Source organism: Moschus berezovskii, chromosome 14 (genome assembly GCF_049115385.1).
Source record: "Moschus berezovskii isolate FMDL1 chromosome 14, NW_MosBer_1.0, whole genome shotgun sequence".
Lineage (NCBI taxonomy): Eukaryota > Metazoa > Chordata > Mammalia > Artiodactyla > Moschidae > Moschus > Moschus berezovskii.
In genome coordinates, this window is record NC_142473.1 from 79611732 (window position 1) to 79683338 (window position 71607).

General features: G+C 48.5%; 1 protein-coding gene across 2 annotated transcripts; it reads right to left on the reverse strand.

The window, feature by feature from the left end:
- Positions 1–653: 653 nt before the first annotated feature.
- Positions 654–41149, reverse strand: SYT13 (synaptotagmin 13). 2 transcript variants are annotated; one of them, XM_088843511.1, is made up of 7 exons: positions 40936–41149; positions 20651–20664; positions 12247–12472; positions 9464–9598; positions 7705–8006; positions 2804–2933; positions 654–958 (listed from the first exon to the last, which is right to left on the reverse strand). In XM_088843511.1, the coding sequence occupies exons 1-7, from the start codon at positions 41147–41149 to the stop codon at positions 654–656; spliced, it is 1326 nt and encodes a 441-aa protein (XP_088699637.1). The 2 variants fall into 2 exon arrangements, with proteins under 2 accessions (XP_088699637.1, XP_055279883.2); XM_055423908.2 differs by lacking the exon at positions 20651–20664 and having other exon boundaries at positions 40967–41149.
- Between the last annotated feature and the right edge of the window lie 30458 nt (positions 41150–71607).

Below are 71607 nucleotides of genomic sequence, written 5' to 3' on the forward strand. Positions count from 1 at the left end.
GGACTGTGAAACCGAGTTGCGGATTTTGTGAAAGGGATTTCTCCAAATGCAGCGCCCTGGCCTCTTCATCCAAACCACTCTGCGTTTGTTAAAAACGCAGGCTCCTGGGGTCCCGCCAGGATGACGGATTTGGAATGTCTAAAGCAGGGTCCGGGAATCTGCTGGTGATTCTTCACACACTGTTTGGGACTGCTGGGTTAGTGCCTCGGGTCAGTAGCACGATTTCATGCTGGCTGATTTTCCATCCCGCCCTGGCCATCTTTAATTCTTTTGAGATGATCCAGGATACAGCATTTCCGTCACCCTTTTTGACATGCTTATTTTTAAAAAACCACATTCTTTGCATCCGTGATTTCCCTAGTTCAGCTTTCTCTGCATCCAGCCTGAAACCCACTGCAAAACCTGCACACGGATCGTATGTGATAAGCGTCTCTTTCAATAACACAGATCAGCAAAACGCGTTCCTTCTGACCCACGTCCCGTCTCCATCCTTGCTCATTCCTAGGAAACAGGAGTGTGATGGGAGAGGAAGAGGGTCCTGGTCTCTGCACACGCGTCTGTCTTCTGGTGTCAGAATGCGGACAGGGCACAAGAGGAGGAGCAGGGGGTAGTGGGGGGCAGACTGTGCCCCTGGGGGCGGCTCAGGGGGCTGCCTAGACGTGCAGCTGATGCCACATGGCGATCTGCCGGCGCGGGTTCTTGAGCATCTCCTCCCAGTGGCTGCGCTCGGAGCCCGAGGCGTGCAGGCCCAGGCTGCAGTGGCCGAGCACGCAGCTCTGCCCCTCGGCGCCCAGGCCCAGCACGTCCAGCTCCACGCTGCAGGCCCGCAGCAGGTCATCCGGCAGCTCGAACATGATCATCTCGTTCCACACGGGGTTGATCCTGTGCTTGGCTCGTTTTGTCTGCTTCTTCTTCAGCTTCCGAGCTTGGTGCTTTAAGGTCACCTTCACAGAGACATCTGGGGAGGGATGGAGGAGAGAGACAGAAAGTGGGGCCAGGAGTGAGCTTCTGGGTCTGGGGCGGGGGGAGCTGGGGTGATGCTGCCTCTTGGGGATGGAGAGACAGGGTCTCTGGCTCTAGACCCTCACTGAGGCTTCTGCTCCACCATCCCTTCCCCCCCATCTCACGGGCCATGTATCTATTCAACAGTGATTCAATGTCCACCTTATGGCAGGAGCCGGTCTGAACATGGGGATACAGCAAAAGCTCCTGCCTGGAGTATGGAAAGCAGATCAGAACACAGTACATATGGCTGGTCATTGGGTGGCCCATGACAGGGTCACACTGAAGCACCGCTAGGAAACCTTTCTCAAGAGCCCCTCTGAATGCCTCCATGTCCCATATCAAACCAGGCCCAGGATGACGGTTCAGACGTCCTGCAGCTTGATTTTAAACTCAGACCAGGAACACTACGCCATCCCTATGTCTTCAAACCCTTAGTTCTCCATCCAAGCATTTTCGTCTCTTCCTAAGATAGCAGGTCTCCTGCTGGTTGACTGGGTTTTTCTCTTCTGTTCTTTAGCAAGTTTTACTGGAGGATCCCACCCCACGTGGAGGGTGAGGGCAGCCTGCCTTGACCCCAGTGGAGCTGACCGGCTCCCAACCCCCACCCTGGAAATCAGGCAGCAGGCTACTAGACAAGCTTTCACATAGCATCTCGAGGCTCTGGACTGGGATCGTGTTTCCATCAGTCAAGGTTTCCAAAGCTAATGTGAGAATAATTGTTACTCTATATTTATTGCTATAATTATCACCCCCAGGTGGTTAGTTTGTTATTTCAACAGAGATATTTGAGAGATAAAGTGTTGAGCTGTAATTGTCCTGACAGGAGCTATAAAAATTAAAAAAAAAAAAAAAAGAGCAGGAGGCAAAGAATGGTCTAGAGCAGACAAGGCAAAAGCAGTCAGTTCTGACCTCCGGCTCAGGGGTCTGTCAGCCAGACCAACTTGGGTGATTTTTCATTCGTCAAAAATCTCTCCCAAAGGTCCTGACTGCAGAAGCAATTCTTTATTTGTTTCCTGCTATAAATATCGATGTATTTATATCCTGCTCTGAGCACTTGGCTCCCAGTCCAGGTGTAAGACGGCTGACCAATGCTGCTTTCTTTCCTACTCTGATCAGAGAGGCTGTGTGGTCCTTAAGCCTTGGGGCCTGTGCTGGGGTATCCAGAGGGAAAAGCCAAGGCTTCTGGGGCATTGAAGAGATGTTTATTTGGGTATATGGGGCAGAGACACCTCCTCAGCCTGTGTGCCCACACGCCTTCTGCCGTCACCCACACCCAGCTGGCGTGGGGATGGCCGATCGACAAAGGCAGGGAAGAGAGAGGAGTCTAGGGTGGGTGTGGGGAGCAGAGTGGTGGCTAGCTGAGACCGGAGAAGGGAAATCCCACCACCTGCCCGGAAGATGCGTCCAGCCAGGTCTGGGTGACAAAGTGGGGCCAAGCTTCCCCTGCAGGCCAGATTCTCCACTCCCTGGCTACAGTCTGATCCTAGGCTTCCTGTGACCCACGGATCAGGCTGTTCTTCTCACGGTGGATCTACAATGTGGGAGCCCTAGGAAGCTGACACTTGGGTGCTAACGGGTAGGACTGGCCCGGGAGTTAATGGACATGACTTAGGGAAGTGAGTGTGTCCTTCAGAACTGGTTTGAGAGCTTGGGGGCGGAGGACACAGCTGAGGCTGACTCTACAAATGTACTCACATTCCAGGTCCCTTGCTCACCCATCTCCACTGCCTCCCAGGTGCCACCTCTATCTGGGCACATACCTAGAGGGGCCCTGGCTCCCCTCTCACACCTCACTCACCCTTCCCCAGGAGCTCCTTGGACTGGTTAGAGTGGAGGTTCTTGGCCTTAATCAGCACGACTAGAAGCCGGTTGGCAGCCGGGAGGTAGCTGATGGAGAGAAGGACCTCTCCCGTCCCCGCAGACGGCTCCTGAAACAGAAGAAGGGAGGCAGGAGGGGAGCTTCATTTAGGGATGCCCTCTGGCCCCGTCACCATCGCTGAGGCTGGGGTCGCCCTGGAGTTGTATCCAAGAGGCATCCTAGAAATCACTTACCCATCAGGGCTGCTTTCTCCAGGCTTGCAGGAGGGCACAGAAGGATCCTATGCCAGCATGTGTTTCAATATGAGGTTGTTTCATTCGCCACAAACGTGATTTTCCAAACAGCTCATATTCAAACCCAACATACCAAACAGATCAAAGAGATGCCATTCAGGATGTGGGCAGGACAGAGGACCAGGACTTCCTCTCACTTTATCACCCGTGACCCCCTCAGGCATCTTTGCACAGAACCCTAGGGTTCTAGTTTGAAAACCACAGCATTGACTGATCAGGTTCCTGGAGCAGCAGGATGTTGCAAGGCATTACACTGGGAAAGAATCCCTTCCAGCCCCTGCAGGGCTGAGAGAGTCAATAATGTGGATGTGAGAGTTGGACTGTGAAGAAAGCTGATCGCCGAAGAATTGATGCTTTTGAATTGTGGTGTTGGAGAAGACTCTTGAGAGTCCCTTGGACTGCAAGGAGATCCAACCAGTCCATTCTAAAGGAGATCAGTCCTGGGTGTTCATTGGAAGGACTGATGCTAAAGCTGAAACTCCAATACTTTGGCCACCTCACGGGAAGAGTTGACTCACTGGAAAAGACTCTGATGCTGGGAGGGATTGGGGGCGGGAGGAGAAAGGAACGACAGAGAATGAGATGGCTGGATGGCATCACCGCCTCCATGGACATGAGTTTGAGTGAACTCTGGGAGTTGGTGATGGACAAGGAGGCCTGGCGTGCTGTGATTCATGGGGTCGCAAAGAGTCGGACACGACTGACTGAACTGAACTGAACTGAATGCTGAGCAGGGCTTGGCTTGGTCTCCAGAATGACCAACCATGTCAACAAAGGCCAGGCATACAATGGGAGCTAACATACCACAGACCCTCCCAGGAACTGCACTTTGCTGATGCCTCCAAGAAGCATCCAGCCTGTCTATCCACCGCCCCCCCAACCCCCGCCCACCCCGTCTGCAGCTTTACAGAGTCTCTCCATTGAGATTCCTCCGAGAGTTTGTTTGGAATTTCAACAAATCCATTGAGGGACAAAAATGAGCGAGAGTCTCCACAGGAGGCAGGTCATACTCTAAGGGGAGAGAGAAGCGTATGGACTCTAGAATCTGACCATCTGGGTCTCAAGTCCGAGCTCACCATTTACTAGCCATGTGACCTTGGGCAAGTTATTTCACTTTCCCAAACCTTCATTTCCTCATCTGTAAGATGGGAACCGTAATATCTCCATGCAATAGGGTTGTAAAAATTACACGAGGAATTATTTATCGGCTTAGAACAGAGCCTGGTGCACACAGCAGCATCTTTACCCTTGCTCGGATGATTATCATTAGTTACCAAGAAAGGATAGTCACTACTTCTTGAGAATACTAATTGGGAGCATTGTTTCTGGGTGAAGGGGAGACAGGGTTTGGGGAGTAAAGCTGGATGAAGGAGCTGGCCAGCCCTCTGCTTGGGTCACATCTTTCATTCAGGAAATGTCTTCAATATGACCGCCACAATTCAACTAGCCCTAAGTGGTGCCTTAGGTGCCTTAGTTGTGAGACGGAATGTTTCTGGGAGTTGCCAGGAACTTTGGCAATGGCATTAAGGGTAGCAGCTAACACAACACACTCTGTGCTAGGTGCAGTTATGATATCTGTCCATGGAGGCTGTCATCCTCACAAAGCTATCCCCAGCACCTAGTACACAGCTGACACATAATACATACTGTGAGAAGGAAGGGCGAGACATCCTATTTAATCTTGTCGACAAGAGTAAGAGGGATACTGACCTGGTTCCCGTTTTAAGTCTGAGTCCCTGATGCTCAGAGAGCGAACTTCACCGCCTGAGCTCCTGTAACCAGTGTGTGTGTGTGTATGTGTTAGTCACTCAGTAGTATCTGACTCTCTGTGACCCCATGGACTGTAGCCCACCAGGGTCCTCTGTCCATGGAATTCTCCAGGCAAAAATACTGGAGTGGGTAGCCATTCCTTTCTCCAGGGGATCTTCCGGACCCACAGAATGAACCCAGATCTCCTGCACTGCAGGCAGACTTAATGGTCTAAGCCACCAGGGAAGCCCCATGAAGCCAGTTAAGTAGTGAAACTGAGCCTCGAATGGGGGATCTTGTCTGCTAGCAAAGCCCAAGTCCTAAACCTGTGGTCCTCCAGCATCCTCGATGGACAGACCTCTCCTTTCACGGTGAAGGAACTGAGCTCAGGCATCTGTCCAGGCACCCAGCGGGGTGTTGGCTGAGCTGGGATGAGCACCAGTCTTCTGCTTCAACAGCACTTCTTGGAGGTCCATCCACAGGTGTTGGCCTGGGCTTTGGCCACATGGTGCCCAAGTGAGAGGAGCCTGGACTTTGCAGCCCGTGAAGGGCTCTGCAGCTCTGTGCAGGGTGCCCGAAGCCCCAGACGAGCCCAGTTGGTGACATCACAGCCGTCCGCCCTCTCGGCTCTGCTGTTGAAAGTGCCTGCTGACAAACAATAACCCTCTTCCTTTCGCCATCCTCCCCCACCTCTTCCTGCTCCCCGTCTTTCTCTCGAGCTCTCAGGGAATCTCTCCAGCTGTCCTTGGAGTGGGTCACTCTGTGATCCCTGGTCACGCACGTGCCACTTTTGGCTGGCCATCTTCCAGTGAGAACTGGGGCAAGGCAGGCACTTCGTTTAACCCATTCTGACCAAGAGAAGAAAACCACGTGGGCTGTAGCAGCTGATGGCTCCACCCACTTTGTTCACATCAGCCTGTAGGATCCATCCGCTCTCGATGGTCAGGCAGAGGGGCTCCCTAGCTGGGCATTGGGGCTCTCCCTTACCACTTACACGGAGAGCACCGCCTCTGACTTCTGACTCCATGCTGGCCTGACATGGTTCTTATCAGTGGCAAACAGGCCAGGGGTCCCAGTGGATGCAGGAGTGCATTTGTGGGACATTGACGGCTACAATGAGTGCGATGATTAGGATGAGTGAGTCATGAGGGCGGGTCTTTGTTCTCATCTCCTGAGCTCTCAGTTTCAGGCACACTGCCTGGCACTTGGTGGAAACTGGACAAGACCTTTGTGGAATGAATAAGTTTTCTTCCAGGAGAAAGGGTAGAAGCAGGTTAGGTGCTGAGACTTCTACCTGTTGGACTGCCACCCTTTGCGGGCAGCACCAAACGCTCCAAAGGCCTGGAGGGGGAGGCCCTCCATCTCCCGAGGAAGCTGGATTACCAGCTGAATAAACCCACATGTTGGGCGCCTCTTCCCAGGGGCCCCGGCTGTGATTCCACACAAGTCCCAAACCGCACACTAATTAGAGAGCGTGCTGTGGAGCAGCCTGGTTCCAGCTGAGAGCGGTTGTCAATGTTTATCAATTTTCTGGGCCTGGGAAAGAGAGGTGACTGGGACGAAGAAGAGATTATAGCAGATGGGGAGAGAAAGAGTGCTCTCCCCTCCCGCGGTGTCCGTCAGGAAAGGCGACTGCTGACCACGGCTCCTGTGCTACCGGGCACTTATGTCCCACGGCGGCGCAGGACAACGTGGGCTTTACCAGCAGACTGACCTAGCCTCAAGGCCGAGCGAGCCAGGTCCCAGCTGGGCAACCCCACGCTGGTCACTGAGCTTCTCTAAGCCACACTGCTCTTGCCTATCAACGCACACTCCTGTCATCAGTTCTGCTTTGTTCATTAGGGGCAGAACTTAGGTAAAGTTCTAAGCATAGCAACTGATAGATGGCAAGTGCTCAAAAATTACTACCCTTCTTCCTATTTTTATTATTTATGGGAGTAGGCGAACTTTTTCTATAAAGGGCCAGATAGTAACTACTTTAGGCTTGGCAGGCTATATAGCCTCCAGAGAAGGCACTGACCAGCTGGTTGAGAGACTGGCCATCCAGAAGGGTCCCTCTAGGCACCATCATGGCAGGCCCTTGGATGAGGGCCTAAATAACCACACCCTGTCTTGCAGTCCTGACCCTCCTTGACCCGCTTGCTGCCCTGGCCTGTGGGGGTTGGTGGTTGGCTCTCCAAGGAACCTCTCTGGACAGCGTGACATCTCAGCAGATGCTTGCTTTCCACTCACAGCTTCGGCAGCTGGGGAGGGGTGGGGAGACCCAACCTGGGCCCCCAGCCGTGGTCACTCCTTCAAAGTCCAGCACAAACACCACTGCACACCAGGCCTTCTAGAACGCTCTGTCCCAGAGCACTTCAGCCCGGCCCCTCTTAGATGTCTTCTGTCAGATCTCGTCAGTATCACAGCCACCACCATCATCGTCACCATTTGCTCCCGCTTCTCCCTCTGGCCTGTACTGAGTAGAGGCACCCCTCTCCCCTGCAGTGCCTGGCACGCAGCGGATGCAACAGGGAGTGTGAATGGTTCTGGATGGGGATAAACATCGTCAGCACCAGGGTCAGGGTGCTCACAGTGCGATGTTTTCCATCATGGTGAGGCCAGGGGTAGGGGTGTCTGTGCCTGGAAACTAGAAGCAAGGCTAGACCCCAGGAACCCCCAGATCCTGGGCTATCGGTCTCCTCTAACCAACCCCCCCATCCTATTCAAGACTCCACCTTACTTTTATACCCCGCCTCCCTGCCCAGACCCCCATCCCCAGGGTGGGAAGGTCTCCAAGCTCGTTTCATGAGCACTGGCCCAGTCCTGCCCTGCCACCCCAGGGACAGGCGACCCTACCTTCACTGAAGTCTTCAGCTCGCCCCACTGGGCGGCCCCCAGGGGCACGGACACCCCATCCAGGCCGAGACGCAGCTCCCCGACCACGCTGTGGCGGGAGAAGCGGTCGCAGGTCCTCAGGGTGAGCGTCAGGGTCGCTGCAGGGAGCTCCTCCTCGGCCAGGGGGAGCACCAGGCCTTCCTCCCACGAGGTGCGCAGCTCCCGCTTCTTGAGGGCCGTCTGGGCCTCCACGGAGCCCATGCTGTTGGCCACACTGCCCTGGACGTAGCAGTCACAGCCTCCATCATGGTCGCTGGTCACAGCTGCAGCCAGGGAGAAATGGGCACAGATGCGGGGGGCTTGTCAGAGACAAGGGGAGGCGAGAAGCACGGCCCTGCTGTGCGCTGCAGGATCTGCCTTAGCAGCCATGACCTTGGGGGTCTGAAAGAGACCCCACTAGGGCTGGTTGACCATGCTGGCTTTGTGAGATCGCCTTTCGGGAAGCCGTTCGAAAATAGGAGATTCTTCTCATTATTCCGAGACTTCCCCAAGGCGCCTGGGCCCACAAACTGCTGATGATTTTTATTAGGGTTGCCGTGGATACTGTAACTCATTTGTTCTCTATTTTAGATATTTATCACATAACCACTTGTGATGTGAATCGCTGGGCCACAACCTCATGAGTGTTGATTTATGTTCTGAACCTTGGTGTTTTTAATGCTTTCCCAGTGAGGCTTTCCAGTTTGCACCTGGAGAGCTTTCATAACTGGTTCCTCAGTGACAATGTGTGAAGTGGTATCTAGGGTTACCCAGAATGAGACGATAAAGAACAGAGGCCATGTGTCCTAATAGAAAGAAACCTGAACTGAGCTTCAGGGGAACTGGCCTCATCCTGACTCTGGCACCAAATAGCCAGAGTGATCTTAGACAAGTCACTTGATGTTGTTAGACTTTAGTTTTCAAACCTGTCAAATGGGACTACTGTTAAGACCAAATGTAAGAAAGTCTATGAAACACTAAAAATAATAATAATAAAATAAAGCTAAAAGGAAAAATACTCTGTCAAAAAAGCAAAATTAAATACAAAACTCCAGTTTTTGTTGTTCCCAGCTTCTAGTTTCCAGGCAACACAGAGTACCCATTTTTAACCCTATGTCCTTTGCAACGTCTTAGCTTTGTTTGCCGATGGTAAAATGAATTATCAGGGTAGGGAGACCAGGCACAATGTAATCCCGTAGGAAAGACTGCCTGGTTCTAGGACTACGGAAGCTTTGCTGACCATTCAGAACACCCTCTGTGTCCAGCGCAAAGCCCTGTTTGATGTCAAACGCATCTATAGCAGAGATGACTAGCTGTTCACCAAAACCCATTCTTCTAACTGGGGACGCGGTAAGCCACATTTCCCAGCCTTCTTTACAGTCAGCCGTCCTGTGACTTAGTTTCAGCCAATGGGAAGTAAGCATATGTAGGTTACAGTTTCTAAGGAATTGTTGTGGCCTCTCCCTGTTCTCCCCATCTTTCCACCTGCTAAGCACAGGCCACAAGGAGGCCGCAGAGAGAAGGAGTCTGGTCCCTGAATCACTATTTGGAGGAAGGATGGCCGCCAACCAGGAATCCCCAGTTTGGACTGGTATGTGAGAGAGAGGAGACACCCCTGTGTATCTGAGGGTCACAGGCCTCAGGGTCTTGTTTGTTGCAGCTGCTCATCTAGCCCCCAGGGCTCCCTCCAGCCACAGGCGCTCAGGCAGACAGGCACACAGTGGGCCGCGAAAGAGCATACCTTCCAGACGAGTCACAAAGAGTTCAGCCTTCTGCCTATCATAGTCCAGGCAGTAGTGAAGTTTGGGGGCTTGGTTCCAACTGGCGGCCTTCTCTGGGTTCCAGGTCTCCATGACACAAACATCCTCCACCACACCTATCGAGAAGGCAAAGTCATTACGGCTACCCACACTGGGATCCTGTTTCCCAGCCCATGACTTTTCCATCTCTGCCAGCTAGGCCACGAACCTGAACCAAAAGCTTCCTAACTGGGTGCAAAAGCATGGTGGCACCACCTGTGGTCCCGGGCATCACCTTTCCAGGGGCCATCACAGCTCCGTGAGCAAGACCTGGGCTTTGGTGTCACACATGAGCTGCTTCACAACAGTTATGTGATCCTGGACAAGTTACTTGACTTTTTTGAACCTCAGTTTCCTCATCTTTAGAATGGGAGTGACAGCGGTTCCTTCTTCCTGGAATTACTATGAGCATTAAATGAAATAAAGTGAGAAAAGCACTTAGCTCAGGGCCTGGCCCCTGGTGAGTTTTCGGCAGGGGAAATTGTCACAGCGTACATGGCTCTAGTCAGCCAGTGTCAGGCAAATCCTTCCCCAGCCCATCTCCAGCTCCACATCTCTACAGAGTCCAGTCCATGCTCCCCAGGAGTTCATGGCTGGAAACAAATGTCAAACAATGACTCAAGGCTAGGGAGAGCAGAGTGGACCTTAGTGCATGGTCAGTGATTACTTGCTGAATAAATGAATGACCTTATCTTTAATTCACTTAGTAAAACTACAGCTATTGCTCACTCTTCCCCTAACTTGGACTGCAACCAAACATCTGGAAGATTCTCATTAGTCAAGCATAACTCAAGAAAAAAAGGATTCAGCAGCTGCAGCAGACTTCACTTGAAATAAATTGGAATTAATTTTTTTTTTTAATTTTCAGAATTAATTTAAACGGTAAAAACATAGAGGAGTATTTAATTTTCAAAATGCTTCATTATTGGGTTCTTGCAAGTAGTGAAGAATCTCCCTGGTGTGTCTAAGCAAGGAACGAATTGACAAGGATGTGAACAGCCATGTGGAAAGCCAGACATACAAGCACTCAGGACCCAGGTGGCTTGGACAACGGCAGCGGGGTCAGTGCCAGACGGGGCTTGCCTGGCACCCAGAGCTGTCAGCTCTCAGACTGCCTCAGCCTTCAAAATCTAAACCAAACCAAGACCAAACCAAAGCCGGCACCCTGGGAAATGCGGGAGTGGATGCAGCTTCAAGAATCAGGACCCTGAGCCCAACAAAGGGCCAGTGAGGATCTTTGCTTGTGGGAGTGGACTGAATTCGGCACATCAAGGGGACATGATCCAGTGAACGCTGGCCTGATCCAGCGTTCTCCTCCCTTGCACCCTCGAGCTTCTGGTCAGGACTTGCTGAGCCAATTGGCCCTTGCTCGATTGGAATCAGTGGAATCAGAACTTGGTGGTTGCCTCCTGCAGTGGGGAAGGGAAAGAGGAACCAGAAAGAAAGACAGGCGTGCTCTGGACCCTCCAGCTTCAGGCTCTGAGGTGCCCTGCTGCTGGCCTTGGTGCGCAGTGCCCACGCCTGGCTTCATCCAAGCTTTGAGGAACCTGGTGTGTGTGTGGTAGTCGCTCAGTCACGTCCGACTCTTTGCGAGCCCACGGACGGCAGCCCGCCAGGTCCTCTGTCGGTGGGATTCTGCAGGCAAGGACACTGGGGCTCCCAAGACAATGGAGCTGTCCTGTGAGTCTGATTCCGATAACCACTCCCAAGGGTCCTCCTGCAAATTGTTCCCCACCCACCTTGAGAGCGCGGGTCACGGGTCTATTCTAATTTAAAACGTGGGCTGGTAAACCTGGAGGCTAAAGGCCAACCAGGATTCCTTCCAGCCTCAGGTACTACTTGAATTTGTTCTTGAAGAAATGCCAAGGTAATCACTGTGGTCCTGGGCGGGGTTGGAGGAGGGGCCACCCGTCCACTGGCCGGCGCATGGGTGCTGGCCCCTGACCAAGAGATGCCTTAGGAGTCGGGTCAGTGTCAGAGCCGGTTATGCCGCTTCTGTGTCCACCATCTCCCTCTCTAACCCCGCAGAACAAAACCCCAAACCACATTAACAATCCATTCTCCTGGCTGGATTTTTTTTTTTAATCTCCTTATAAAAGTCTGTGTGCTTTGCTCCTTTGGGTTAGGGACTGTCTCTCTTTCCCTATCTGCCCCAGGGCCCAGCAAAGCGCCTTACACGAAAAGGTGTTCCATTCTTGATGTTGATGTTGATGAGAAGGAGAATAGAAATAATACTAATAATGATGTTTGTATCCTTGTGCCAGGCTCTGATCTAAACCCTTCATATGCATTGTTACATTTACATTTTACAACAACCTTACTGGGCAGGTGATGATGTCATCCTATTTTATACCCAGGGAAACTGAGGCCCAGAAAGATGATCGATATGACCAGGGCCACACAATGGGTACATAAAAGAGGAGAGAATTAGACCCATGACTCTGAATGAAGCCCATAGTTCAACCACAACTCTCTATCCCCTGTTTGAGGTTGCACACACAACTTGGAAGGGACTCTCCATTTCCCAGTGGAAAGCTGGAGGCCTTGGGAAGACACAATGAGGGAACACGTGGGGAATAATGGAGTGTAATTCCAAAGCCTGGTGCCCTCTGCTTGCCCAGTGTCCGACGCTGCGGACACGGGCTGGCCACACCCACCAGCTAGAGATGCTTTCACACCCTGCTGGGTATCGTCGACAGAAGTGTGAGGGGCAGGAGAGCCCTACCATTCTGAGGAAGGACGAACAGCTCCTCCGTGACCTGCCTCTTGAGGCGGCTGTCACTTGGGGCCTGCGGGCTGGCCGGTGCAGCGGGCTCTGCTGTGGTCTTCAGCGTGTAATCGGCATAGTTGATGACCTCCGGGGCTGTCACGGCTGGCCTGGGTCCATAGATGTCTGGGAACTTCAGGAGGGCTCGGGGCTGGACAGGCTCTGTGGACTTTTTGACGTTAAACTGCAAACACAAATCATTCCGATTAATCCACAAGAGGCCCTCCTGCCTGTTTCCACCCACAGAAGGGAGAAGAGATGACCTGAGCTTTCAGGGGTGACAGAGGAAGGGCTGGGGTTCCTTTGTGCTCCGAGGAACATGACCTGGGGAGGCAAAATATCATCGCAAAGTGCAGCAGAATCTCCCCCATCGTGAATCACGCTGGGGCCCGCCGAGATGCCAGCCCCGTCAGTCCAGCCCCTGGGCATCCGCGGCCCGGCGCCCTGCTGCTGTGTCCACAGGAGTCCCCAGGCCGCCGTGGTCACCCTCCCCCACCGCTCCATCTGCCTTGGTTTTCTCTCCCCATCCCCCTCGCCACTCAGTGACTCAGAAATGAATGTGGCCCCACCACACTTAGGACCAAGGCTAAACTCCCTGCAGTGACCCGTAAGTGCTTGCCCAGCCTGGCCGTGTTCACCTTTCTGACATCACCCCAAACCCCTCTCCAGCCACCGAGCAGCCTGCTTCTCAAACAGGCCCAACTCTTTCTGGGTCTGGCTTCTGGCCCCCAACTCCTCCCCCCAAACCACCCACCTCCGCCTCCACAGGCTCTAAATTAAATCCCTCCTCCAAGTCTGTCCCTTCCGACCACCGCATTCTGCACTTTGCTTTGGAGCATGGCTTTCACCCTGTACTGTTTCCATCATTGCCTGGCCTGTTGTGGTCAGTCTCTCCCACTAGAGTACAATCTCCACAAGCACAGGGATTATGTCTTGCCTTGCTCCTGCAGCGTCTGCTCATGGGGAGCACGCAATACATACTTACAGCTAGGGTTCCCGTGTTGCGTTGTGTGGTTTGTGTACTGTGCAAAGATGCCCAGATAAGGACCAAAATGCGATTTGTGCCCCACTTGCCTGGCTATGTGCCCTGGGGTAGGGCGGCCTTAGTTCCACCTGGAGGAAAGGGCATCTTTTCTTTACCCACCTGCTTGCCAAGCCTTAAGTAAGCAAAGCTCCCTCATACAGGAGTGGAATCTTCTATCTTTGCCTCCACTGGGCACTGAGATTTCTCTTATTTGACAGATTCAAAGTTACATAACAGTCAGCAATACTGGGGACCTGCCCAGTCCCCAGGAAATAGGAAATGATAACCAGACCTAGAGCTTGAAACTCTGGCACACTGGGTGGGCCGCCCACAGAACAGGCCTCAGACTAAGGCAGGCACCAACCCACAGCAGAGCCCCCAGGCAGCTGCCTGCCCTCCAGACTGTCCTCCTGCCCCTCTGCTCTCTGTGGCTGTGGGAAGGGCTGGCCAGGGATCAAGGTGGCTCTGCCCAGTGGCAGGAGTGACTCGGAGACTGGGAAGTCTGTGCAGTCCTGGAGCTGGGCAGAGGTCACACTGTTTCAAAGCTCATGTTTAGTGTTTGCCCTCTGTACATTTCATTACCCCAGGACAATTCCTAGGCACTCTGACCTGGTTGAAACTCTGTCCCCAGATATTCCTGGGGGAGGCTGGAACTTGATGATGGGAGGCATTCCGAACTATCCTCATTGATTGGACAATGGACAGAGTCCATGAGAAGGTGCTGAAGAGACAAGACGCAACAGCCACTTCCCGCGGATGCCTGAGGGCTGCTGTTCCCGCACAGCAGTATGCAGCCATCAGAGCTCCCTAAGGGGCTCAGAGGGGACGAAACACCTCATCCTCCCTTGGGAACACTGCCCAGAAGGCTGTAATACAGCCCAAACACATCTACCCTGACCTCTGGCGAGTGCATCTGGCACGCATGAGCTGGAAAAGCACTTCCTGACTTCCACGGACCAAGGTTTCCTGGGGCCGGACAGTGAGGGCAGTGACAGGATTGAACCTAGACCAGCCTGGACCCAGAGCCCACTGCCCCAGTGGCTCACAACGTTTTTTTCTGCCTTCAAGCCTTTACCAGGCAGCAGCCACCCATCAGAGACGCTTGTCATGATCACACATTTCAACGAATCACCCTGGGGGGAGTTGTATGCTTTGCAAAGTCAGGTCCCCTTTGCACCTTCACCCCGAGAGTGCCACTGGGCATCCAGGGGCCTGGCTTCCAGAGCTGACCTAACTGGGTTGAGCAACTTTGGGCAGGTCATTTCGCCCCTCAGTTATCATTCAAGGAAGAGGTGATTTCAAGGTTTGTTTCACTCCCACATGCTGAGCAACAAAGTGGTGGGAGACACGGTTGTTTATTTGCAGATGAGTTGGGGAGACCATCAGAAGCAGGAGGGAAGTAACAGTGTGTTTGCAAGCAGGACAGAGGCAGGCAGCAGACAGCCTGTGTGTGGAACAGATGGGGGACAGCAGAGGACACCCGCAGGGGGGCAAGCAGAGCCGTCCTGGGCGCCAGGGCGTGAGCTAGACCTGAAAGGAGAGGGTGTCTGGAAGGTGGAAGGAGGAGTGGGGAGGAAGGCCAGGCCCCGGGAGACACGCAGAGCAGTGACTGATGTCCCCGTGTCTTTCTGTCCTCCACAAAGTCGTGCCCCCCTCTAATACTGCATCCAAGCCTGAGTTATGCTAACTATTCTCTTTCACAATAAGGAAAGGGAGGATGGAGGAAATTCAAGGTCATATAACTGAAGAGAGGTATACCATCAAGCCTCCGGATATTTTCACTTCAAGTTTGCGTCATTTCCACTGCCTTGCAGCTGCTTCTCAAAAAAAAAAAAAAAAAAACCCGTTCGTTTTGGATGCTGGATTCTCAGTGGCAACTGCAGCACCCCAGGGGTTCAGGCTGTGGGTCTCCCTCCTGTGCAGCAGCCTCCCACAGCTTCCCACAGGGACTGGACCACATCCTCTTCTCAGAGTCGTCCTTTTCTGTCACTTATTGGGGCCAGAACTGAGGCTGTTGGGCTGGTCTGGGGAACACGTTTACATTTTATATTTTGTTTCACCTTAGTTCAATCATTTTAGAAAAGGGTTGTGTGTGTGCAAGCCAAGTCGCTTCGGTCACGTCTGACTCTTTGAGACCCCACGGAATGTAGCCCACCAGGCTCCTCTGTCCACAAGATTCTCCAGGCAAGAGTACTGGAGTGGGTTGCCATGCCCTCCTCAGAAAAGGGTTATGGTGATTAATTCCCACTTTGATCAAATCTGGCTGACTCTGCATTTTTAAAAGAAATAATCACTGGGCTCAGTTCTGAATGAGGGTCCGTCTGCCACTTCAAGTCTCTGCAGAGCCTGGGCTCGCATTCCTCCCTGCTGAGTGGGTCTCACTCTGTGTGGCCCCTGAGAACCTCGGGAGCCTGTGTCTGGCTGGGTTTTTCTTGGGTGCCTGTCAACACTGATCCCCTCTTTCCTCCCACTTCCCTCCAGGTCACCGGGCTCTTTTGGGTCCCACCCCAGTTCCAGGGCAAGGGTGGGGAGGGGGTACTGCTTGGTCTGGTTCTATTTGTTCTCAGCATCACCTTGGAGACTGTCCTGAGGAAGCCACCCAGACGGAATGAAAGGACTTGCTTTCCACGGCTCTCCCTTGCTGGGTAGGAAGCACGTGGCCCTGACTCAAGAGCACAAGGTGAGCCAGTCTTAGGACACAGCCGCCAAGGTGGACCACAGGGTGGACAGACAGAAGGAAGCTGTGTCCTTGATGACAGTGTCACTAAGCCACCAACTCAACCAACGTGGAAGCTGTCTTACCGCTGCACTTCCGGTTACATGAACAATAATGTTTGTATTGTTGAAGCCCCTTTGGATTGAGGTCTTTGTGAACTGTGGCCAAAAGCATCCTGAACAGATGCCATGCATTTTTATCAAGCAACACAGGAGCTCATGACCTTGATGTAGAGAAACTACCTAAACTCAAACCTCTCCCCAAGCCCCTGTGCATCCAGCCAAAGGCATCCTCACTGACTGCTGCTTCTTGCCCAACATTGGTAAGATCCTGCATAGCCATGACTGCCTTTAGTGAAGAATGATTATTGCCCTTGACCACACAGAGAGCAGAGCCTGCCGACCACTCCATCAGCCTCTCCAAGTGGTGAAAGCAGCCACCACAGTATCTCCTTCCCTTGGACAACCTTATTTGTCACATTTCAAAACCCTGGTTCCACTGCATCTTTCAAATGCATCTGTTTCCACTTAAATAGCTTAAATATCAATGCCCAGGAAGCAGCAAAGAGGTTTGGGAGCTGAGGGAGGGAGCCTGGGAAAGGATTAGAGGTGGAGGGCAAGAATGTCTGGGAGGAAGGAGGTGCTCCAGGAAGCAGACCCCAAGGAAGGACCTGAGCTCAAGCCTTATGCTGTGGATGCTGGCGGGGCAGTCTTTCAAAGTGGGGCCCTCTTTCTAAGCATCCCTTGAACCCAGAGAAGAGGGCTTGGAAATAAATAGGCAGGGTGAATCAGGAAGGTTTGTAGTGGAGGCAGGCATTCAACAACTAGGGAATGCCCAGTGGGCTCAGCGTTGCAGGTACGCAGATGGGAGAGACACCCTCATTGGAGCATCAGCCCCTTGGGATGTGTCTCCTCAGCTTCTCCCTCCTCACCTGTCTCTGGAGCTGTGGGCCACTTACCCCTCCCCACGTGGCCAGATCTGCATGGTCACTGACCAGCTCCATGTGGGCAGAGCCCCAAAGTGCCTCATGTCATATCCATGCCACACCCCTCTTGCCACTTGCCTTGGGGCTTCTCCGTGGCTTCTGAGCTCTGAGATACCCAGGGACACACTGGGTGCACCCAAAGGCACACCCGATGTGTCAGGATTAAAGCTCCATGAAGGACTCGACCACCTAGGGCTCCTCCCTTCCTCCTAGCTACTCCTTCAATGGTGTCCAGGGGCCTTTCTGAAGGTGACACCAGGAGATCCAGCAGTCGCCCTTGGGACTGTCTGGTGGCCGGCTGTAACACTCCCTGTGTGTGTGTCCCTCCCCACCTCCCTCCTACATCCCTGGACCGCACTTGCTAATTAACAGAGGCCTCCAGCAAGCTCAGCTTTCCCATCATCCAGGCTAAGACAGATGGCATGGCGAGGAGGGGCAAACCTTCATTTAATGAACAAATATTTATTGATCTCCTATGACAGGCCAGGTCCTCCACTAAGTGGTAGGAACACAGAAGCGAACAAGACAGATGCTGTCCTTTCCTACGGGGCTTATGTTGAAAAAAAAAGGAAATTAATTATGAAGTTAATGATCTGTAAACAAACATTTAACCTTACTAGAGATGTTAGGTGACCCGTTTTGTGACATGATTAATTTTTTCACCTAAAGACTGTTTTATTAATTCGAGTTTTTGCGCTGGGACATCCATCTTAAAGCATCACAGCGTTCAGGAAGTTACCGGTGGGGGAAACAGACCCAGATGGAAATGGAAGCAGATGGCTTCACCCTTTATATTTGAGCTTCTAAAAAAGAGCAGAGAGGAGAGAGTTGAACATAGAGTATTCAGATGAGGCCAAACACGGGCCACTGCAGCTGGGGTCTGCAGCTCAGCTCAGAGGGGAGCTGGGTCAGAGGCCAGGGACCTGACAATCTGTGTCATTCTGGGCTCTAAACTGGTAATTATGGCTACTAACATGTGTAAAAGAGTGTGAAATGTAGCCTGATCATCAGAGTTGATGATCTAAGACAGAATGGCGTGGCTGGGCTCCAGCCTCAGTCTCACTGTGTGATCGTGGATCTGTTTAACCCCTCTGTGCCCCTGGTTTCTTACCTGTAGCATGGGGGTGTTAGCAGTAGCATCTGTCCCCGAGGCTGTATTGAGGAGTAGAAAAGGCAACTGGGGGTAGAGTTCTTAGCAAGCCCTTGGAAACACTGGAGATACTAATTTGACTCTGTCATCTCTGCAGTGTGGATTCATGCATTGGAACCAGTCCATCAACATTTTTTAACTTCATCTGTGATGAGATATGTGTGTGTCAGTTGCTCAGTTGTATCCGACTCTTTGCAACCCCACGGACTGTAGCTCACCAGGCTCCTCTGTCCATGGAATTCTCCAGGCAAGGATACTGGAGTGGGTAGCTATTCCCTTTTCCAGGGATCTTCCTGACCCAAGGATCAAACCCAGATCTCTCGCATTACAGGCAGACTCTTTACCGTCTGAGCCATCAAGGAAGCCCTTGTGATGAGATGGTAACTGGTAAGTCACTTCAGTCGTGTCCAACTCTGTGTGACCCCATAGATGGAAGCCCACCAGGCTCCCCTGTCCCTGGGATTCTCCAGGCAAGAACACTGGAGTGGGTTGCCATTTCCTTCTCCAGTGTGTGAAAGTGAAAAGTGAAAGTGAAGTCGCTCAGTCATGTCTGACTCGTAGCGACCCCATGGACTGCAGCCTACCAGGCTCCTCTGTCCATGGGATTTTCTAGGCAAGAGTACTGGAGTGGCTTGCCATTGCCCATAAGCAGGTGTAAAAACAAAACAGGTCCCTCCCCCAGATGGCTTGAGACGCTCTGGTCTAGCTCTGGTCTACATGAAGCTTCTCACACAAGGGCTGCTGGAGCAAGTGCTACAGTGGCTCCCAGGGACCCTCACCTCCCAGGGGTCTCACCTTTGTGTCATTCATTACCCTTGATTAATGGCCGAACCTTGTGAATTGCTTCTGATGAATAAAATCTGCAAACAGGATGGAATATCTCTTCTGAGACTAGGTTACAAAAAATCCGATTTTACTAGTTGTTCAAAGTTGTTTTTTTTTAATTGAAGTATAGTTGATTTATAAGATTGTGTTAGTTTCCTATACTATGCAGTAGAACCTTGCTTATTTTTAACTAATTAATTTAATTGGAGGATAACTACTTTACAGTATTGTGATGGTTTTCGCCATACATCAACATGAATCAGGTATACATGTGTCCCCCCCATCCTGAAACTCCCTCCCACCTCCCTCCCCACCTTATTCCTCTGGGTTGTCCCAGAGCACTGGCTTTGGGTGCCCTGCTTCATGCTTCGGACTTGCACTGGTCATCTATTTCACATATGGTAATATGCATGTTTCAGTGCGATTCTTTCCAATCATCCCACCCTCACCTTCTTCCACAGAGTCCAAAAGTCTGCTTACACCTGTGTCTCTTCTGCTGCCCTGCATGTTTTATATACAGTAGCTTGTCTCTGCTAACCCCAAACTCTCAATTCACCCCTCCCCCAACCCCTTTCCCCTGTGATAACCATAAATTTGTTTTCTATGTCTGTGAGTCTGTTTCTGCTTTATAAAAACGTTTATTTCTATCATATTTTAGATTTTGCATATAAGTGATATCATATGGTATTCAGTTCAGTTCAGTTCAGTCGCTCAGTCGTGTCCGACTCTTCGTGACCCCATGAATCACAGGACGCCAGGCCTCCCTGTCCCATAACCAACTCCCGGAGTTCACCCAAACTTATGTCCATCGAGTCGGTGATGCCATCCACCCATCTCATTCTCTGTCATCCCCTTCTCCTCCCGCCCCCAATCCCTCACAGCATCAGAGTCTTTTCCAGTGAGTCAACTCGTTGTATGAGGTGGCCAAAGTATTGGAGTTTCAGTCTTAGCATCAGTCCTTCCAATGAACACCCAGGACTGATCTCCTTTAGGATGGACTGGTTGGATCTCCTTGCAGTCCAAGGGACTCTCAAGAGTCCTCTCCAGCACCATAGTTCAAAAGTATCAACTCTTTGGCGATCAGCCTTCTTCACAGTCCAACTCTCACATCCATACATGACCACGGGAAAAACCATAGCCTTGACTAGATGGACCTCTGTTGGCAAAGTAATGTCTCTGTTTTTTAATATGCTATCTAGGTTGGTCATAACTTTCCTTTCATATGGTATTAGTCTTTCTCTTTCTGACTGACTTCACTTAGTATGATCATCTCTAGGGCCATCCATGTTGCTGCAAATGGCAATATTTCACTCTTTTTATGGAGGAGTAATACCACATCTTCTTCATCCATCCATCTGTCGCTGGAAGTTTAGGTTGCTTCCATGTCTTGGCTATTACCAACAACAACTAGTTCTGTTCCGTTCCGTCGTTCAGTCGTGTCCGACTCTTTGCGACCCCGTGGACTGTAGCCCACCAGGCTTCTCCATCCATGGGATTTTCCAGGCAAGAATACTGGAGTGGGTTACCATTTCCTTCTCCAGGGGTTCTTCCCGACCCAGGGATCGAACACGGGTCTCCTGCATTGGAGGCAGATGCTTTAACCTCTGAGCCACCAGGGAAAGTTTCTTAAAACTTAAACATATATGTACCCTCTGACCCAACAGTTCCACTCCTAGCTATTATTCCAAGGAAGATAAAAATATTTGTTGAGAAAAAGACTTACACATGAATACTGATAGTAACTTGAATCATACTAGCCAAAAACAGAAATCAGGCAAGTGGCCATCAACAGGACAACAGCTAGATGCCTTATGGCATGTTCTTACAATGGAATATTCCTTAAATGCATGTTATAGGATGCTCGGGGATGGCATGCGGGGATGATCCAGAGGGAGGATAAAGGGAGGAGGGAGGTGGGAGGGGGGTTCAGGAGGGGGAACTTATTAAACCTGGGGCAAATTCATGTCAATGTATGGCAAAACCAACCAATATAATATTGTAAAATAATTTGCCTCCAATAAAAAATAAATTAATTACCAAAAAAAAAAAAAAGTAAAGAAATGAATTGTCAATACACTCAGCGACAGGGAAAAATCACAAAAACGTGATGAACAAAAGAAGTCATGACACATGCTCGTTTATACTATGTGACTTCATTTATATCAGTGGCTCGCAACCCAGGGGACATTTGCAATGTTTGGGGATATTTCTTGTTTGTCACAACTGGGGGTGGAGGCTGTTACCAGTTAAGAGCTGGTAGCTATGAAAGCTGCTAGCTATCATGCTACATTTCCCAGGACAGCTCCCCACAACAAAGAATTATCTCACCCCAATGTAAATAGTGCCAAGGTTGAGAAACATTGATGGGAATGAAGCTCTAGAACAGGTGAATCTAGTCAATGATGATAGGACTTAGAACAGTGGTTCTGATTGCTTCTAGGGAGAATTGAGTGGTAAGAGGCATGGCAGAAGTGTGGGTTACAGCCTGCTGCTGCTGCTGCTGCTAAGGCACTTCAGTCGTGTCCGACTCTGTGAAACCCCATAGACGGCAGCCCACCAGGCTCCCCTGTCCCTGGGATTCTCCAGGCAAGAACACTGGAGTGGGTTGCCATTTCCTTCTCCAATGCATAAAAGTGAAAGGTGAAAGTGAAGTCGCTCAGCCGTGTCCGACTCTTAGCGACCCCACAGACTGAAGCCTACCAGGCTCCTCCATCCATGGGATTTTCCAGGCAAGAGCACTGGAGTGGGGTGCCATTGCCTTCTCCTAGAGGATATATATTTGTCAAAACTGATCTTCATAAACTAGTGACTTCAGATGCTTGCATTTCACTGTATGACAACTGCATCTCAATACAATTTAGATAGAGATACACACACAGACACACAGACACACAGACACACATACACACACAGACACACATACACCTCTAGCCCACCTGCTGAATTAGGCTTTCTGGTATCTGGATCAGTATTCCTCAAACTTCACTTCCAAAGCAGCACCAAAGGCAGACAAAGGTGACACATGCTCCAGGGAATGGGAAGTCTTCTAGAACAACTGGATCTCTTCATTGAAATCTCTAGTTCTATCTTAAAGTTCGTGTGACTTTTTGTATGTGACTCCATATAAATGTCTCAGTATTAAAATATTTTGAATTACCACCAGAAAGGACAGAAAAATTTTCTTGTTTATTTTGTGATGTGGAATATTTCCCATAACACTGGCTAGTACCACATTCCCTCTGCTCCTCAAGACACACACACACACACACACACACACACACCCCACACAGGCCCTAGAGGAGAAGCAGGACTCTTTCTCAACCCAATCCAGTATTCTTGCCTGGAAAATCCCATGGATGGAGGAGCCTAGTGGGTTATAATCCAGGGGGTGGCAAAGAGTCGGATATGACTGAGTGACTTCACTTTCTTTTTTTATGTTGGACAACACGCAATAAATCAAGCTGAAAGTTAACTGAGACAGTCATTTTGTCTCCAGGGAATGAACAACTCCTAGAAGCTCAGCTCTATCCAAGTTTTCCTTCCAACCATATAGATAACTCCCTTAGAGAGAATTTGGGGTGCAGCTGTAGAAGCTCTTAACCAACCCAGAAGTTTGATCCCTTTTGCCCATTCCCTCTGTAAAGCATCCTTACACACACCTACAACTGATTGTACCTTCCTGGCCACTTGTTCATGACCTTGTATTAGTCAGGGAAGACCAACTGCTTTGTTACAAACAACACCCAACCTCACCTCAGTGGCTGAACACAATGAAACCTGGTTTCTCTAGTCTTCAAGAACCTGTTCGCTCTTCAAACTCAGAGTCCTCCAAGCCCTTTCCATCTTGTGGTTCTGCCCACCTGTGCCCTGTACCATTCAGATATGAACTCAACAAATCCTCATTATAACCCTATCAGGAAGTGCTGCTATGACCAATCGCATTTTACACAGGGGGACACACAGGCAGCTAGTGAGCAGTAAAGGTGAGATTCGACCCCAAGCTGGCTCCCCCTCCCCAGAGCCCTCTGTTTAGCTGCTCTGCTGTGCCTCCAGCCCTTTACCGCCTCGTCATATTTGGAATCATCCTTGGTTCACCCACGTTTTTGTGCCCCTTAGACTGATGCCTGGGCCACTGCCTGCCCCACCACCCTTTACTCCGTCCCTGCACGCCTTTAGTCAGAGGCAGAGGGTTGAAGCACTGTTCCACACTTCAACGTGTAGAAATGCCACCTGTGGGAATGCAAAATTCAGATGCCCAGGTTCCTTTCCCACTTTGTCTCGGGAGCCTAGGTGGATCCTAAAGAATCTGTATGTCTAAGAATCTCCCTAAGGTGCCTATGATGCAGGTGGTCCCTGAGCTCACATGGGAACCCTCCGGTTTGGGGGAGGCCGGAGAATTCCAGGCAAGGTGAGCTGCTCGCAGGCATGACCTCCATCTCAGTCAAGTCCTCTTGGCTTCCAAAAAACAGTTATTTGTCTGGTAGATCTCCAGCTCCTGGGGAGCTGCTTGTACCAGGATCTCCAGTTCTTGGCTAATTCTGGGTGAATCCACAGGGTCAGGTCCTGGCTGCTTTTGCTGCTGCTGCTAAGTCACTTCAGTCGTGTCCGACTCTGTGTGACCCCATAGACGGAAGCCCACCAGGCTCCCCGTCCCTGGGATTCTCCAGGCAAGAACACTGGAGTGGGTTGCCATTTCCTTCTCCAATGTGTGAAAGTGGAAAGTGAAAAGTGAAAGTGAAGTCGCTCAGTCGTGTCCGACCCTTAGCGACCCCACGGACTGCAGCCTACCAGGCTCCTCCATCCACGGGATTTTCTAGGCAATAGTACTGGAGTGGCTTGCCATTGCCTTCTCCGCAGGTCCTGGCAGAAGGGCTTATTTCAACCTGCAAATTTGAAATTCTCTTTGAAGAAGCAGCTTGTCTTCCAGTCCAGGCACCTTGCAGTGTTTCCATGGTAACCCAGCCACCACACATCTTTTGTTATTCCTTCCAACACCTCTTCTTCTGTTTATTATAGATCTGTGCCTTCTTAAATCCCCTTCCCTTGAGACTCACCCCCTGCTGGTCTCTTTCCCTTCCGTGATTATTGTAAATTCTAAAAAGGCCAGTCTGTGATTGACTTAGCACATTCCCTGCTCCATAGCTGGCATCTAAGGCACCACACTAGGGGGTTTATTGCTGGGGTAGACTTGCCTTATCAGCCAGGTAAATGCACCTCGCCCAAACCAGCAGGAATGAACCACAGCTGGGAATAACAGAAAACCCTTTCTCTGCTGCTAGTGATTCACCAGGGTCTCCTTGATAGCTCAGGTGGTAAAAAATCTGTCTGCAATGCAGGAGACCAGGGTTCAGTCCTTGGGTCAGGAAGATCCCCTGGAGAAGGGAATGGCTACTTACCCCAGTATTCTTGCCTGGAGAATTCCATGGACAGAGGAGCCTGATGGGCTAGTCTGTGAGGTAGCAAAAGAGTCAGACACGACTGAGTGACCAACACTTTCACTTTTTACTTTCAGTCATTCATTCAACATTTACTAAATCTCAAGATATTTATCAGCTTCAGGAATAACACTGTCCAATCATTCTCTCATGGCTTGGGCATTTCCAGTGGGGTGGGAACAAGAAACCAGTAGACTTCTAAAAGCAATCTCAGGTAAGAAGTCCTTTCAAGACAGGGACAGATGGTGATGAGGTTGTGTCCACTAGGAATCTGAAATCAAGAAAGGCTTCCTGAGCTAAAATTTGAGGAGAGGAGACCAGCTAAATATGAGATGGGGTACATAAGAGCCCATCAAACATTACCTGGGGGAAAAGTTACAGGGTGGGGTTGGGGGAATGAAAACAGAATTTCACGACGATTCAGAGACTCTGACTTTTGGTTGCTGCACCCTCCAGTCCCAAATCCAAGGCAGCATTCTGACAAGTGGAGAAACGGCAGAAGGGCTTTTTGGGTCAAAGCAGCAGCTTGAAAGTCTGCAGTGTGTTCAGAGAGCCACGGGTACTACCAAAGCTTAAAGCCCCGTGAGAAGAGGAGGGACAATGAGTGCTGCCATTATCCCCACACTTCTGGAGGACACAGAATTCAAACTGATTTTTAAAATAATAATTCCACCGGGTTGCCACACAGTGGCAAGATCCCGCCCAGAGAACCTTGTAGGTGGTGTCTGCATTGATTCCATCCATCACATTACAAAACTGGACAGGACAATATAGCTGCCACCTCCCCACCACTTCCTCTGCACCAGATGCTCTGTGAAACGCAACAGATTTTACTGTATTTGATCCTCACACAACCCTGGAGATGAGTGCCTACTGTTTTCTCTTTTTTTTTTTTATGGGCTTCCCTGGTGGCTCAGTGGTAAAGCATCATACTAGATGCTGGATCAAACCAGAAAATGAAAGTGGTTTCTAAACAATCAAGCCATGAGCAAACAGAGGGCTCAACATGTGGGCCCTGACCTTTGCCAATTTGTATACACTCTTCCTGACTCGCTGACTCCCCCTTTCTTATTATTTATTAAAGTTGGTAACAGTAGCTAACATTGATTGAGCACCTTATCCACAGGGTTGTGGCAGAGGCAGATGGCACATTCAAACTGGGTAATTGAGGGGAATTTCATAAAGCAGATGTTGACAAAGGTGTGGAAGGTTAAGGAAACTAACAAGTCATTGGAAATACCCTGGGGCCAGGAGCAACTGGGCAATGTTCACATGCCTAGAACTGGGCTCTTGGACGAGGGCACAGGGAATAGATAATGGGGTAGCTTTGGGTGGGACTGGGGGCGGGGGTGCAGGGAGAAGGATCCGGAAAGTGGTTCTGGATGCTTTCCAGCCCAGCACTGATGTTCTGGGCACTGTCCTATCCGAATAAGCTGACTGAATCCTCATGACAATCCAGTCAATGACACAGCTAACAGATGGTCACACTGAGGTACACACAGAAAGGTTAAGTCACTACCCCACCATCACACAGCAAGTGAGGGGCAGACTGGGACCGAAACCTAAAGCCTGAGTGCTTCATCCCCTACATACATCTTGTATGTGCAGTTCAGTCATTTAAAAGAATCAGTATAAGGACAACTTAATTATTCATACTGTTTATTAATGCATTAACCATTTCACATGCTGTTGCAATTAGTGCGTCCTCCCAAGGCCACCCGTGGGAGTCACAGGAACCCCATTTCTTTCTAGCAGTAGTGTCAGCCAAAGCCACCCCCTTCTCCTCTGCTCCTGAGGAGCCGAGGCCCTGGTGTGCCTCCTTGGGGCAGTCCGTGCAGTTGACATTGCCCAGATCTCAGGCCACAGCCCAGAGTAAGGAAGGCACACCGATAGTGTTGACTCTGCTTTCCAGACTTTAAGCCACTGGGACAGCCAGGATTACAACTCAGGGGAGCCAGGCCCCTGCCTGATCCTCCTGTGGGCTACAGAGGTTACAGGTTCAAGACACTCCTTCTTTTAGAGTCTCTTGTTTTCCTAAAATAAAGAATTCCAGAAACACCATATGACATGTGACTGCTAGAATGGACATGCAACAATGGACTGGTTCAAATTTGGGAAAGGAGTGTGTCAAGGCTGTATATTGTCACTCTGCTTATTCAACTTATATGCAAGTACATCATGTGAAATTCTGGGCTGGATGAAGCACAAGCTGGAATCAAGATTGCCAGGAGAAATATCAACAATCTCAGATACGCAGATGACACCATCCTTATGGCAAAAGCAAAGAAGAACTAAAGAAAAACTTTAATCTCTTGATGAAAATGAAAGAGGAGAGTGGAAAGGCTGGCTTAAAACTCAATATTCAAAAAACTAATATCATGGCATTCAGTCCCATCACTTCATGGCAAATAGATGGGAAAACAATGCAAACAGTGAGAGACTTTATTTTCCTGGGCTCTAAAATCACTGCAGATGGTGACTGCAACCATGAAATTAAAAGATGCTTGCTCCTTGGAAGAAAACCTATGGCCAATCTAGAGAGCATATTAAAAAAGCAGAGACATGACTTTGCCAACAAAGGTCTGCTCAGTCAAAGCTATGGTTTTTCCAGTAGTCATGTATGGATGTGAGAATTGGACTATAGAGAAAGCTGAGCACTGAAGAATTGATGCTTTTGAACTGTAGTGTTGGAGAAGACTCTTGAGAGTCTCTTGGACTGCAAGGAGATCTAACCAGTCCTGAATATTCATTGGAAGGACTGATGTTGAAGCTGAAACTCCAATACTTTGGCTACCTGATGCAAAGAACTGACTCCTTAGAAAAGACTGATGCTGGGAAAGATTGAAGGCAGGAGGAGAAGGGGACACCAGAGGATGAGATGGTTGGATGGCACCACTGACGTGATGGACATGGGTTTGAGTAGGCTCTGAGAGTTGGTGATGGACAGGGAAGCCTGACGTACTGCTGCCCATGGGGTCACAAAGAGTCGGACATGACTGAGTGACTGAATTGAACTGACCTGATGTGACTGCTGACTTATCCAGCTGCTGACCCATCTGGCCTTCTGAACATAGCCATCCCTTAGGATTTCTGGTAGACTGGTTCCAGGAACCCTTCAGACACCAAACCCACAGATAAACAAGTCCCTCATATAAAATGCCATAGAAGAGTCGGCCTTTCAGATCCATGGATGTGGAGAGTCAGCTGAAACAACTTTAAGCCCCTCAATTACTTACTCGAATTCTGTGCCCTGACCCTGCCCCCTGTAGGCTTTGTGAAGGAAGGAAGGGATGGTTCTGGCACCTTTGACCCTGGTGGGCATATTGCCTTCAGGGTGCCCATGCAGCTGCGGGACCAGCCCTTCTCAGCTGTTCTTCCAAACCCAAGGGGCCTTCAGACCTTGGAGGCCTCTCCTCTTTCTCCAGTTTGCAATGTTTCCGATTCAGTTACCCGGGCCATGATGTCAACAGCACCTTTTCAAAGTCTAAAGATCTCCCTCAGCTCCCCATTCTTTCCCTGATCCCAAGAGGTGAATCCCTGGATGATGCCTGCATCCAGTAGCTGGGCACCACAGAAGAGTCACTTGACAGGGTAGATGGTTCCATAATAAAGGCATGGTCACCAACCTTAAACTTAGTACTTCCCAGAAATCTTACTGTTTCCTTAACTACTCCTTCAAGCTCACATTTTGGAATTTCTCTATCTCCTCTGACTGCCTTCATAGAGGAAAAAGGAAACCAAGAGAATGAAAGACCCTTCAGTTCAGTTCAGTTCAGTTGCTCAGTCATGTCCGACTCTTTTCGACCCCATGGACTGCAACACACCAGGCCTCCCTGTCCATCACCAAGTCCTGGAGCTCCCTCAAACTTGTGTCTATCCAGTCGGTGATGCCATCCAGCCATCTCATCCTCTGTCGTCCCCTTCTCCTACTGCCTTCAATCTTTCCCAGCATCACAGTCTTTTCCAGTGAGTCAGCTCGTCGCATCAGGTGGCCAAAGTATTGGAGTTTCAGCTTCAGCATCAATCCTTCCAATGAATATTCAGGATTGATTTCCTTTAGGATAGACTGGTTGGACACTTAGTGTCCTGTTAACAGACACATGGAAATGCCCTTCTTCTCTGGACTGATGCTGTGGCGCGTCCAGTGTCTTGTGACACTGCGGGAGGTGTTCCCCTCTCTCCTTCCCTCCAGGATCAGTCCTTCCATCCCAGCCTTGCGCCCCCATCCCCACGCATGAGAGCCTTACACTAGCTATTTTTGGTCTGTTTTTCTCCCTCTCTCTTGAACATTCATCCTTCTCTTTCAACTGGCTCCTTCCCATCAGCTTTTAACGGTGTTCAATAATTTTTTGACCTCTGTCTTCCGCTCAGCCAGGCACTAGCCCTCTCCACCCCTCGGCAGCCACGCAACTCAGAAGAACTGCCTGTATTTGGTACTGTCCTCCTTCGTCACCTTCCGCACCCCTACACCCCTTTTCCAGAGGCCCCATCAGCCCACTGAAGGTCACTGCTGATCTCCAAGGTCACTGAGGATCTTCATCATTTCATTCTATGGGTTTTTTCCAGCCTTATCTTACTTGACTTTTCAGTGGCTCCCTTCTTCTTCAAAAGTTTTTCTCTTGTCATTATTAGCATTTTGACATCATATTCTCCAGGTTTTCTCCTTCCTCTCTGGCCACCCCTCCTTGTCTCATGAAACACTGGCGTCCCTCAGGACTTGTTCTCAGGGCCTTTTTCCCTCTCATTCTGCTTTCCAACCAGGTGGTCTCAGCCATGCTCATGGCTGGGCTTTCTACTCCCAAATATACATCCCAGCCAGATGGTGAGCTCCAGACCTCCGGAACCACTTCACAGAGACAGCACAAAGGTTCCTCACACACCCCCTACACAAAAGTGAACTCATGACTTAAAATCCACAGCCTCATCCTTGTTTCACCGGGTGGTACCACCACCCTAGGTGAAACCCTTAGCCCTCATCCCCAACTCCTCCCTCTTCCTGAAGCCTGCAGCCAACTCAGAGGCAAAGCCAGTCAATTTATCTCCTAAGCACCTCTCCAAACTATTGCCACAATGACTCAGGTGGTCCAAGCCACCATAGTCTCTCTCCAGAGCTTCCCTGATCTCCTTACTTCTAGTCTTCTCCCACTTCTAGTCTTCTCCCATCCAAGATGATGTTCTTGCGGCTTAAATCCAATCATGTCACATCTCAAGACCTTTCAGTAGCTTCCATTGCTCTTGGGAAAATATCCCAACACTCCTGTTGGCCCAGAGGCAGGACCACACAGGTGTGGTGCTCTCTGGTCGGACTTGCCTTGCTCACTTGCAATTATTTTCTCCTGTACCCTTGGAGCTCTACCCACTTCAGCCTTCTTTCAGTCCCTCCTTAGTGATATTTCTTCTTGCCACCGGGCCTCTGCACATACCCTATGCCGAGAATACTTCAAGTCCTCAACTCCAGCACCTTTACTGAGTAAATGACACTAACCTTATGCCACAGGGGTGTGCAAGACAGTTCATTTGGGGTATGGGAAGAAAATAACAGAATTTCATTTTATAATTTATTTTTACATTACTATTTTAAAAGGTCCATTTTGTGCATGTTTTATTATGTACCTGATATAGCAGTAGAGCAATATGTACATATAACATATAAACATATATATGCTTTGCAAAGAACTGAGTATATATATGTAAAGGGTATACACTCAAAATTCTTTACTAAGTCCCCAAATAGGTTAAGATCAGAGTACTAATGAGTCATCACTTCTTGAGAGAACTCTTACCTGCCTGACCACACCTAACACCATTAGATTTATACCCATTTGTGTGACCGTGTCATGAAGCTCTCTAGCCCGAGGACACAAGCTTCAGGAAGTCAAGGGTGTTGCCGGCCTGGTCACTTTGGCATCCCTAGTGTTAATTCAGTGTCTTGCATATAATAGGTGATCAAAAAATCTTTTGTTTTGATTTGTTGGGCTTGATTTTTATTGCCATATTGGTGTACAGTTGATTAGGGTTTCCCTGTTGGCTCTGTGGTAAAGAATCGACCTGCCAATGCAGGAGACACACATTTGATCTCTGGGTTGTGAAGCTTCCCTGGGGAAAGAAATGGCAACCCATTTCAGTATTCTTGCCTGAGAAATCCCATGGTCAGGGGAACCTGGCAGGCTACAGTCCATGGGGTCACAAAAGAGTCAGACATGACTTAGCGGCTAGACAACAACAGTTGACTAACAGTGCCGTGTTAGTTTCAGGTATTCAGCAAAGTCATTCAGCTACACATAGTCACGTATCTATTCTTTTCCAAATTCTCTTCCCATTTACACTGTTACACAATAAGGAAGTATTTTTTGAATGAATGAATATCCTAGGATTCAGTCATAGCTAAAGGATTCAGATATACCTAAACAAATATCCTGAAGGATTTAGAGACACCTAAAGCACACAGGGCTTCCCTGGTGGCTCAGAGGTTAAAGCGTCTGCCTCCAATGCAGGAGACCCGGGTTCGATCCCTGGGTCGGGAAGATCCCCTGGAGAAGGAAACGGTAACCCACTCCAGTATTCTTGCCTGGAGAATCCCATGGACGGAGAAGCCTGGTAGGCTACAGTCCACGGGGTCGCAAAGAGTCGGACACGACTGAGCGACGGAACGGAATGGAAAGCACACTGAATAGAGAGACCAGGCGCTGAGTGTGTTGGGTGTGTTCAAAAGTACTGTCTCATTTAGCCTTCAACATTACCGTGGAGAACCGTATTGCTATCACCTCTGTTTTGTTGGTGAAGAAAGCAGGATTCAAAATGGCCAAGGTCATTTAGCTGGAAAACACTGGCGACTGAATTCAGGTTTGGGGGGCTTTCCTGATGGTCCAGTGTTTAAGAGTCTGCCTTGCAATGCAGGAACACTGATTTGATCCGGGAAGATCCCATATGCCACAAAGCAGCAAAGCCTGTGTGCCACAGGTATTGAGCCTGTGTGCCTAGAGCCCATGCAATGTGCCCTGCAGTAGGAGAAGCCAACGCAAGGAGAAGCCCATGTACCTCAACTAGAGAGTAGCCCACACTCGCCGCAACTAGAGAAAGCCCATGTGCGGCAATGAAGACTCAGTGCAGCCGTACCATAAATAAAATTATAAAAAGAAAATAAATTCAGGTTTGGAGTCTAAGTCAAATTTGCTTCCTATTACATCTCAGCGATTTGATCATGAAGTGAATTTGATCATGAAGATCATTTTCGTTCTAAGAGGCAATTTCCTCTTTTACGTGGTCTCAGAGACTAGATTGTTCTTACTTAAACTCATTCTGGTGAATATCCAAATACACACAAGTCTACCAAGTAGCGGTTACCAACGAGATACCTAAGCTCTTATTCACTCCTTTCCATCCTCTGATCCTTTGTCTCTCTGAGTTTGGTAATGAGGCTGTTACAGGCATGTTGCTACTTAACAGATTCAGCCTACTCGCGAGGTAAGCAGCTTACTAGATGATGCATTTGCAGGGAATATGCCCCAAAGTCCTGAGGCCGTGTTGATGTTTTCCCAAGGAGTTTCGGCTCCTCGTGCCATTGCTGCCTTCACTATGCGTCTCTCTGGGAGCCTCGCCCTTTCTTTGTGAACTGACTGTGCCGGAAACAAAAACACAACCGAAGGTGCTTGGGGGTGCGCTGTGAGAAAGGGTGGGGGTCGGATGTGAAGCACAGGAGTTTAGAGCTCACTGAAGTTACTCCCAGCTTCATTCTGCAATGGTTTCCTAATAAGTCGTCCAGTCACGCAACCAAACCACTCTTCCCCAACCTTCACACCTTCAAATGCAGTTCTCTTGAAAACATCATTCTTTCTTTTTTTGGCCGCACCTCGTGGGAAGGATCTCAGTTCCCCCACCAGGGACTGAACTCAGACATAGCAGTAAAATCATCTAATCCTATCCACCAGACCACCAGGGAACTCATGAAAGCATCAATCTTAATTCTGTTTGAAAAGCAGTCTTCACTAGCCTGCCTCCCTAACTCACATCCCTTTCATCAGGCTACTTTTAGCAGCAAGTTCAAAACTGTGTGGTTGATAATGATTTTTCAAGTAAAACAGGCTCCCCCAGGGTATTATCTCATTGGTCTTTGCAACAGGAGATTTTTTAAACTGTTTCCAACGTCAGCTGTGTGAACAGATGCTTGAAGGGCAGGAAACCAAAAGAAAGTGAAGACTCCACGCCCTCCAGGCTTGTCTTGATTCCCTGCCTTGGCACTGGAGGTGAACAGAGATTCTTCCACAAGCTCAGCACCTTCTCCTGCATTTCTGTGCTTGCGATTTTTATGTTGGCTGCGAGCAGAGGCGGTGGCCCTGTGAGTCTCCTTGCCATTCATCTATCCATCCATCCAATGACTCACGCAGTCATTCAATGTTTCCCCTCACTTCTCTTGCTCTCTGCCATCCTGCTCAGTTTTTCTATGAAGGAAAAGTATGTCTTGAGTTAATGAGAGGCGGGTGGGTGGAGTCAATGAAATATATCAAAGTACCCTAGGGTCTCCGCCAGATGGGTTAGGACTGTTTCGCAGTTTCCATGGGATGCTCTTCCCCTTTCTCTCATTCGTATATCCATGTATGCATACTCACATCCACGGGTGCACATATTCATATATGCAACCAGCCCTCATTCTTGGACTCTAATCTGTTCATGGAAACAAGCCTGCCAGGCCAGTGAACTTCAGAGAGCCATCACTTGCATTCCACTGTTTTAAATGGGAAAAATTAAAATGCATTCCGAGTCCACCCCAAACAGCAGTCAGGTTCCCAAAATACCACTGTAAATCACTGCAACGCCCTTAAACACCATGTAAAACTCTCCTAGGAATGTTCTATAATATGAATCAATTAAAACACCCTTTTCTTAATTAGCACTTAGGGAACTCCTCGGTGGGAAGGTCTATTTTCGTGCGGTGAAAAGACGTGGTAAGCGATCAAGGCTCCTCCTCCTGGCATCACGTTGGCCCAGTGATGCCAATGTGAAGAAATGTCACTGAGAAATAGTAAATGCCACCTCAACTGGACCTGAGTCTCCAGAGCCCCCAGGAACCTAGGTGAAGCAGGTGGGGCCCCTTGAGGGACTAAAGCCTGGGGGGAAAGGATACGGAAGGTGACGATGGTAACACGCACGGGGACCATCCACAGACGGATTTCTCCCCCCAACTCTGGGGTGTCGGTCACTTTCCAGCTCGTCTCCTTTCTTTGTCTGCTGGGTCTGCTGCTTCCCCATCCTACCGGCCTATCCGCTTCCTTCTGCCTTCCCCTCAAGCCCCCTGCTGTCTAGTTCGGGTGCTCCTCCCATTGTGCTCTGACGGTCTCTCTCTTTCTCTCCCTGTACTCCAGGCACATGAGAGTGATCTGGGCCAGTATCTGAAAGTTTAAAAACGTCGAAAGATGTAGCAGCATGTTCTGCTGGACTGAACAAAAGGTGCTAGTGAGCTGTCAATCACATGAAAAGCGGCGCCGTGAACCTGAATTATCTACATGCTAAACCAGAGGAGAAGCTAGAGAGGGAATAAGATGGGACAGGTCTGGGACCTGTCACTGAGAAGGACTAATGGACACAGACCAAAGGTCCACAGTATGTTCAAAGAGCCTAGTGCTTCCAGTGGGCATATGCTCATCTCCCTGAAATAATCTATGCTGATTTCTTGATGCAAAATTCATACTGTCTTCCCTGTTACTAAGCAACCAGCCCAAACATGTTTACTGTGTAAATTTCTCTGGAGGGCCTGGGGCTGCACCCAATGCTCAAAGCATGAAGGATGCAAGAAGCACAGAAGCCAGCCAAAGATTTGGGAAAGGTTTCTGAAGCTGATCTGCAAAGATTCATGTATCGTAGACACTTTTAGGCCATACCCAGGGAAATGCAGTGGCTCAGGTAAAATTTTGACTTTTTTTTCCTGCTAATCTCCAGCCTAGTGGTCAAAGATATGGACTCTGGAGCCCGACTTCCTAAATTTGATTCCCAGTTCTGCTACAGAATAAGTTGCTACAGAAAAGTTCCATGTGTAAAATGGATGCAATAATTATCCATATTTCATAGGGCTATTGTGGGGATAAAATTAATATGATTAAAGAGCTTAGAACAGCGCCTGGCACACAAAAAGAACTCAATAAACGCTAGCTATGCTGTCACTATTCTTTATTACTCTGTGGAAACAGATATACTTTTTGTTCGTTTATATCAGTAGGAGAGTTTATCAGCTGGGAGGTCAGCTGAGAAATCAATTCTTTAAAAGGATTGAGAATCCAAGGAGGTCAGGCCTTCTGGCGGTCCAGGGTCAAATCAGTTCCAGGAGTGGGGTTAGCAATTCATGTTGGCCTCCTGTGATCACTGAAGTACCGAGAGACCTTGTCAGGGCAGCCAACAAGAACTGGAGACAAGCCCTTTTGGGGCAAAGCTGGAGGTGCCTATCCTAAGGGTTTCCCATGGCCCCCTGTACCTCGCCTGTAATATGGTTAATGACCACTGCTGGCTCCACTGTCTGCTTTCTCACTGACAAGGAAGAGCATACACCTGTCTTCTTACCGCTGTGTCCCAGCGCCTAGAGTATGCTCATTAACCTTTAATGAGTGAATTTATTAGCTGCTGAAAGGTAGCACCGGGGCTCTGATGCATCCTCTCTGCCAAGTCCACATTCAGACAAGTACTCTGAGAAGACGGTGCTCCAGTGGTCTAAGGAAAAGCAAAACAGGCAGGAGCATTAATCAGGCCACGTTGATGTTCCCCAGGCCCTAGTCTGAGGGAGGAGGCAGCCACAGGAGTAGCCCCAGAAAGCGGACAGGGCCAGGGAGGTGGTGAAGAACAGACCACAAAAAGGAGGGCCAAGTCTTGATGACAGCCCCCAAATCCTCCGATTAAAAAACACTGGCTTGATACTAAAACAATATTCATAAACATTACATCACAACTTGACAGATAAAAACTCTACTGAATTATAACCACATTCAGAAAAGTACACAAATCATAAATGTAGAGCTGTATATGCTTTCTTTCATAAAGTGGACACAGCTGTGTAACCAGTACCATGTCAAGAGGCAGAGCTTATAAACAAAAGCTCTGTAAACAGAAGCTTCCCCACTCTGCCCCAGGCATTACCTGTCCCCAGTGGAAAACTGAGACATAAATGGGCTTGATTTCAAATCTAGTGGAAATGGAATCTCAACCATGTGCATTCCTCTGTACCTTTTCTGTCTCCTTCAGTGTGATGTTCCGATATGATTTAATTCATACATCGACTATCATGTGCCCATTATCTACTGGATATTGTCAGAGGTACAAGGAAAATGAAATACACTTCTTAATCTCAGAGAGGGGGAAAGACTCTACTATACATATGTTGCTTGATAAAAATATAGCATATATTTAAATTATTTCTTAAAATCTCCTAATCTATTAGGTGCTTGCTCTGGTCAAAATGTTTATGACCCCCTAAAAATTCGTATGTTAAAACCTAACCTGTAAGGTGATGCTATTAAGAGGTGGGGCTTTAGGGTGAGCAGCTGTGAGGGTGAAGCCCTCATAAAAGGGATTAGTGACCCCATAAAAGTGATAGAAGAGAGCTTCCTGCCCCTTCTACGCCATGAAAAGTGAAAGTGAAAGTCGCTCAGTCGTGTCTGACTCATTGTGACCCCATGGACTACACGGTCCATGGAGTTCTCCAGGCCAGAATTCCGGAGTGGGTAGCAGTTCTCTTCTCCAGCGGATCTTTCCAACCCAAGGATCGAACCCATGTCTTATGCATTGCAGGTGGATTCTTTACCAGCTGAGCCACCAGAGAAGCTACAGAATACTGGAGTGTGTAGACTACCCCTTCTCCAGCAGATCCTCCCGACCCAGGAATCAAACCAACCAGGGTCTCCTGCCTTGCAGGTGGATTCTTTACCAGCGGAGCTACCGGGGAACCAGGTTAAGATTACAGCCAAAAGTCTAGGAAGCAGGTCCTCACCAGACACTGGGTTGGCCAGAGCTTTGATCTTGGACTTCCCAGCTTCTAGCTCCATGAGAAATAAATTTTTGTTTGTAAGCTACCCACTCTGTGGTATTTTGTTATAGTAACCTGAATGAACTAACACGGTGTTCCATCAGAAGTCACTTTGCTTCTCAACTCTGCTGGAAGGAAGGTAGGATTTTAGAGTTTGGTAGTAAGTAGCAGTGGGAGCTGGGCGATGTGGATAGAAGAGACCCGTGGACCACTGCTGGGGGGCCCTCGGAGGAAGCCTCTGCCCGCATGTTAGCTTTAAGGGGACAGCAGCAAGGTTGCTCTGGGAGCCTCTGAGACGCATCTGAGAAGATTCACACAAGGGGACAACAAAGCAAGCGCCAGATGGGCAGAAAAATCAGGCACTAAAGCTTTCTGAGAACAGAGCCCAAGTCATGCCGAGGTGTCAGGGACACCGGGCCGTGGGGAAGGACCGCTCCCCCACTTGCTCGGTAGTTATGTAGGCTCACCAGAAGCAGGGCTTCGTCTGCAAGGACCCAGAAAGGCCGTGAGGGGCGCCTGTGCAGACAAGCAGGAAAAGGAAACTCTGGGGGACGGAACCAGTGGGTCTTGCTGCCTGTCACTAACAGGTTCAGCAGCAGCAATGTATTAAAAGTGATCACACATGTACACACACATCCCACGTCTGACCCTCCGCTGTCTCATGGCTCAAGCATTCGGCCATCACTGCATAATAACCAAGCTTTGACGGCTGGGCTGATAACAGAGAACGAGGTCCCAGTTGATGTACCAGGTCACAGGGATGGCGTAGTGAGACTGAATCCCTCTCCCCCTCCATAAAGGACTGCACACAAGGGGTCGGAGGGGGTGAAGGACTGCGCAAGAAGGCAGGATAAAGGGTCCACAATGTACATTTCGGAAAAACCAAGAAAAAGAATGAACTGAAGCCAGCTGGAGGCATGAACAGCAGTGAGGGTTTGCGCCTCGGCCACCTCCCACTCAGCAGAGACATTGGATGGATTTCTACGGTTGTCTAGAGGAGCCTATGGTACCTCCTCCGAGTGCCTGAAAAAGAGGCAAATAAAAGACACAGGACTACAACAGCCCGCCTAATAAACTCAATCGGGGAAATAGCTACACATGTGCCTCTTTATTCTTTCATTAAATAAAAGGATCTCGAGGGAGATTTAATGGGCACATAATTTAGAATTAGGGATGCACATAAACACTATTGCGAAGCGTCTGCCACAGCTGTGAGGTACTCTGAAACTACCCGTGGTTTCCCTTGAGGACCAAGTCACAGATATTGTTCATACTCCTGTGACGTGCTGTTTATACTCCTATTCACAGAAAATGCTAAGTTTCAGGCAGAGGTTCATGAAAATGAAAAGAGAGTTTCTTCCTCTCCAAGACCATGAACGCCTTCCATTTCAGCTACAGACTCCTTGTTGGGATCTGTGGATCTCAGGTGAAGAACCCTCAAGGAAAACTTCAATTTCTTTTCAAAATCACCATGAACCTTAACTTCAGCTGACCACTCACGGCCAGAAATTAGATTCCCCAGGCGTAGCTAACAAATCCAAGGAATTTTTTTTCAGCAACCACAACCAGCAACTTACAGAGACATGAGCAGTCACTCTGTCTCCCACAGACACCCCAGTTCTCCTGGTTACAGGAGTCTAGAACCCTCTTCCCCAGCCCCAACGCCCTCTCTGTTTAAGAAGCATCTTCCAAGAACCTTCCTTACCAGACTCTTCTCTTTGTCAACATGTGCCAAGCCCATCGCCCTGCTGCCATCTGCCCTACCACCACCTCCCTTTACTTTTTTTGAAATGTCAACACACTGTCTCTTTTCTCTGTGTTCTTTATCTGGGTCAGCGGCTGAATCAGTCTGAGCACAATGGCAGCCAGACCAACATTGTGAGATCTCAACTTCATCACGTTCACACCTGCAGATTCGCCTCCAGGTGCCCAAATGCTTGTCACTGAGGGATGTGAGAGATGTGAACGGATGAGTCTCACGTATCAACAGGGGCTTCCCTGGTGGTTCAGCATCAAAGAATCTGCCTGCAAGGCCGGAGACGCGGTTTCGATCCCTGGGTCAGGAAGAGGTCCTGGAGAAAGAAATGGCAACCCGCTCTAGCATTCTTCCCTAAACCATCCCATGGACAGAATTAGCCTTGCAGGCTACAATCCATGGGGTCACAAAGAATCAGACATGACTGAGTGACGGAGCACGCACATATCAACAAGCATTTATTGTGACCCTATGAGCCAGCTCTGGGTTGCAAAGTGGTTGCAAAATACATCTACATTTGAAGAAATAAGTCAGACAATAATCCCCATCGGCTGTGCATGGGGATGCCTTATTAGTCAATAGTTTCTCCTTGGGCACCTACTAGGTTTCAGACACCAAGAAGGTGCTGGGAATGAATATTGTAAGTAAGCAGACAGGAAAAATCACATCCACCTGTCACAAACGCTGCAAACAGAAATAAGAAGGAATAATATGGAGGACATAATAAGGGAGGGGCTTTGTTACATGTGGCCACGGACAAAATCCTCTCCCTGAAGAGCTAAAATGCAAACAGAAAGAGACCCACAGGATGAGGGGGAGCCATCTCTGTGAAAAGTCAGAGGAAAATGGGAGGGGTTGGTGTCTCCAAGAAGGATAAAAACCCAGGGGAGCTGAGACCGCCCATGATGCGGGGCACTCACATGAGCTTGGCTGCAGAGATAAACTCGGGCCACGTCAGACAGGCAAGACTGTGGGATGGAATGGCTCACAGCACAGACTCCAGAACCAGACTAGCCTAGAATTAGGCTCTGAAACTTCTTGGGCCGTGTGGCCCTGGGCAAAATCACTCACCTCTCTGAACATTGGTCGCTTCATCTTTAAGTTGGGGCCATCATCAACGTCTGTCACTGAGTGGCTAAAGGCATTAGGTGTAAAGCATTTAGAAGAGAGCCCGGCCTCGGGCACGTGCCAGGCTAGGATGTGTTGTGGTCTGTTCAAAAGCTCAGTGAGAAGCTGGGGAGGATTTTAAGTCCGGGAGATGCAGGGTCTGCTTTGTCTTTAACAGATCATTGGCCGCTGCTTGGGCTACTGGTCCTCAAGAAGACAAAGAGCTGGAAGTGACCCCGGAGGTCATTTGCACCAACAGTGACAGTGGCCCCAGTGATTCTTTCCGGGAAAGGGGTGGGGGTGTGTGGACAACGCCTGAAGAGCTGCCACGGTGAAAGGCAGAAGAATGGCTGTCCCTCCAGTGTGCCGAGTGGGAGAGGAGGGTGAGGCCTCCATGTTTGGAGAAGAGCTTGTCTAGCAGCAGGGCCCCTGACCCCCGCCCAGGCCCCACGGGGAGCCCGCTGCTCCCATTTCAGACGGCTCTGGATCCCACATCCCCCTGCCCAGTTGACCTAGGATCCTGCCAGCATCAATGTCACTTTGCTGGGATCCTAAGTGCCTCAAGGACAGCAGCCATTTCCTTCCCCTCTCACAGTGACTGACACAGAGCCCCGCAGCTGGTCCTGAGCTTTTGAATAATTGATTGGCAAAAGGAAGGCGGAGGCACGGCTCTGTAGTGCCGCTCCTGGAACTCTCAGCCCTGGAAGGAATCGAGGGGGCCCAGGGAAGTCGTCAAGTCACCTCCCTCTTCCTCGGGGGGGGCCCTGCCTTCCTTCAGTCTCTGTGGCCAGACCCTTTGAAGAGGACATTTCGCCTCTGCCACTTTGGGGATGTGTCCTGGACTTCAGAGCCCACGTAGGGCAGTCCTCCCAAACCTTTCTCAGACCCCCTTTGGCTGCACTGTACAGTGCGGACCCCACCCATTTTCTGCCCAGAGAGGCCCCCGGGGGACCACCTAATGTGGAGATAAAAGCCCTGCTGTCTCCAGAGACATCTGTAGCCACATCGTTGGGGAGTGGGGGGTGGGAGGGGGGCTCAGAGCTACTCCCTCAAGCTGGCTGGAGCTGAGGGCCGCTGGGAGGGGGTGAGGGTCGCCCAGGCCCTCCATACTCACCTGCCTCTCCAGACCCCAGCACCCCCAGCCCAACCGCCCCTCCCCCGCTCCCACTGCAGCCCCCGGCTGCCACCCCGTCTCTCCATTTCGGTGGACTCTCCTCTCTCAGCTCGGTCAGTGAGTCCCCTGCGCCAGCGGCACAACGGCCCCACTCTGTTCTGTCACCCTTTCTCTTCTCCCCAGCTCCTGGAGCTTCTCCTTCCCGGTCATTCCCCTCTTCCTCTCCCCTAAGCGTCGCAGCCCCCTGCCCCAAACCCTCACAGCCTCCCTGTCTTATTATTACCCCCGGCCCCCAACTCTCCTCCCAGTTCCGATTTCTATCCAAGCCCCCTTTCCCACTCCAGTGCCCCCTTTCCTCCTGTCCCCTAGCCGCCACCCCACCCCCCAGGCCTTTGGGACCCCCGGCCCCGCCCCAGGGTCTCTGAACACATCCGCTGTCCAAACACGGCTGCTGTCCCCACTCCCAGCAGGGCTCTGTCGCGCAAAGAAGAACGCCAAGCATTCCTTCCCAGCCACTCCCCGCGCCCGAGCCCCGGGGAGGCCGAGGCCCGCGGCCGCTCACCTGTCGGGCGGGCCGCAGCACGCTGGGCTTCGCCTTCTCCGGGTCGGGCTCCAGGCCTCGCTGCAACACTCCCTTCTTGGGGTGCATGTGCCGGCACAGGCAGGTGACCCCGCACAGCGCGAGGATGCTGGTGGCCGTGCCCAGCGTGGCGCCCAGCGCTATCACGGGCGCCGACAGCACCATGGTGCCCGTTTCCCAGCACCGGGCTCGGTCCCGCCGCCGCTCGCCTCCCGGGCGGGATCCAGGCGCGCCAGCCGCTCTCCCGCCGCCGGAGGGGCGGAGGCGCGGGCAGGGAGGGCGGCTCGCCGACGTCAGAGCGGGAGGCCGGACCGGGAGCTGGCTGGTGCGCCCGCACTCGGCCCCGCGTCAGCCCAGCACGTGACCCGACCCCCGACCCGGCCCAAGGCGGATCCGCTCAGGTGGAAGGAACCGGAGCGCATCCTCCTCTCGTCTCCACTCATCCTTCACGCTTTACGTAGGACACTTGGGTTCAAGAAGAACAGGAGCTCGCCAAGGTCACGCTGTGCGTTAGGTTAGCGGGCAAACCAGGACGCACACCTTGGCCTGCGGCTCTGTCTGGATAGGGGGTCGTTTTACCAGACTACTAACTCTGGTGCAGAGAGCCCTCTCCTTGGAAAAGACCCTGATGCTGCTGGGAAAGATTGAAGGCAAAAGGAGAAGGGGACAGCAGCGGATGACACGGTTAGATTGCATCATCAACTCAATGGACATGAATTTGAGCAAAGTCTGGGAGATAGGGAAGGACAGGGAAACCTGGTATGCTGCAGTCCATGGGTTTGCAGAGTGTGATACGACTTAAGGACTGAACCAAAAAGCTTTGTTCACCCTCTGGCCAAGGAGGCTGTAAAACTGAGGCCTGCAAGAGCTTTTTCAAACACAAAAAGCTGGAGATTTCCCATCTCCCAAACTTGCATGTGTTTACTGCCAGGGAGAGGGACTGGCGACCAGGGAGAGGGCATTGATGCCGTGTCTGGGGTTGAGACTATACCTGTCTTGTCCTGGAGAGGATGATTGCAATGATTCTTTTCACATCTGCCCGCACTTCCTTAGCTGTGAGATTGGCATGTATTCTCATCTCCATTTACAGATGAGGAAGTCTAGACTCAGAGGAGATGTGTGGCAGGTTGAAAAATCCACACTCAAGTTTGCAGTCTTCAAGTCCACATGCCACCCTAAAGGAAAGGACTTACCTTAGAAGGATAAAGAGTATCAAACGCAGCAGCTAGGAGTCCACACTTTGAGCCAGGGAAAGAAATTTAGTGTGCTTATTAGAGTGAGGGAAAATTAGAATTCCAGGCATGAGGAGGGTTGTCTCAGATCACAAACAGGGCTTTCCAGTGATTTTTATTATGTGGAATGTTTCATTTAATTCAGCGAGCATTTGCTGTGAGTCGGCGTTGATTTCATTCCAAACAGGGCTCTAAACTTCCCATGAGGCCGATGACTCCCAAATCCATGATCATTCTAGCCAGACCTTTTCTGTCAAGATGCAGACGTGGCCAACATCTTATACCTCCCAGTGTTTGTTAGCCACTTCTGCATAACAGTAACTTAGGATATTAGAGGGCTTCTCAGGTGGCTCAGTGGGTAAAGAATCTGCCTGCAATGCAGGAGACGTGGGAGACATAGGTTCAATCTCTGGGTTGGGAAGATCCCCTGGAGAAGGAACCCACTCCACCATTCTTGCTTGGAGAATCCCATGATTCTGGTGAGCTACAGTTCATGGGGTTGCAGAGAGTCGGACATGACTGAAGCAGCTCAGCATGTAGTGGCTTAGAACAATTCTTTCGTGACTTCTCATGTGGTTTGTGGGTTGACTGGGTTCAGCTAGGCAGTTTTCCTGCTCAACATGGTATCTCCTGGGACAATGGTCAGCTGGGCTGGAACATCCAATATGGCATACCTCATGGCAAGTGGTTGGTACTGGCTATTGCTCAGGGCACAACTGGGCTGTGTATGGAGCACTTGGGTTCTTCCTTACGCGACTGGAACTTCTCACAGCATTGCAGCCAGTTTCCAAGAGGAAAGAAGCAGAAATTGCCAGTTCTTTTAAGTCCTGGGTTCGTCAGTCCTAGAACATCATTTCTTTGGTCAAAGCAATCATCTCCTTCTAATCCTTTCCCTCAGTTCAGCTTAGTTCAGCCGCTCAGTCGTGTCTACCTCTTTGCGACCCCATGGACTGCAGCACACCAGGCTGCCCTCTTCATCACCAGCTCCCGGAGTTCACTCAAACTCATGTCCATTGAGTCGGTGATGCCGTCCAACCATCTCATTTCTCTACAGGGCATCAAAAGGGATGTTTCTGAAATGCAGAGCTGATCTTGTCACTCACACACATAAAAGCTTTCACAGTTTCTCAGTAATAAACCCGAGAGACTCCAGTTGAATCCAGAGCCCTTTGTGATGTGACCCCAGCCCTCTACACTCTTCCCAACCTTCCCTCGAGCCCCAGACACTCCCGGGGACAATTGGATTCAGTCAGTGAGTGAATGTCTTTAGAGCTTCGATACTGTCACCCGTGGGTATGTACAGCAGGCACTCAGTAAGTGTTGAAAGGGTGATTGGTTCACCATCTCATGTAGAGCTTCCAGAGGTTTGAAAGAATCCCGTTTGCTAAATGAGCTCCATTTGACTAAATGGACTCTTCTGTAAGTATTTATTTTGTGCCTGCTGTATGCCTGGGCGTATTTTCCTACAGAATTTCATTTGCTGCCATCTGTGGAGTTGAAGTGCCTGATTCCCTGGTGATAGACTTAGCATTCTCTCTCATAAGAGCTTCCCTGGGAGGCTTTCTTGGCTTCTGAGCCTGGCAATGCAAAATGTCCTGGGGAAATAAGAGGTTTAATTAATGCTGTCAGTCTGGATTTCCCATGCCTGAGCTGCTCCCCTGGGAGACCCTCAATGCCACCTAACAAGATCTGGGGTGAGGGGTGAGGAAAAGGATGAAGAACACTTACTACCAGACATTTTCTGATGCGGATCAGACATCTGTCATGTGGTCCTTTGTTACTATGGTTACTGAGATGTTAGCAGCTGCAATGACCTTCATTTTTAACAAGAAGAGGGATTCCAGTCCAAGAAGAACAGAGTGCCTTTTGCCTCTTTCACACACAGTGAACCCATCATAGAGCTCGGCTAGACCTCTGGAGATTTGAAACCCAGTTAGGTCATTATGGCCCTGGGTCACCTTGGCTACATCTCATCAAAGATGTGACTTTTGCTTCTTGGTTACTGACACCCAGGCAGCAGCCATCAATGACAACTCTCTAAGAAGAGGCGTTAGTAGGATCCTTTGAAAAATGAGATCATCTCTATTGAGAAAGGCGGGTGGCAGAGTGGAACACTAAGGCAGTCTGAGGATTAGGTTTGCAAACAGTTGGAGTGCTGGGGCCACCGGGATGCCACGGGCAGGCAGAGCAGGGTGTCAGGGTCTGGAAGTGGTGGGGGTGGGGCGGGGGCACCTCCGGAGGGCTGAGGAGTGGTCTCTGAAGATTCCGCAGCCTCTTGATGAAATGCCATTGTTGCTATTTTGATGCATATTTTACTTGTTGGATGTTGGATTTTGTTGTTTAAGTGTCCTGAGTAACTGCTTTGAATTTTTAAGATATTAAAATGCTTTTAACTTGGGGGACGGATTTCAAATATAGTAGGTACTCTTATTTAGCAAACATTGATGATGTCTGCCTTTAGTGCTGGGCAGGAGGGAGGAAACTTACAAGCAGAACAACTGAATTTTAGCATCAGAAGGATTTCATATGTGTGGAATCCCTTCATTTTACTAAGAGAAAGCCTGGAGGCTGGAGAGATTGTGTCTGGTTGCAGGGTAGAAGGAGTTAATGGCAGAGCTGGGAAGGTGTTTTCCATCAGGGTAGATTAGGTTTTGCTGCTGCTGCTGCTGCTAAGTCACTTCAGTCGTGTCTGACTCTGTGTGACCCCATAGACGGAAGCCCACCAGGCTCCTCTGTCCCTGGGATTCTCCAGGCAAGAACACTGGAGTGGGTTGCCATTTCCTTCTCCAATGTGTGAAAGTGAAGTAGCTCAGTCGTTTCCGACCCTTAGCGACCCCATGGACTGCAGCCTACCAGGCTCCTCCATCCATGGGATTTTCCAGGCAAGAGTACTGGAGTGGCTTGCCATTGCCTTCTCTGAGGTTTTGCTGCAGTAACAAGTAACTTCAAACCTCTGAGATTAACTCAATAAAAGTATATCTTGCTTCTATCACAGTTCAAGGAGGGTAGGAGAACCTGGGTGGGCAGCTCATCTCTAATCGGGAATCTGGGTTTTTTTTGTCTTGAGACTTCTTTGCTTTCAGCCATGCAGACAGAGGAAAAGAGGGGATTGAAGACCATTTATGACATTTCCGAGGCCATGGATGAAAACAGTACATACCTTTCACCCAGTTGATCAGTCAGAATTTGATAACATGAGATCTCATAATATGACAGAGGAGATTGGGAAGTACAGAGGAGAAGCATAAAGAAAGGTAGTCTTTGCATAGGAGCCAGAGCTTAGGACTTCCTCTCTAGTGCTTTCATTCTCTCAAGAAAGTTTTTGAGTTTCTGCCACGTGCCAGGAACTGTGCTCAGTGAAAGAGCTATTTTCCCTGTTTAGTTGCTATATTGTGTCCAACTCTTTACGACCCCATGAACTGCAGCACCCCAGGCTTCCCTGACCTTCACTATCTCCCAGAGTTTGCTCAAGCTCATGTCCATTGAGTTGGTGATGCAATTTAACCATCTCATCCTCTGCCACCCCGTTCTCCTTTTGCCTTCAATCTTTTCCAGCATCAGGGTTTTTTTCCAATAAATAGGCTCTTTGCATCAAGTGGTCAAAGTATTGGAGCCTCAGTTTTAGCATCAGTCCTTCCAATGAATATTCAGGGTTGATTTCCTTAAGGATTGACTGGTTTGATTTCCTTTCAATCCAAAGAATTCTCAAGAGTCTTAACCAGCACCATAATTCAAAAGTATTCAATTTTTTGGCACTCAGCCTTCTTTATGGACCAGCTCTCACATCCTTACATGACTACTGGAAAAACCATAGCTTTGACTATATGAACCTTTGTCGACAAAATGATGTCTCTGATTTTTAACATGTTGTCTAGGTTTTTCATTGCTTTCCTTCCAAGGACCAAGTGTCTTTTAATTTCGTGGCTGCAGTCACAATCCAGAGTGATTTTGGAGCCCAAGGAAATAAAACCTGTCACTGTCCATGCTTTTTCCTTTTCTATTTGCCATGAAGTGATGGGACCAGATGTCATGATGTTAGTTTTTTGAATATAAAGTCAGCTTGAAGATTCAGGGGATCTTCCCAGCCCAGGTATTAAACCCGTGTCTCTTGCGTCTCTTGCATTGGCAGGCAGATTCTTTACCGCTAGGACCACCTGGGAAGCCCATGAAAGAGCAAAGTTAGGGGGCAAAACCTAATTTTGGCATGGTCCCTCTCACCATGGAGTTTACATTCCCCCAGGGAAGACAGACAGTAATCATTCCTCACACAAGTACATGTGAAATGACAACTGTGATTCAAGCTAAGAAGGAAAGGTTCAAGGTCTAGATTTGACTTATTCTGAGAAACCAATGACTGCTTCCCAGAGGAAGCAGTGGGCATCCCTGGTGTCTCAGACAGTAAAGAATCTGCCTGCAATGTGGGAGACCTAGGTTCGATCCCTGAGTTGGGAAGGTCCCTTAGAGGAGGGCAGGGCAACCCACTCCAGTATTCTTGCCTGGAGAATCCCCATGGACAGAGGAGCCTGGTGGGCTACAGTCCCTGGGGTTGCAAAGAGTTGGACACAACTGAGTGACTAAGCACAGAGGAAGCAGTGGTCTAAAAGACTAAAGCTAATGCAGTAAAGAAGGAAGAAGAGTGTTCTGGGCAGAGAGAGTACATGCAAGGACCCTGTGATGGCACTGCGTGCTGGGCGAGAATCAGCAGAGTGCTGGTCAACCAACTCTGGGGGAGGCGGGAGTTGATTTTTTGCATCTGTTGATTTCTCTGGTGTAAATACTCCTATCATGGTTGGTTTCCAGCTGCCAACGAATTCCCGAGCGCTCACCAGTAGGAGCGGTTCCAACACACAACTGGCCTAAGCTCTGCGTGAGACGAGACTGAAGGGAAAGACGGAGGCTAAAGCGCCGGGCCTGTGGGCAGACGGAGGGGGCTCAGCGTTCTCAGGCGGGGGCAGCAGGATACAGTCCGATCTGTGCTTGAAGAAAGCTCCTCTGGTTGCCGTGTTGCAAACAGATTGGAGGGGGACAAAGTGGACGCTGGTGGACTGGAGAGGGGCTGCCAAGCTTCTGTCATGACATATATAATCATGTGATGGGCTGGCACTGTCAGTTGCATAAGGAGAGGGCGGGTATGCGGGCACCTTCATTTTCCCTCTCTGCCAGCCCCCACTTTTCAGTTCTGCACTGTTAGCTCACTCGTTGGATGACCTTGTGGTTCTCCAAGTTGGACCACTGCTAACTGGAGGTTCCCTAAGCCCTGGGCCCCACTGAAGGCAGGATGTGCAGGAGGAAGCTGATGAGAGAGTGGGGATCCTGGGTCCCCAGCTGAGTGATGCATACATATCCCAGAGGCTAGACAGGGCAGAGGGGCCAGGAGGTGAGGCCCATCCCCAGGAGGTCCACTCCCAGGCCTCCTGCTGCTGGCTTGGAGCAATTCTGGGGCCAGGTCATAAAGCAGGAAGGAGAAAGGGGCTGGGTATGGGGGCCCCTGAAACAGAAATCTAAGTCAGCAAAAGGGGACAACAGAGGATGAGACAGTTGGATGGCATCACTGACTCGATGGACATGAGTTTGAGCAAGTTCTGGGAGTTGGTGATGGACAGGGAGGCCTGGTGTGCTGCAGTCCACAGGGTTGCAAACAGTCAGACCCTTCTGAGTGACTGAACTGAACTGGACTGATGCCACATGCCCTGGCAGGTCACCTTCAACACCCCTGCACTCTTTTAAACCTCTGATTCTATCTCAACAGAAGATGAAGCAGCATAATTCCAATTATCAGAGGCAGAGCTCCTCAACTCCATGCTATTTCTCATGAAGCTGGCCTAATGTCTTCTTTTCTCCCTAGGCTTCTGGAATATATGAAGATTACAGGGTTTTGTCTCGAGGGTTTTTCCTGCCTGGTTGGGAGGAAGATAAGCACTTACACAGAAACGTGGTGTTTTACCTTGTGTTGGGGACATAGATCCCGTTCAGAATTGAACAAAAGTTGTTTTGTTCTTCAGAAAAGTGCTTGAGTGCAATGCGTAGGAATTTTGTATGTAATGCCAAATTGTTCAAGGACCATGTGACACCTTCTGGAAGTTTATGGACCCCAGAACCCCAGAGGAATCTTTAGCATGACTGAAAAAATAGTGGATTTGAAATCAGAAGAAATAGGTTCTAATCCTTTATCTTTATGGATACTAGACAGCAATGATCCAATGGCAGATAGTTTTTAAAACTTCAAGCTTTCTGAGCCTTGATTTCCATATCTGTAGAATGGGTACAATCATCTCCACTTCATGAAGATGTTGTGAGGATCTAAACCATAGTACTGTATAAATAATAGAGGATACTCAATGAATATTAAGAATTAAAATGATTCTATTTGCTCCAGACCCTTTAATTTCTCAATAAAGCAGCTTAGTTTAGTGAAAGAGTAGCTATTGAAGTCACACAGGTATGTATTTTTCTGTCTTGGTTGCTTATGAGCTGAGAGACCTTGGATAGATGAGTCAGCTTAGCTTGCTTGAGGTTTACTTTTTTCATTTATATAATGAGTGTGGTATATTTGCAAAGGTGGCTGCAATTATTCCCTTTCCTGTGTTCATCATTCTTTGCAATATTATGGTTTTCCAAAAACTGGAGTCTCTTGCTTCACTTCTTCATCTGGGCTGGCCTTGTGACTTAATTTGGCTGACAGACTGGTGGAAACGTGTGCCGATTCTAAGCCTAGGCCTGAGGAGACCTTGCATGCTTCTGCTATTTGTCATGGGATCCTGACCCGGCAGCATGTGAAGAAGCCCGGGATGACCTGTTGGAGGATGAGAGACGAAGTTGTCTGCATGACCACAGCCCACCCAGAAGCTGAGCTGTGCAGTTGACTGACGGCTCACCACAGACACATGACGGAGCCCAGCTCGCACTAGAAGAACCACCCAGCTGAGCCCAGTCAGAGTGACAGCCCACAGAATTAAGAGCTGAAGGAAGATTTTGACTCATTTTAACCCATTGACTTTTGGAGTGTTTGCTACACATCCAGAGCTTCAAGTGTAAATGATATTCTGTACCTCACAGGGTTACTAGGAGTGCATGGGCCTGCTGCACAGAAGTCACATGATTGGTTTCAATCATTATTCCTGCCTCCCTAAGACATCCTTACCGAGAACTTTCAGTAATGCCTGGTGAGTACACGAGCCATAAAAATCACAAGAATCAGTCCTGGGGAACTTAACACTTAAAATGGTAACAGCTTCCTGATCCAGCCTCCACAGAACCAACTTTCCAGATTAGTCCAGTGTCTCCAGTCCAGGTGCTGTGTTCCTCTCCGAATCTTTTTGTACCAGTTGTTTTCCATATATATATATAATGTGTCAACTAATGAGATAGAGGGGCTTCCTGGGCGGCTCACTGGTAAAGAATCCTCCTGCCAATGCAGCAGACAAAGCAGAGGCAGGTTCAATCTCTGGGTCGGGAAGATCCCCTGGAAAAGAAAATGGCAACCCACTACAGTATTCTTGCCTGGAAAATCCCATGGACAGAGGAGCCTGACGGGCTACAGTCCATGGGGTTGCAAAGAGTTGGAAATGACTTAGTGACTAAACAACAGTGAGATAGAAGCATGAAGAGTTAGTTCTATAAAAACGGAAGTGAGTACTTTGGAAAGACCCATAAAGGTAAGTTGCTTTCAGGATTTCCATTAAAATAAGTACTAGCAAATTACCTGCAAAGGGCTGAGGGAAATTATAAAATTCTAGGATTCTGCCATCAAATTGTTAGGCAAGTGTATTTAAGCTCTTCCTCTGCTGTAAAGAAAGTGAGACTGGATGTCACAGGCGATGCATCATGATATATACAAAAGGAAACAGTGTTAACGTTTGTGAACTACTTCCTACCTGTCAGGCAGGACTCTGAGCATTTTATCTGTACTAACACATTTCAGAAACTTTAAGAAAGATGGCACAAAGCTCTAATCGTAAGATATGGGGAAAATAATGCAAGCTATGATTTACTTTCAAACAGAATCCTTAAGGTGTATGTATCACTTTTAACTTTTTATTGAAGTATAACCTATGGGGTTGGAATGAAAACTGACCTTTTCCAGTCCTGTGCCACTGCTGAGTTTTCCATATTTGCTGGCATATTGAGTGCAGCACTTTCACAGCATCATCTTTTAGGATTTGAAATAGCTCAGCTAGAATTCCATCACCTCCACCAGTTTTGTTCATAGTGATCAAATCACTACAGATCCAAAATCACTGCAGATGGTGACTGCAGTCATGAAATTAAAAGACGCTTGTTCCTTGGAAGAAAAGCTATGACTAACCTAAACAGCATATTAAAAAGCAGAGACATGACTTTACCAACAAAAGTCCATCTAGTCAAGGCTATGGTTTTTCCAGTAGTCATGTATGGATGTGAGAGCTGGACTATAAAGAAAGCTGAGTGCCGAAGAATTAATGCTTTTGAACTGTGGTGTTGGAGAAGACTCTTGAGAGTCCCTTGGACAGCAAGGAGATCCAACCAGTCAATCCTAAAAGAAATCAGTCCTGAATATTCATTGGAAGGACTGATGCTGAAGCTGAAATTCCAATACTTTGGCCACCTGATGTGAAGAACCGACTCATTTACAAAGACCCTGATGCTGGGAAAGATTGAGGGCAGGAGGAGAAGGGGATGACAGAGGATGGGATGTTTGGATGGCATCACCGACTTGATAGACATGAATTTGAGTAAGGTCTGGGATTTGGTGACGGATGGGGAACCCTGGCGTGCTGCAGTCCCTGGGGTCACAAAGAGTCAGATGCGACTGAGCGACTGAACTGAACTGAACTGAATCTATGGGCAAGAAGTGCACAGATTATAATTATAATTTAGTTCATTTTGCAAAATGGACACATCTGTTCTATCTAGCACCCAGATCAAAAAACAGAACAGTATTCACCTCCCAGGAATTCTTTATGCATTGTTGTCTAAAATTTCCCATTTTAACCAGCATTTTTAGATGGACAGAGCAGTCCGAGTTTCCATAGTGTGAGAACAAGCTTCCTGGGGACTACCAAGCTGGGCCTAGGTAGAGGACCTGTCTGTGCTGTCCACCGATGGGAGGATGCTGCCACCTAGAGGACACAGGAGGAAATGGACTCTCCCCTCCAGGTCCTCACTCCTGTGGGAGGAGCTGTGGCCAGACAGTCCTCTGAGGTGGTCGGGACTAGTGGTCAGGCTGGAAGGCAGTGCTGTGTAGTGGTCAAGTCAGAGGGTGGCACCAGCTACCCCAGAGTGATTCTGGGTCCCATCAGGGAACCAACTGGGTGGGCTGTGGCAAAATACGCTGTGTGTGCAAAATCGCTTCAGTTCTGTCCGACTCTGAGACCCTATCACCAGGTTCCTCTGTCCATGGGATTCTCCAGGCAAGAATACTGGAGAGGGTTACCATTTCCTCCTCCAGGGAGACCTTCCCGACCAGGGATTGAACTTGTTTCTCTTGTGTCTCCTGCATTGGTAAGCAGGTTCTTTACCCCTAGAGCCATATCTTGGTGAGTCTCTGTTTTTGACATCTATAGATGGAGAGAATTAGGTAATATAATGGGTAGGAAGTGCTTGGCCCCAAGCCTTGTTCATGGTTAGCATAAGACTATTGGAAATTATGACTCTCATGCTGAGATAGGAAAAGGCAATGGCACCCGACTCCAGTACTCTTGCCTGGAAAATCCCATGGACGGAGGAGCCTGGTAGGCTGCAGTCCATGGGGTCACGAAGAGTTGGACACGACTGAGTGACTTCACTTTCACTTTTCACTTTCATGCATTGGAGAAGGAAATGGCAACACACTCCAGTGTTATTGCCTGGAGAATCCCGGGGATGGCGGAGCCTGGTGGGCTGCCGTCTATGGGGTCACACAGAGTTGGATACGACTGGGGTGATTTAGCAGCAGCAGTAGCAGCGGGAGGAGACGGGGACAACAGAGAATGAGATGGATGGATAGCATCACCAACTTGATGGACATGAGTTTGAGTGAACTCTGGGAGCTGGTGATGGACAGGTAGGCCTGGCGTGCTGTGATTCATGGGGTCGCAAAGAGTTGGACACGACTGAGCGACTGAACTGAACTGAACTGAAGTGCTAAACAAACAAGATGTTTATTATCATCAATGTTATCATGACACTTTATATTAATCAATAGACCTAGAAGGGATCCTAATTAGGTGGAAAATTGATGCTGTGAGTAAAACACCACAAATGAAAATAACAAAATGCGAATTTCTGGGCCCCATTTCTACCAGGGAGGCTGATCCAGGGTCACTGGTGTCTCCCTGTGTTAAAGATGAATGAGATCTCTACCTTCCATCACTGCTCATAAAGAAAATCCCTCCCTCTCTTCTGCTCACAGAATTGAGAGTTATTTATTGATTGCTTATAACACTAACTACGTTCGAGGCCTTACCTTCAAAATCTGAAGTGTTCATAATTAGCAAATATATCTCAGGAACGAATGAAAGTGACATTCACTCTTTCCTGTAAGTACAATGAGAATGGCATCTCTTTCTTTTGTAAATAATCTCACTTGATACAATGTAAAATTAAGATCATTCTTGAAAATATCAATCTTGGTTTCTGTGTACTATGGCAACTGGTGGGTGTGACTGGTAATCTCCAAAGATGACCATCAATTTCTTCCCTCTCTGTAACTCCTTGCTTCCCTGTATGGAGATGAAGAAGCTGCTTCCCCCACCTTTGATGTGGGCCGACCTTGGTGATTTTCTGGACAACAGAATCCACAAAAGTGATGCTCTGAGACTTCCAAGACTAAGTCATAGGAAACCTCCCAGCTTCTACCTGGGTCTCTTGGAATGCTCACTGGAGATGCTCCCTCTAGGAGCCCAGCTTCCAAATTCTGGGAAGGCCAAGTACACGGAAAAGTCTTGTATAGAAGCTCCAGTCAACAGCCTAGCTGAGTTCCCAGCCCACAGCCCACACAGGTGAGCCACGTGGGATGTCCAGCTCAGTTGAGCCTTCGGATGACAGCAGCCCCAGCCACGATCTGAATGAACGCAACTGTGTGAGATCTGCTCATCTGAGTCCAATCAACCGCTGAGACGTGAGAGGTAATTACAAAATACCATCTCAGGCCCCTGAGATCTGGGACTCTTTGTCACATCACAGTAGATAATCTGAACGTGTCAATATTTGTGAACCCACTGCCAGTGTATTCTGTCTCCTGTTGACATAAACCTTTCTGCAGAAGTATAATTCAAACAGAAGGATTAAAAAAACAAAAAACTCCTGAGACTTCAGAGCTTTTGTTCCCAGGTCCTGTGAAAATAATCTTCAAAGAGAAACCTGTAATTTGGCGCAACCATTCTCCTAATGATAATGCTGCAATGGACATCTCTGTATTCATAAAGAGCATAAATGCTTGTAAGATGCTCTGTCAAATCAGGACAGGACTGTTGGACTTTCTTCGCCCACTTATATAATGGGACAGAAATCAAGCCCATGACTCTGTTAGATTTCTTATTTTAATAAACAAATAGTCTGTCATTTAAATTAACATGGGAAATGCCTGTTTTCCAGGGAACTCCTCAGGGTGCACTGGTGTGGGTGGCCCACGGACCATGTTTGAGAAACATCAGAGTGCTGGCTGTGCCTGGGGAGGGGAGCAGAGCAGGGCCCTGCTTTCTTCTTTGCTGTTGTTTTCCTGCGTTCGCTCAACCAGCTTTCTAGCTCCATCAGTGAGCACTGCTTCTATCCCTGCTTGCCTCTGTCTCCTACCTGTTTTCTACCTGCCCTGAGGGAAAGTCACCAGTTTTCAGGAATCAAGAACCAGATTCTCTCTGCCCTCCCGGAGGCTCCACCTCACACACTCTGGCCAGAAAGCTTCACCCTTGCTCACTTCCCTGCCTGCTGCCACTACTGCCCTTGGCTCCATTCTGGGCATCCCACTGTGCCCTGCACCCATAACCACCTGCCCCTTGGGAACTCTATTCGCTGACCTCAGAGGCTGAGAGGCACCCAGCATGGGGGAGCTGGCACCCTCTCTGTGGGTATCACAGCAGGAAATGGCAGCAAAGTCACTTCCCTCGCCCAGCCCCTAATTGCCTTAATCAAACCCACAGGACTTTATTTTTAAAAAAGAAAAGTGATATTTATAGTTAAATAAATAGGATTACTCAGTAATGACAAACGTGTATCTGTTCACAGTGCCCTCATTTTCTTTCTTTCTTTTTTTAAAATTGTTTTTTAGGATATAATTGATGTTTAAAAACCGCACATATTTAATGGGCCTTTGTAAAATTAAATGAATTAAGACAAGCAAAGGGCTTAGAACAGCAGTCATTGCATTTGAAGCATCTGGGGAATCCTAGTTGTTATTTGTACTGAGTTGTCATTATTATTAATCAGAGCTTCTCTAAAGATAGCAGTAACTGTGGACTTTTTTGGACGTCTCTATAGTTTTACGCTAAGAAAGTATGTGATTTTGCATTCTCATCTACCATGGATTTTTTATTGGCCTTGAAATAATGTGTTTTAAATGAGCCCAGGAGGTGAAACAAACATTAGTCCCAGATTTCTGCTATGGCCTCTGCCATTGTTGGCCCAGCACAGGAATGGGAATCGCTCGCCCTTGAACCGCTCATCTCCCTCTAGTTGGCCCTGCGCCTCCCTGTCGTGATCCGGTCACAGCTCCTTGACAACCTGAGGGTGCAGGCTGGGCCAATGCACGGCTGTTTACAGAGTACGTGTGGTTAACAGGGCCACGTCCGGAGTCAGACGGCTTGGGCTCACATCCCAGCGACTCTACTAATAGCTGTGGTGAGTTGCTTGACTTCTTTTAAGCCTCAATTTTCTCATCTGTAATACGGGGTGAGGATAGTTAATATTGGAATGGTCACGTTGTAAGGAATGAGTCAGGTAACTCTGCACCGTGCCCAGCAACAAAATAGTGTTAGTTCCGGTTCATTGGTGTCCTGATGGCAAATCCTGGGATTTAGAAGCTGTTTGAGATCCTCTCTGTGGTGAACCTTGTGTTAGATGTATTGTGAGGGGTGTGTGTTTGTGTGTGTGTGTTACGTGTGTGCCTCCCCAATTCAGCGGTTCCCAACTGGGAGCAATTTTGCCTTCCGGGAGACATTTGGCAATGTCCAGAGACATTTTTGGTGGTCGCTGTTGGGAGAAGGGGAGTGGCTACTGTGTAAAGACTAAGAATGTTGCTAAACATCTCACAAGGCACAGGACTGTCCCCATTCCCCGACAAAAATATCTGGTAAAATGTCAATGTGCATACGTCCTGGCGCAGACGGTAAAGAATCTACCTGCCATGTGGGAGACCCAGGTTCGACCCCTGGGTTGGGAAGATCCCCTGGAGACAGGCATGGCAACCCACTCCAGTATGCTTGCCTGGAGAATTCCATCAATAGAGGAGCCTGGCGGGCTACAGTCCATGGGGTTGCAAAGAGTTAACCCTGTTCTGGTTAAAATATAAGTCTCATAAGGACAGGGGCTGCCTCTCTGCCCACTGATGTATCCCCAGACTGCAGAAAAGCACTCTGTCCTCAATAAATCTCTGCTTAGTGGATGATTGGCATGAGTGAATGATGATCAAGGTTCTCAGTGAGTAGCGGTGTCTGTGGAGCTGGTGAGCACATGGTTTGGCTGCAGACGGTTCCCCTGCCGGAGGAGTCATCAAACCTGGCAGAAAGGGTCCCAAGCCCAGAGGGTAGTAGAAGGGTGGGTTAGGGTGAGCCCTGGGATGCAGGTCTCTCTGGGAGCTGGCTGGTGGATCATGGGTTCATGCAGTCTACACCAAGCGCAGCATTCAGGCAAGTCATCAGAAAACTCTCCCACAGCAGCCATCAGAGCAGAGATTCACCTCAGAGCCTCCCGGAGTCAGGGTCCATGGTTTGCAGGCCCCCAGGACAGCTCAGTCAGGTTATTTAGCCATCAGCAGTGTTGAGTGGTCCTGATGGGGGCTGGAGATGGTGCTCGTGTTGCCTGCGAAGCACTTGGGACAAATCCTCTAGGATCTGCTGATTCCAGCAATCTCCCTGGTTTTTTTTTTTCTTTAGCGATCACTTCTTGCCCTGGAAAGTGCTACCTCCCAGCATTTCTGCAAGTTTGAGAAGAGAATCCACATCAGCAAATTCCAGCAACCCTCTCACTCTGGGCCCAGAATCCCTTGCACAGAAACAAGCAGGTGGAGGCCTGGATCCTCCTAGCCCCAACCTGTCCCGTTCACATCCCACGCTCCTTCCGGCAGAGCAGTGAACCCCAGTGTATGCTGAGGGTGCAAGGCAGAGACTAGGGGTGCTGTCCTCAGAAACTGAACCTTCTTGAGCTTCCTTTCACGTCCACCTGACAGAGGCTGACAGAGAGTCCTTGGACGTGAGTCCAGAGCATCGTCCAGCCAAGTGGTGACTGAAGACTTTTCATGCCGATAACAGGATCTCGCTTCAACTTTTCCAGGAGTGCGGCTCTGAACTGGTAAATGCTTCCAGGCTTCGGGAATTGCAAAGTAAGCTTTGCGATCAAGATGTGCATGTATTTAAAAACTGTAGGTACGAAATTTGATTTTACTTAAATTTAACAGAAGAAACTGAGGTTATGCGAAATGAGTTTCTGATGAGATAACTGCTCCTCTCTACAAGGTATTAATTTAAGAGATTCTTTTAAAGTGAAAAAGCAGAGTGTGGAAAAATTAGGAGATTAGAGTTATTATAGTGTTTTTTTTAACTCCATGTTTTAATTTGAAGCAGAAGAGGTTGATACCCACAAGGCTTTGTGACAGATGCTGTTCACCAAATCCTCCATTTTTTCTCTCCTCACAGCTGGACGACACGCCCCCAGTGTCCTTTGTGATCAAATTGCAACTGCAGTTTAGATGATGACCTACGGGCAGGAGTGCTGTGGGTCAGCTTCATGGCCAATGAAAACTGCAGTGGATGGTCCTCCATGCTCCTTCCCGTCCCACTGACTGGACGCACGCAAACCCATGCTGACTGCCAGGGGCCAGACACCTGGAGCCTTGAGTCACCAATTAAGGCAGAGCTGCTGCCAATCAGGAAACAACGATTTGAAACTTCTATCATGTTTGAGCCTTTATATATTTTGGATGTGTTTGTTAAGGTAGTTACCATGACCTTAACCAGTCTTCTTGTTCTATAATTAAATTGGCACAACAATCGCTATAGTTTTTCCAATCTGTTTTTTTATTGATATATTGACTGTTGGTTTTATTCACAAATTGGAGAAGGAAATGGCAACCCACTCTAGTGTCCTTGCTTGGAGAGCCCCGTGAACAGAGGAGCCTGGCAGGCTGCAGTTCATGGAGTCTCAAAGAGTCAGACACAACTGAGTGACTAACACTTTATTCACAAATAAATCCTTTCAGGAAAACCCCTAATAATAATGGCTAAAATTTACTGGGTTCTTACTATGTGACAGACACTGTGTTAATTACTTACATGTACCAATCCATGTAATTGTTGCAACAGTCGTATCATGTATGAATGCCATCCCCAGGCAGAGGCACCAGAGATCAAATTGCCAACATCTGCTGGATCATGGAGAAAGCAAGAGAGTTCCAGAAAAACATCTATTTCTGCTTCATTGACTATGCCAAAGCCTTTGACTGTGTGGATCACAATAAACTGTGGAAAATTCTGAAAGAGCTGGGAATCCCAGACCACCTGACCTGCCTCTTGAGAAACCTGTATGCAGGTCAGGAAGCAACAGTTAGAACTGGACATGGAACAACAGACTGGTTCCAAATAGGAAAATGAGTACGTCAAGGCTGTATATTGTCACCCTCCTTATTTAACTTATATACAGAGCACATCATGAGGAACGCTTGGCTGGAAGAAGCACAGGGTGGAATCAAGATTGCTGGGAGAAATATCAATAACCTCAGATATGCAGATGACACCACCCTTATGGCAGAAAGTGAAGAGGAACTCAAAGGCCTCTTGATGAAAGTGAAAGAGGAGAGTGAAAAGGTTGGCTTGAAGCTCAACATTCAGAAAACAAAGATCATGGCATCTGGTCCCATCACTTCATGGGAAATAGATGGAAAAACAGTGGAAACAGTGTCAGACTTTATTTTTGGGGGCTCCAAAATCACTGCAGATGCTGACTGCAGCCATGAGATTAAAAGATGCTTACTCCTTGGAAGAAAAGTTATGACCAACCTTGATAGTATATTAAAAAGCAGAGACATTACTTTGCCAACAAAAGTCCATCTAGTCAAGGCTATAGTTTTTCCCATGGTCATGTATGGATGTGAGAGTTGGACTATGAAGAAAGCTGATCGCCAAAGAATTGATGCTTTTGAACTGTGGTGTTGGAGAAGACTCTTGAGAGTCCCTTGGACTGCAAGGAGATCCAACCAGTCCATTCTGAAGGAGATCAGTCCTGGGTGTTCATTGGAAGGACTGATGCTAAAGCTGAAACTGCAATACTTTGGCCACCTCATGCGACGAGTTGACTCACTGGAAAAGACTCTGATGCTGGGAGGGATTGTGGGCGGGAGGAGAAGGGGACGACAGAGAATGAGATGGCTGGATGGCATCACCGACTCTGTGGACATGAGTTTGAGTGAACTCCGGGAGTTGGTGATGGACAGGGAGGCCTGGCGTGCTGTGATTCATGGGGTCGTGGAGAGTCGGACACGACTGAGCGACTGAACTGAACTGAACTGAAGCCGAGGCACAGCGAGGTTATGTAAAACAATACAGCTGAAAACTCCAGAGCTGGATTTCACCAGTTTAGGCAGTTTGGCTCTGAGTTCATTCTCTTCCCCTCAGTATCAAACATTTTAGGGAGTTATATTCCTTAAGTTCTGGTGTGGTTCATTACCTTATTTATTTATCAAACTGCTTGTAATACCCATGAATATATAAAGTCTCAACTCTGTGTTTTTCTAGGTATCTTCCTCTTAGAATCATCCAGCTCTTTTTCTAACAAGATTAATTGCTCTCTAGGCCTGCTCTGAGGAGAAGGCTATGGCACCCCACTCCAGTACTCTTGCCTGGAAAATCCCATGGACGGAGGAGGCTGGTAGGCTGCAGTCCATGGGATCGCAGAGTCAGACACGACTGAGCGACTTCACTTTCACTTTTCACTTTCATGCATTGGAGAAGGAAATGGCAACCCACTCCAGTGTTCTTGCCTGGAGAATCTCAGGGATGAGGGAGCCTGGTGGGCTGCCGTCTGTGGGGTCGCAGAGTCGGACATGACTGAAGCAACTCAGCAGCAGGAGCAGCAGCAGGCCTGCTCTGTTAGCTGGAATTCTGGAACTTCTCTCTATCACACTTCTAGGTTGTATGCCACATTTTTGTCTTTTTTGGTGCAAGAAAGAAGCCTCCATTTGCTGGAGCATATCCTCAGGAACTTTCTCAGAAAATGACTATGAGAGACAAATGTTCTTAGTATTGGTAAATCCGAAAATGTCTTTTTTCTTAACTTCAGACTTTAATAAGTGCTACTGCCACTATAGGCTTCCCTGGTAACTCAGAGGTTAAAGCATCTGCCTCCAATGCAGGAGATTCCGGTTTGAACCCTGGGTTCGATCCCTGGGTTGGGAAGATCCCCTGGAGAAGGAAATGGCAACCCATTCCAGTATTCTTGCCTGGAGACTCCCATGGTAAGAGGAGCCTGGTAGGCTACAGTCCACGGAGTCACAAAAAATCGGACACGACTGAGCGACTTCACTTTCACTTTCACTGACCACTTGGACATAGAATTCTAGACTGGAAATTGTTTTGTCTCATACTTTAAGGAGCGTGCCCCATATTTTTTCTACTGCCCAGCTCCAATCTGAGGTTCACTCCTTTAACAGTAATCTTTGTTCTTGCTGTTTCTCTTTAAAAAGTCTACCGTTTAGAAGATCCGCTCGTTATGCTTGGCGTTTGTTTCACCACAGTGGATGTGGGCACCTTTCTATTCATTGTTCTGGGCATTCTGTCGGCCCTTCTGTCTAAATATCCGGTCCTGAGTGCTTAGTCATGAATCTTTGCCACCCCATGGACTGCAGCCCACCAACCAGGCTTCTCTGTCCATGGGATTCCTCAGGCAAGAATACTGGCGTGGGCTGCTATTCCCTTCTCCAGGGGATCTTCCCAGCCTAGGAATTGAACCCGGGTCTCCCACATTGCAGGCAGATTCTTTACCATCTGAGCCATCAGGGACCCCACATGGTCCTTAGCCCTGAGGAATACTTTTGTTCTTTTCACTTTCCCAGTTCTTTTTCTGGAATTTCAATTAGTCAAATGTTACGCTTTCTAGATCAATCTTACATGTTTCGTATTTTTCTCATATTTTCTATCCTTTTCTCTTTTTCTTCTACCATCTGGAGATTCCCTTGGCTTTATAAATCAAACTTTTAATTCACTTTTAATTTTGGCAGCGGGCTTTTCACGAACTCTGTTATCTTTATAGCAACTCTTGCGTTTCTTGGTTGGGACATCTTCGCAAACTTTTCTGCAGAAATTCTGAAAACTATTGTCTATTACCTGTACTAGCTCTATTTCTTTAGATTCAACCTTACCATGTATTTATCTTATGTTTTCAGTATGGCTGTTAGCATAACTGATGCCACCTCGGTTTCTCCTGGCCTTCCACGGACTCTACCCATCACTTCTCTGTCATTAAGAGCTTTGGTTAATAATCATTAAGACCAGCTGGCCTCTATGCTCTGTTAGTCCCCAGACAATGATGAAAACCTTTCCTGATGTATTATTCCCAGCACCCAGGACATCAGTTACCCATTTGTAAATCTTGACTTAGGAATGCATGTCCTGTTTCCAAGCATCTACCCCCATCCCTAGGTTAACTATGAAATTGTCCCAGGGGGCCGCTGGCAGTGTGGAGTGTGGCTGGAAGCACTTCTGGATCACTGGCTGCCCAACCCAGAGTCCACCCTGTGAGCAGGTTACCCTACAGTAAATCGATTCATTGACTCTGTGGAGCTGCGTGGCTCATTCTTTTGCCTTCTCAGTTTGATGAACACTTTTTCTTCCCTCCATCCTTTCTTCCCTCAGGGACTTTTATCGAGACCAAAAGAAAAAAGAAGGTCTTTCTCCTGGGATCTGTGGCTATAACAATAATGGAAATCAGTCCTCGCCAAGTGCCACCTTTTAGAGGTTTGAGATACAATTCCATAAGGGAAAGTAGAATCCAGAGATGATGGGAAATGCCAATTCCTGGATTCAGCTATGCCTGAAGTCAGCCTAACCTTTGGTTTAATGAGTCACTGATTTTTTCTTCGTCTTGTCCAGTTTGAAAAAAAAAATTCTATTTGTTGCAACCAACAGAGCTCCAAATAACATAACCAGTTACCTAGTGGCCTTTGGCAAGTTCTTTCAACTTTTAAAACTCAACATCCTCATCTGTAAGATGAGGGTTGGGGTCCCGGCCTCCTTTGAGGGTTGTGATGAGGACCGAGTGAGAAGCTGTTTGATCGCCCTTTAAAAACCTCAGTATTCTACGTGTGCTCAATCGCTTCAGTCTTGTCCGACTCTTTGCATTCCCTCTGTCCATGGGAATTTCCTGGTAAGAATACTGGAGTGGGTTGCCATGCCCTTCTCCAGGGGATCTTCCCGATCCAGGGATCAAACCCAAGTCTCCTTCATTGCAGGCAGATTCTTTACCTGCTGAGCCATCGGGGCTCCATTGGGGAAACCCCCTAAAATGGTATAAATGCATGTAATTGATATTGTGGGAATTCTGGTATTTGAGACATTCCCATTTCTGTCACTTGGGAGCCACATAAATAAACAAGAACTGTCCCCGACCAAGCAGGGGCCTGGAGATGAGTGATTCTGTACCACAGAGTGAGCTCTGGGCAGGACACACAGACTGTGACACCTGGCCTGGTGCGGGCATTGTCCCTAGACTCTGATCTAGTCTGCTAGGGATTGGTAGCTCGGCTGGGAAAAAATCCACCCGCAATGCAGGAGACCCTGGTTCAATTCCTGGGTTAGGAAAATCCCCTGGAGAAAGGATAGGCTACCCACTCCAGTATTCTTGGGCTTCCCTGGTGTTTCAGATGATAAAGAATCTGCCTGCAATGCAGGAGCCCTGGGTTCGATCCCTGGGTTGGAACGATCCCCTGGAGGAGGGCATGGCAACCCACTCGAGTATTCTTGCCTGGAGAATCCCATGGACAGAGGAGTCTGGTGGGCTGCAGTCCATGGGGTCACAAAGAGTTGGACACACTGAGTTACTAAGTCATTATAATATCCTTACAATTGATATTGTAATGATTCATGCTTTTATTTAGTCCCTTTGTTGGGGTTGGTTTTTCTTTTTTTTTTTTTCCTCCAGCCTAAAGAATCACTAAATCTTTATTTCTTTGGAAAACTAAAACCAAACCAAACTAATCAGACTTGGTCTTCTGGCTGGTTTCCACTGTAAGGAAGGAGCCTTGGGCTGAAGTGTTTGGCAGGGGCACTTCTCCAGGACAGAGCTGGAACGGATGGGTTTCTTACTTAACATTTGTTTAGTGCTTTGGGCCTGTGAAGGGCCGTGGGGTCTCTGACTGGGTTTGTTATTGATGTTTAGTGAGCCATAAAACCCCGATTTCCTGCCTGCACTCCCAGCCGTAAAATAACCATTTGCTGCAGCCTGTAAACACCCCTTGGTCAGCAGGCCCTGCTCCCAACGTCTGAGGAGCTTGTTCACTAACATCCTGCAAGGGCTTGCTGACAGCATTTCCCATCTTTCTACTCCGCCCTGCTGGCTCCTCTGACTTGCTCCCCAGATGTGGACAGTCCTGGTTTTGCCAGCCTTGCCCTTTAGGACAGGCGGGAGCTGTGGTCTCAAGGGACTGCGGTGTCTGACCCTGAACATGTAGCCTCAGCCCTCTCTGCTCGCCACACAGAACTCAGGTGGGCCCGTCTCAGGGCTAGGGGCCAGCTGAAGCCACTGCCCCCTGTGAAGCCTCAGCCTCGATGAGGCCCTGCTCAGACTGCACTGCAGGCTTCACATTAGGAAGGTCTACTGGCCTGAAAGGTTTCAGAAGCCTGGCCCACATCTTCACCTTCTGTCTCGGGGACCCTGCCTCTAGCTGCAGGACCAGACCAGGGGTTGTATCCCGACCGTACACACACTTCGACTCTGCAGCTTCTATGGCCGCCATTGGAAGACTCTGCTGAGAGTGAGGGCATTTGGTCCAATTCCCTCCAGAGACTGGGAGAAGTGATGGAGGAGGCTGGGTCTGGCTCATTCCAGCCTGAGGAGAAATTCCCACATCTGAGCACCGTCCAAGAGGTCAGTCGACCTTGTAGGCAGTGAGTCCCCTGTCATTTTGAGGGACAAGGGACACAACACTCATCTTACTCTAGTTTAAACCAGACAGGAAAACCATTAACTCATCCACCCAAATCAGGGAAAGGCAGAGGCTGGGTGATCCTGTCTGTGGATCCAGGATCTCCACATGTTGTCCTGACCTCCCATTCCTTCAAAACCCTCTGACGGGTCTGGAGGCCAATCCCAAAGCTGTGATTTAACAAGAAAGAACAGTCTTCTCTTTCCAACAGACACATGTAAAGTCTTAGGGACGGTGTCTGGTTGGCTGAGGTTGGGTGGTGCGCCCACCCCTTGGACCAGTCTCGGAGTCTGAGGGGAGGAATGGGTGAGGGTCCCTCTCTTCAGGAGAAACATGCTGAGTGGCGGCAAAGCTGAGCTCAGAGGAAAGTTTGCACGCCCACAAGAGGGGAACTCAAGCACCAGGTGAGTGCTCTGAGTACCTCTGGAAGGAGCTGTGGGGGGAGTTTCTTCTGGGGGAAGAGCTGGCCTAGACATGCAGTAAGCCCCTCTCAGCTGCTCTCTGGACATCACGTCTCATGCTCTGTGGAAAGGCCGTCCTCCGGGTCACTCCAGAGACTGCTAAGGCAGTGCAGGGCATGGGGTCGGGGCCTGTGCATGAATGACTAGAGTGTGCTTCACCGTGTAAAACCTGGGAGCTTTCACAGCTGTGAGTCTGGAGACGTCCTCAGAGGTTAGTCTGTCTCTGCTACGGGCATACACCCAGTCCCAAGGAGCCGTGAGTCTCCTGCTCTGCAGAAGCAGATCTGCCTGTGGATACAGGACCGCCTTCCTGCACAGCTCCGGGCCTCCGCCCCCATTGTGGAGCAAAGGTGTGAACTTGCCCTGAAGCTGTGTGTAAGGTATAGAGCTCCTGCCACTCTCTGCGTGCACCCTGCTCAGGAGAGCCCCAGCCTTTCAGTTTCATTCCCAAGGCCACTCAAGATGATGCCTATGGGGGTCCTGTAGGGCCTCCTTATGCTTTAAAGATAATGTGATAAAGCGAACTCTTTCTCTGGCTCGCCATCCCTTGTGCTGGCAAGTGGGTGAACATTTTACAAGGCCAGGGTGGGCAGATGGGTAATTAAACAGATACAGACGGGGCAGTGGTCATCTCAGGGCACATCCCCCTCTCCTCATGGAAAAGAAGCATGTCACACACACAAACCTTTAAGCTGCATTTGTGAATCCTGGAAATGGATCCATGACTGTCTGCTAGCTGGACGTGGTGCCCGTGGAGGGAACCTCATACCATCTCATCAAGGAGTTGGCATGGTTTCCTCCCAGCAGGATAGCGAGCTGCTTGGGCAGACTTTCTTCACATACACACTCCTTCCCCAAGTTCAGGTGCCAGAGCGCTAGGACCATCCTAAATCTCTGCCTCCCCAGTGCCTTAAACAGCGCCAAGAGCTCCTGCAGGGCCAGGAGCAGGCAGTGAGCAGAGTCAGGTGGCCGTAGGTCTCCTATGGGACCCTAACCTCAGCTCCGGACCTCCCAGGCTTCTGGGACCCCCTTTGACTCTGACACCTGGCACCTTTTCCTCTCTTGCTCTCAAGTTCAGCTCTGCCCCCCACGGAGGTGGGCATCCAGCATTCTGTGAGTTGAGGGGTAGGGGAGCAGGGTCTCTTTAATCTCTTCCCCGTGGGTAGGTGGGTGGGTTTTTCCCTCCTTTCCTTCCTTCCCTCCCTCCTTCTTCTTATGGAAACACAATTTACATGCAGTAAAATCCCCATTTTTGGTGTGTGGCTCCATACGTTTTGATAAAGGCACACAGTTGTGTGGAGCTTCTCACAATCAAGATAGAGAACACTCCATCACCCCAAAATGTTCCTCGCCCTGTGCCCCTTTGCAATCAACAAACTCACCCCGCTCAACGCCAACATGTGGCAACACTGGTCTATTTTCCGTCCTTTTATAGTTCTGCCTTTCCCAGGATGTCATATGAATGGAATCATACAGAATGGAGCCCTCTGTGTCTGGCTTCTTTCTCTTCGCAAAATGTATTTGAGATGTACGCATGTTGTCACATACAGCAGTGGTTTGTTCCTTTGATTTTATTTATTGGACATGTGTACCACAGACTGTGTGATTGTTCATCTGCTCCCCTGTTAAAGAAAATCTGGGTTGTTTCTAGTACTAAGCTATGATGTCTAAAACATTCCTGCACAGGTTTTTGTGTGAACATAAGCTTTCATTTCTCTTGGGTCATATGGCAAGTGTATGTTGAACTGTATAAGAAACTGCCAAACTGTTTTCCAGAGTGGCTGTACCATTTTGCATCCCCGCCATCAGTGGAGGGAGGTTCTGATGCTCACCTCTCAGGTTCTGGCTGGCACTTGGTATTGTCAACAGGGTGAACTTCTCAAGATGCAGATCTGATTGTGTGAGAATGATCTGATGTCTTCTTATTGCTTTTCGGCTGAAGATCTTTACATGTCCTAGGAGGCCTTGCCTGGCCTTGCCGACTCCTCCTGGCTTCCTCTGGCTCTACACCCAGCACTCCAGGGCCCTGCTCTTCCCCTAGCATCTATCTCCAGGTGCTTCCTCCCGCCTGGGCCCTCGGCCTCGACTCCTTTACCCTGGTCTTTGCTGGGTGAATGCCTTCTCAGCCCTCACATCTCAGCTCCAGTGCCCCTCCTCAGCTAAATTTCCTGACCCCCAACCTATACGTGGGCGACCTGGTGGGCTTTCTCATAGCACGCTGCAATTTTTCCATTATAGCACTCATCACAGTCTGGAAACACAGATTTACTTCTGTGACCATTAGATTAAGGCCCATCTCAGCCTCTAGCCTGTCATCTTGTCGGCAGGAACTGTGTCCATTTCACATTCTATTGTTTCTCCACTTTCTTGGTCACATAGTGAGTCATCAATAAACACGCGTCACAATTCAAATAGTGACTGGTGAGAGTCCCTATAGCTGGGATGGGCCTGGAAAGGACTTCAAACGATTCGTGACTTCTGGCAGGTGTCTGAGCTTTGGGATGCGACACGAGTCTCTCCCACCGTCCCAGGGCTCGTACCGGCCACCGCCCTACGCATCAAACACCGAAGCCAGATGAAGGGTGTGTGCTTCATTCTCCTTGCTGGGTCCTCCATCCTGCCCAAGGTGGAACCAGCCATCCGGCGGCATCCTCTCCACGCCCTTCATGGTGGGCCCTATCTCTGGCATTTACAAGTTGCTTTGCTCATTTTCTATCAGATTTTTTGTTTTATGTTCTTCATTTTTTTTTAATTATGAAATATTTTGACATAGCAAAAAATAGTACAGAGAAGCACATAGCGTCCATCTATGTTCCCATCCCCCTGGATAAAAGAGAAACCATTCCTGATACAAATAAAGTCCTCTGCTCTCTCCAATCCTTATTTTCTCTCTAAAGGGAATCTGGGAAGTCTGGAATTTGATGGTTATTATTTTCATGTGTGGTGTTGTATTTTTCCTACATATGTGAGTATCCATAAACCATTTATAATGTTTTTCAAATTTTAAGACTCTATATAAATATTATTGCATTGTATGTATTTTTACGAACTCTGGCTTCTTCCCAATTTTATGTTTGTGAGATTTATCCATGCTGTATTTATAGCCTTAGCTCATTTATTTTCATTGCTGTGAAATATGTTATTTTTTCCAGTGTACCATAGTTATTTGTTCTCTCACTGACAAGGAGTGAAGTTGTCTCCAGTTTTTGCTCTAATAAATAATGCTGACTTGAGCATTCTTGTCTGTCTTCTTTCTGCACAAGAGTTTCTCTAGAATGTACTTGGCTGGACAGTAACGTCGTAAGATTTGCACTCTTGCTATTGAGAAACCTTGTCTGATAGATTGTACCCGTGGCCACAAATGGGATTTTCCATGATTCTTCACCTTTGCCATCACAGAGTGTTATCTGACTCTTCACGTTTATTAATAATGGAAGGAAAATGGAAACCCATAATGCGATTTAATTTGTATTTCCCTAATGACCAGTACTATTGCCTAGAAAATCCCATGGATGGAGGAGCCTGGTAGGCTGCAGTCCGTGGGGTCGCTAAGGGTCGGACACGACTGAGCGACTTCACTTTCACTTTTCACTTTCACACATTGGAGAAGGAAATGGCAACCCACTCCAGTGTTCTTGCCTGGAGAATCCCAGGGACGGGGGAGCCTGGTGGGCTGCCGTCTATGGGGTCACACAGAGTCGGACCCGACTGAAGTGACTTAGCAGCAGCAGCAGCAATGACCAGTGAGATGACCATCTTTCTAGCAGGGCCTTTCATACTTCATCTGAGAAATGTCTCCTCACGGATTTTGCCCATTTGACTGTTGCCTCGTTTGTCTTTTTCTTACAGCTTCACAGAAGTTGCTCATGAGTCACTGACCCTCTCTCCACGTCTGTCATCTGTGTGACACTTCCCCTCTCCCAATGCGTGATCACCTTTTTACTTTGTTGGTGGTGAATTCTGGTAGGCAAACATGTTTAATGTTAAGACAGTTCAATTTTTTCTTTCATGGCTTGTACTTATTGTGAATTTTTTAAGAAGGGCTTCCCTATCTGAAGTAATGAATATATTACTATATTTCTATGTATTTTAAAATATATGATCTATATATACCTATATATATTTTATTCTAGAAGTTTCCCCCATATTTAAGTCATTTGTTCACCAGACTTTATTTGTGTGCTTGATCGGAAGTGGAATCAAATTTTATTTTTTCCATTAAGATAATCTATTAATTAACTAGACCATCCTTTTCATCGAAGAAGGCAATGGCACCCCACTCCAGTACTCTTGTCTGGAAAATCCCATGGACGGAGGAGGCTGGTAGGCTGCAGTCCATGGGATCGCAAAGAGTTGGACATGACTGAGTGACTTCACTTTCACTTTTCACTTTCATGCATTGGAGAAGGAAATGGCAACCCACTCCAGTATTCTGGCCTGGAGAATTCCATGGACTGGAGCCTGGTGGGCTGCTGTCTATGGGATCGCACAGAGTAGGACACGACTGAAGCGACTCAGCAGCAGCAGTGTCCTTTCCACACTGATTTACATGCAGCCTCTGCCAAGCATAAAGCTTCCATATTCATGTGGGAACACAAAGTGCCCATGTCTGTCTCTGGGTCCACTCGTCCGATCCACTGGTTCACAGCTCCATCCTGCAGCCGCATCGCACTGTCTTAGTTACCCTGGCCGTGTATTAAGTATTGCTTCCCTTGTGGCTCAGCTGGTAAAGAATCCGCCCGCAATGCGGGAGACCCGGGTTCAGTCCCTGGGTTGGGAACATCCCCTGGAGAAGGGAATGGCAACCCATTCCAGTATTCTGGCCTGGAGAATTCCATGGACTGTATAGTCCATGGGGTTGCAGAATCAGTCTTAACACCTGTCAGGACAAAGGTCACTAACTTCAAAATTGTCTTGGTTACTTTTGCTCTCCCATAGGTATTTTTAGAATCCATTTGTCAAGTGCAGTGAAAAACCTTTTGGAGACTTTGACTGGAATTGAATTGAATTTAGAAATTAATTTGGAAGAAACTGACATATTTATGATGTTGAATCTTACCATCTCCAAACAAAGCTTATCTCTTCTTTGCCATGTCCTTCTTTAATGGATTTTTAATAAAGTTTCACTGATTGCTACATAAAGCAGCTAGTAAATCTTTTTGCTAAATTTATTTTTGCTTACTTATTTTTGTTGCTAGTATAAATGGAATCTTTTTTAAATTACTTTTTCTAGCTCTGTGGTGCTAGGATGTAGAATACATTTTATTTTTGCTGATTGATCTTATATGCAGCAATCATGGGCAAACTCTCTTAGTTCTAATAATTTGTCTGTAGAGTCTCTTGGGTTTTCTATGTAGATAATTTTGTTTCTTCCTGTTCAATCTTTACTTCATTTCTTTTTTCTTCTATTACTGTGTGACTAGAGCCTTCAATTCAGTATTTAAGACAGGAATAGCAGATTTTCTGCTCTACTGATGCAATTTATTTTCAGGTTAAAAGTCTATTTGGATTTTGTATTGTCTTTTTCTTTCTTTATGTTCTGTTTTACACATTTTCCATAATTGGTAGGCATTCCATTCGTTTTTCCTTTTATTGTCTTTTGAAAAAAATTCAAGAGCCTAGAAAAGTTAAAATAACAATCCAGTAAGTACCCTTGGGCCTTCTCACCTAGATTCGCCAGCTGTTTTGTCAAACTGGCTCCATCTCTCTGTATCGACACACGCACGCATGTGCACACACACAGCCACGTTTCTTTTACTGATTAATTTCATAAAATGTGTGTTCGATATTTTCACTGAAAACCAATTGAAAGATTATTGAAGTGAATTAAACATGTAAATATTGCAACTATGTCAGTTTTCCCCGAATTTATCCAAAGACTGTGAAAAAGTGTTTAACTCTGTTATCAGGAAATGCAAAATAAAATCCAATAAGAAACTATAACTCACTTATCAGAATGACTAAAGTTTAAAAGATAGACAGTATCTACCAAAGTAAACAGAACATTTTTATATTGCTAGTGGGAGAATAAATTGGTAAAACTACTATGGAAAACTGAAATGGCAACCCACTCCAGTACTCTTGCCTGGAGAATCCCATGGACGGAGGAGCCTGGCAGGCTAGCGCCCACGGGGTCACAAGAGTCAGACACGACTTAGTGACTAAACCACCAACCGCCACCACCACTATGGAAAACTGTTTGGAAGTATCTACTGAAGCTTGACATGCACTCAAATTCACACACAAACACACGTGCACACACATACACACACACTCCCCTTTTACCAAACCAACGAAGAGTGAGCTGTTACCATCATGGTGAAGTGAAAAAAAGTCAGTCAGTCATGTCTGACTCTGCCACCCCGTGAACTGTAGCCTGTATTCAACCCTAAACACTTAAGCGTGCATCTCCCAAGAATCTTCCTATTCAGCCTCATCACTATTACCACACTTAAGAACATCAGTATTATATCAATAACTTCACCCAACATTCAGTCCGTATACAAACTTCTCCAATTATCCTCATAACTTTTAAACAATCTGAAATTCAGTCAAATTTCACCTATTTCATTTGCCTGGGTCTCTCTAGTCTCCCTGAACCTAGAGCGGTTTTCCTAACTCCCCCAGTTCTTATTGGATTTGTTTCAGTGACCATCACGCTGTGAACTCCATCCAAGCTATTGCACCTAGCAAGAACTCATTTATTCTTTTGGCGGCGTGATATTCCACAGTGAGTGAATGCTCCACGAATGCTTTACCCATTTAAATGGTGTGTGTTTGGGTAGTTTCTGGTACTTTCCTGTTATTAATAGTATTGCTAGTAATATGCTTGTGCACGTCTCTTGGTGAACAAGCACATCTACCCAGGAAGGAATTTGGGGGTCTTTGGATGGGTGCATAGCTGACCCCATCTTGGCTCCTTAGTTTCTCCAGGCTTTCCGCTGACCCTACCCAGGACTGTATTGTGCAGTAAACCACTTCTCTGCTGTCAACAGCTTTGTAGTTAATAGATATTCCTTAATGATCACTGGGACTAGGTGGCTTCTATGCTCTGTTAGCCCAGTGATGAAAACCTTCCCTGATGTATTGTCAGCACCCAGGAGACTAGTTACCCATGTGTAAATCTTGACTTAGGAATGCATGCTCTGTTTTCAAGCACCTACCAGTGCAAAAGCTAAAGCTCCAATACTTTGGCCACTTGACGCAAAGAGCCGATTCATTGGAAAAGACCCTGATGCTGGGAATGACTGAGGGCAGGAGGAGAAGCGGGTGACAGAGGATGAGATGGTTGGATGGCATCACCAACTCAGAGGACATGAGTTTGAACAAATTCCAGGTGATAGTGGAGGAGGACAGAGAACCCTGGGGTGCTGTAGTCCATGAAGTCACAAAGAGTCAGACATGACTTAGTCACTGAACAATAGCAAAAACAACCCTTATATCCTGGGTTAACTGTAAAACTGCCCCAGCAGCCCCCTGGCAGTATGCAGTGCAGGTGAACTGCTGCCTGCCTGATCCAGATTCCACTATGCAAGTTACCCTATAATAAGCTGATCTGTTGACTCTGTGGAGCTGCCTGCCTCCTGTTTCTATTTCAAGATGTCTTCTCTGTTGGGTGAACATTTTTCC

What these genes read in the sequence shown, in the direction of transcription:
- SYT13 (XM_088843511.1), bottom strand. Translation starts at nt 41,149, where the DNA reads ATGGTGCTGTCGGCGCCCGTGATAGCGCTGGGCGCCACGCTGGGCACG. An exon ending in AGCTGAAGACTTCAGTGAAG is followed by an intron (nt 2,934 to 7,704) that starts GTAGGGTCGCCT and finishes CTTCTGTTTCAG; the next exon opens with GAGCCGTCTGCGGGGACGGG. An exon ending in CAAGGAGCTCCTGGGGAAGG is followed by an intron (nt 959 to 2,803) that starts GTGAGTGAGGTG and finishes ATCCCTCCCCAG; the next exon opens with ATGTCTCTGTGAAGGTGACC.